This window comes from Argiope bruennichi, chromosome 10 (genome assembly GCF_947563725.1).
Source record: "Argiope bruennichi chromosome 10, qqArgBrue1.1, whole genome shotgun sequence".
NCBI classification, from domain to species: Eukaryota; Metazoa; Arthropoda; class Arachnida; order Araneae; family Araneidae; genus Argiope; species Argiope bruennichi.
Window position 1 is genome coordinate 117,268,191 of NC_079160.1, and position 72,089 is coordinate 117,340,279.

General features: G+C 31.6%; 4 protein-coding genes across 4 annotated transcripts; all 4 read left to right on the top strand.

Moving 5' to 3' along the window:
- Positions 1 to 5,225: 5,225 nt before the first annotated feature.
- LOC129989446 (calcium homeostasis modulator protein 6-like) lies at positions 5,226 to 32,904 on the top strand. The gene is made up of 5 exons (XM_056097989.1): positions 5,226 to 5,525; positions 8,215 to 8,380; positions 20,309 to 20,433; positions 25,117 to 25,220; positions 31,322 to 32,904. Exons 1-5 carry the CDS (start codon positions 5,315 to 5,317, stop codon positions 31,664 to 31,666), a joined length of 951 nt encoding a protein of 316 aa, XP_055953964.1. The 5' UTR covers positions 5,226 to 5,314; the 3' UTR covers positions 31,667 to 32,904.
- Positions 32,905 to 40,392: 7,488 nt separating this feature from the next.
- LOC129988106 (aspartate--ammonia ligase-like) lies at positions 40,393 to 44,913 on the top strand. Its single transcript, XM_056096233.1, has one exon. The coding sequence runs from the start codon at positions 40,618 to 40,620 to the stop codon at positions 41,599 to 41,601; it is 984 nt and encodes a 327-aa protein (XP_055952208.1). The 5' UTR covers positions 40,393 to 40,617; the 3' UTR covers positions 41,602 to 44,913.
- Positions 44,914 to 56,685: 11,772 nt separating this feature from the next.
- Positions 56,686 to 66,499, top strand: LOC129988107 (toxin CSTX-20-like). The gene is made up of 4 exons (XM_056096234.1): positions 56,686 to 56,825; positions 61,269 to 61,383; positions 63,436 to 63,548; positions 66,368 to 66,499. Exons 1-4 carry the CDS (start codon positions 56,781 to 56,783, stop codon positions 66,410 to 66,412), a joined length of 318 nt encoding a protein of 105 aa, XP_055952209.1. The 5' UTR covers positions 56,686 to 56,780; the 3' UTR covers positions 66,413 to 66,499.
- Positions 66,500 to 70,415: 3,916 nt separating this feature from the next.
- Positions 70,416 to 71,936, top strand: LOC129988108 (aspartate--ammonia ligase-like). Its single transcript, XM_056096235.1, has one exon. It carries the CDS (start codon positions 70,691 to 70,693, stop codon positions 71,672 to 71,674), a length of 984 nt encoding a protein of 327 aa, XP_055952210.1. The 5' UTR covers positions 70,416 to 70,690; the 3' UTR covers positions 71,675 to 71,936.
- The last annotated feature ends 153 nt before the right edge of the window (positions 71,937 to 72,089 follow it).

Consider the following 72,089-nt stretch of genomic DNA (forward strand, 5'->3'; position numbering starts at 1 on the left):
CAGTATCTCAGCCAATGACCAGGGTTATTGAGAGTCCTATAGCTGAAGTTCAGCAAAGAGAACCACTTCATTTTTACACCAAAATTCAGATTTCTCACATATTTTGGTCATAATCTATTACTGAGTGTTATTCTTTTCCTTTATATATATATATATATATATATATACAATTTTCTTCTCTGTTCACTAAAAGTAATAATAATAATAAAAAATGCAGCGCTAAAATTCGAATATTATTCCAATTTGCTAGTTGCCACTTGCACTCTTTAAAAAAGTACCATACATTTTATCTGTTAATGTAGTTATTGGTTTGCTCATTGATGAATCTCTCATTATTAAATTCAATTATTTATGAAGATGCTAAACTATAATTAAAAGTAATTTTTATAAGACGCTGTGACAAATCATGCAAAAAAAAAAATTCCGATCTATTAATATATCGATATAAAGCTCTTTAAGGTATAATTTCCAAAATCATCGGCAAAGAAGATCAACAATACCAAAACCATTAGGACCAAACCTTCAGCTGAAGGGTTCATTTCTAATGGATTCATTCATATCCATATGGATGCTAGTTGATAACATGAGACCAAATAAATGTCTGGATAAAAAAAATATTGAGTCTTATAAGTGAAATTGTTAGGTAAAAATATGAGAAAATGGATGCGAAAAGCTTCTCGATTTTTTTTTAAAACCATTTATTTTTGCGGTGAGTGTGCCGAGAAGTTATTTGATGTCCTTTTTACTTTTTTGTACACATTTTAAGTTTAGAAGAAGTATAGTAATTATCGAAAAATTCGGATGAAGCTCCACATTTCAGACTTTCTTGAGTCAGAAACAGACATTTTTAGAATTCTGGCTATCTCTGAACGCGATCATTCAAAAAACGCCTCGAGGCAGATAGATGAAATTTTATATATGGTTTATTGACCGAATTTTTAGATTTCTATCATATTTTTTAAAAGATCCATTCACGGAAAGTCTATTTATTTGACTGTTCGAATACAAGTGAACTCGGTAAGTGCAAACATTAAAAACTAGGCAGATACATTTTGGTACTCGAGTTTAGCATCTAAAATGCAGATTCTTATCAAATTTTGAACGAAATCTCTCGAAGTCTCGAACGTTTGTCGGCGTGAATTTTCTTATGCATGTAAACGCAATAATTTATACACGAAATGACTTGAATCAATGAAATTTGGTATGTCATCTTTTGACTACAACTGTAGTTTTTCCTTTTTTTTTGAAATTTTTTATGTTAGTCGGTCGTCAAAAAGGTTTCCATAATACAAAGTGCCATAAAATAACTTTACGTGTTTGGCGGCATCTACAGCTAAAAACAACGAACGGAAATGAAACCACACTTCAGATACGGACTATAGAAGACATGAAATGATGAATCCCACAGAAAAAGAAAAAAATGCTAAAAGTTGCCGATAAGAGAAGTACTGGCGCTACTGTCACGTATGAACGAGAGAATTTGCATATCGAGATAGATTATGTAAAATTCCTAATGCTTGCGTGACAGCATTTCTTGTATTCCTTGCATTCCTTGTAAAAAGGGAAGAGCAAACGATCTGTTAGCAGTTCATTCTTGATTATGGATGTGTTCTTGCCTGTTCTTCGTGATTGACTGTTGATGTGTGTTTAATATGGGCCCTACCTTACTTCAGCATGCTTTCCTGTAAAATGCTCTACACTAGACAATGTAATGCCGACCTGCATGTCTTGAAACAGAACATAAGCAATGAACATCGGGATTAACAGTTTACACGCAGCAGTGGAGAACGTCATACACCGTATGCAATAGGTTGTACACGGGGAATGTCAGAATATTGAAAGTGTTGCGCGGCATCCAGTTCGCCTTAATATTGATGTATAAAAGATTATTTTCTGTAAGTTTCAAAAATTCATTCATAACTGTACTCCCACAAAGCCAGTATTTCCCCTATCGGTAACTTTTGATATTATTTTTTTTTCTGCGGAATTCATCTTCCCATGCCTTCCATAGTCTGCGTATGAAATGTGGTTTCATTTCGTTCATTCCTTTTAGCTGCAGATGCCGCCAAACAGGGAACGTTATTTTATGACCACCCTGTATAGTATTCTCTCGATAGATTTAGCAAAAATGCTACATTCAAGCAGTGGCGTGTAACGGCGCATACGGTGTACGTCATACACCGTATGCAATATGTTGTGCACAGAAAAGGTTAGAATGTTTAAAATGTTGTCTGGCGTCCAGGGGACCTTAATACTGATGAATAAAAAAGTATTTTCTGTAAGTTTCCAAAATTCATTCATAACTGTACTCCCACAAAGCCAGTATTTCCCCTATCGGCAACTTTTGATATTAATTTTTTTTCTGCGGAATTCATCTTTCCATGCCTTCCATAGTCTGCTTATGAAATGTGGTTTCATTTCGTTCATTCTTTTTAGTTGCAAATGCGCCAAACAGGAAAAGTTATTTTATGACCACCGTGTACAGATTCTCTCGATAGATATAGTAAAAATACTACATTCACGCCAAAGATCTTTGTCCCGTAAGTATCGTGTAGCAGTGCCATACAAGGAATGTACGGCCTTATCCAAGTTCCATAATTTTACGCGAAAGGAGGAAATTTATTGGAGAGTATGCGAAAAGGTTTCAGAGAGACTACTCCTTCTTCGAAAAACATTCAGTTTTAGAATTATGTCTGCCTGCTTGCATACAAGAAAACTTAACAAAAAGCTAGATGAATAAAATTAGTACGCGATTTAAATATCCAAACTGTCATTGTTTGCCAAATTTTGGACGAAATTCCTCTAGGCAATAACGCATTTTCAAATAGATAAACTAGGCAGATGTCTAGATTCAGTAAGTTGAGAGAGGCCCACAAGTAAGTTGAATAAAAAAAAATTAACTTCCTAATTAACAAATAAATAAATAATTTTTTTAAAAATATAAATAGATTTTGTGCATATTAGGAAAATATCAATTCTTAATTAAGTATAATTTTTCAAGTTTCTGTAAGAGTCATTACTGTCATTAAAATATTTACAAAATAACTACTCATTGCTTCACTTTATATTGATTAAAAACTTGGAAACCAGGCAATCTGGGATCATTATAGCTAATGCACACATTTTCACAAAAAGTACAAAAACCAGCTGAAATTGTCTCCCCAAACCATCTCGTATACACTCTAATGAAGGTGTTATCCCGGAGAATGCCTTGCATAGCACTGAAGCATAATAATAATGAAATAGTAACATTTGGCGAGAATTTAGCATTTTTACTGAATATATCGCATGGACCTTGGTGAGTGAATTGGCGATTAATCCCTGAGATGCGGTTTAATAGTATCTGAAAATCGAATTTTTGCTTTAGACACTTTTTTCTCAATCGATTGAAACAAAGATTTGACACAAAACTGCACTTGTAGTCACAAAATCGCATGCCTAATTTGATATGTGTAAGTCACTGCGTTTTGAATTATCAGTATCATTTATCATCATTTGAATTATCATAATTATGAGTTTAAGTCACTGCGCGTTAACATGTATCTGGAAGTGCAGACCGACAGACAGTCAAACCTTTATTGGTTTTGTCTCAAACTTTGATAGGTGTCTGTACTGTAGATATCAAATCTGCGCATCGAATATCATATATCTAGCTCTCTTTTTTTTGTTGTTATCGTGTTAACCTATATTCGAAAAGGCGGACAGACGGACTTCCTCTGAACAGATTTTATTCAAAATTTGATAGAAATCTGCAAATTTGGTGTAAAGACCGTATACCTAATTTCACCTATCTAGCTCAGCGCAGTGTTGAGTTATCTTTGTTACAGACGGTCGTTTTCCAAAAATTTGTTTTTCGAACTCAAGAAGGTTCTAAAATGCGGAGATTCGTCAAAATCTAGGGTTCGAATTTTTTTGACGATTTTTTTTTTGTACTTTCTCTATACCATGTATAAGAGAAAGTAAAAAGATTGATCTAAGATAAATCATTACCGTATTAAATATGTTTGGAAAGGTTAAATTAAATTGATCATCTTATTGAAGAAAGGGCCTCATAGTATAGACTATCTAGGATCGCAAAATATCTAAATCCGCTACTGCGTCCAAGCCTTCTGTTACTCTTTCCAATCTTTCTATTGTGCATTTTGATAGTTTATTCAAAAACACAAAGAAATAGATGAAGATTGGTACATAATTTAATCGTCACATTTTGATCCAAATTTGTATTAGGTGCTTGCATGTGTTTTAATCAGCGACATCTATTGGTGAACAATCGAAGTATCTATATAAACGACCATGATTTGGATTTTACCAATTTACTATTACTTTATTGTTATCATTTTGAAAGTTTTTTAGTTAGTATTATTGAGTTATTCAGTGTATAAAGACCCCTGTCATGGAACGCTCTAAATTGCATTTCCGATATTCATTGCTTTTTTGTGTGTTTGATTTGAAGAAATCTGCTGCTGAAGCCCATCAGACACTTTAGAAACTTATGGCGATGCTGCTCCGTCATATTCCAATTGCCGGTTTTGATTTCAACAATTTAAAACTGGCGATTTCGATGTCAATGACAAAGAATGGATTAGAGGATTAAAAAAAATGTAGAAAATCAGTTGCAAGACTTATTGGATTATTATTATTATTATTAAAATGATGGAAAATATTTTGATTGATATATATTGTGCCATAAAGATATATAAATAATAAAGGCATTTGATATTGATTTATAAAGGCATTTATTTATTCTCAATAAATGCCTTTTTAAAGTGAAAAAAGGATCAAAATACATTCATGCATCTAATAAAAATTTTCCGATTGGTAATCTAAAAGTGTCACTATCTTAGTAAATGAAATATAATGCGTCGTACTGTCGCCAAATTTATAGATTTATAACAAATTTTGGATTTAATCGCAGAAAAAGATGTCCAATGTGTGCTCTCTATTTTCTTACTTTACTACAAAGTACAGAACATTAGGTTATTGTATGCGAGAATCCAAAACAAAATACTCCTATTAGATCGATGCTGGACAAAAAAAAAAAAAAAAAAAAAAAAAAACGTGCAAGTGAAAGTGCAAGTACTAAATCGACGAAAGGGAAACGGAAACATCCCCATCTATGCGGGGTTCCAAACGAAACAAAATCTCACACAAATCTGATATCTTTTCCCCTTATAACTTATTTTTTTCTCTGCTCAGGGTCAGCCGATGACGTTTATAGCTAAATGATTTCCTGTAGCAGAGCGAAGATTCACGGAGCGAGTCTTATTTCATTCAGAAGAAAGCGTGATTGGGATATTTGCTGCACTTCAGAAGAATGTCTAAACTTCCGACGTTCCTGTCAGCTTTTGACAAGCTGTTGACAGGTCATCCAGTCTATTTTACTAATTCGTTGCTGGTTGTCCTGTCAGCTGGAGGCGAAAAATTTTTTCAGTCTGTCGCTTTTAAATGTCCGAAAGATCGTGCTGTAGCGCCGTGGTACGGATGGCTTTTTTTAATTGCTCCTCTCTTTGTTTTGCTTGTTTGTGGTAAGTGTTTTATTTATTTTTTTTATTTTTAATATTTTTGAACTATGTATTGTTTAATTAGTTTACAGCAATTCTGCCCGAGATGTTGTAAACATAGAGAAGAGGAGCCACCTAAAATTGAAAAACGGCACATTCCCATTCATTCCAGACATTCTCTTTAAGCAACAGCGATTCTTGCATTCTGTATTTGTAAGGCCATAAAGAGCAGTGATACATTTCTATATAAAAATAATGCCATCAAAATTAATTTTGTATAATATAAAAATTAGTTAAGGTAAATTAATAAGGGGTATTTTGTGTTTGTAATACCATAATGAGCAGTGATACATTTCTATATAAAAATAATGCCATTAAGAGGACAGTGGGCTTTGAAATAAGCAAAATGGACAGAAACAGGAAATTTTATTTTTATTGTTTTATCACCAAAATATATGTTTATATTCAACTAAAACAGTGTTTGGTATAAGATAAATGAATGAAATAAATGTTTCAAAGATCTAGAGAAAAAAAACACACACACTTTAATTACTTTCTCAAAATGGTATTGTAATGAGATTTAAATATCTTTGAAATGTTTGAGGCGTCTTAATTTTTGAAGAAATTAAATAGAATTGATAACAAAGATTTCGGTTAAAACATTAAAAGAAAAATAGAGTATACATTTTATATTTCGAGTTTTTTTTTTATCTAGTTAAAACACAATTTTATTTCCGATAAATATAAATTTTTTCTGAAAATTCAGTAAACGTGCAAAAAAAAAAAAAAAAAAAAAAAAAAAAAAATTGTATTTAACTGGAATTACAAAATTATACACAGCTTCTTTTTAAATAGATTTATTATGGATAATAAGGGGAAAAAAATTACCAACTGAAATTTTAAAATATTATACATTTTTTAATTTAAAAACTATTTGGTTTTTAAAAGTTTTTAAAAAGAAATTTGACATATTTATATACTTCAATACATACTTATAAAAATTTTATAACTCCAAATGTATAAATCGCAGAAATGCCCACTGTCCTCTTAAAATTAATTTTGGATTACATAATGATTAAATAATATAAATTAATACCGAATTCTTTATTCGTAATACCATAATGAGCCGTATTGTATTTCGATATAAAACTAATACCATTAAAATTAATTTTGGATTATATAATAGTTAATGTAAACTGATAATTGATTTTTTGACTTGTTATGATTGAATTTTTAATAGTGAAATTTTATGTAAGCAATTATAGCATAATTTTTGTTAGCTGACATCAATGTGATTTCACCAATGTCGGATAAAGGATCTTCCTTCAAGATTGAATATAATTTACAAAGCTTACCTGTTCATATTTAACAATCGGATTGTTGAAAAATGTATCATGTAAAGTTTACTGTTCTGTGTTTCGATCTATCGTTCACATTTAAATAAATAGTGTCGAAAATCTTAGAGATTATTTAAAATTCTGATAAATAATTGTTATGTTCCATTAAAACAAAACTAAATAGCATTTTAAAAGTGCCAAACAAAATCTTATGAAAATTATTTAATTACTCTTTTTTTTTTATTATACAAGAGGTGTTCAAATGAAAAGGCACGAAACGTCGTAACAACCTAACTGTTAACATATTTGCCTATGTCACTATGGGAGAACGTAGCGAGACATCCAGGGATGAAATTGGAGTCTCCGGCGTAGATCGGAGCATGCGCGGGCGCCCACATGCGCAAGAGAGAGAAGAGGCTCTTATAAAGAGCGCCGTCCAAGGTTCACTACTTGTTGAATTCCTCGAGCACAGAAGAACCATTAACTCCGACATGTTCTGTGAGACACTCCGAAGACTACGCACGTCCATCAAGAACAAAAGACCGGGGCTACTCACGGAGAGTGTTGTTCCACTCCATGATAACACGCGTCCACACGTCTCCAGGGTCACACACGCTGAACTGGCCAAGTTCAAGTGGGAGCAGCTTGACCATCCGCCCTACAGCCCGGGCATTTCGTCCTGCGATTTTCATGTGTTTGGTCTCCTGAAAAATCAGCTAAAACGGAAGCACTTCAACTTGGACGGCGAACTCAAGGACGCTGTGAAGGACTGGATCTCGTCACTCCCACAGGAATTCTGGGAACAAGGAATCCTTAGGCTCGTTAATCAATGAGATCGTTGTGTTCAGGTCTATGGTGTATAATTTGAATGGTCTTCATTTATACTTATAGTGCAATACCCGTTTCGTACTTTTTCATTTGAAAACCCTTTGTAATAACAATTAATTATAAAATTGTCACTGAAATTTTAAAAATTCTTTGAAGTGATAAAAATGCTTTACCTAATTTTGAGAAAATATGTGAAGAATAGAAGTGTCAAAAATATTTAACTAAACAGGGCTAATAGGGCTAAGAGAAGTGTATAAAAGTTTAAATTCCCTAATTATTCAGCAATATTTTTATTGAATCAAACATAAGTTATTACAATAATTTTTTTTGTTGTAATAAAACTCAAGCTTATTTTGTTATTTGAACTTCGCCATGTATTATATCACGTGTTTTGCAACTATGAAAGTTATGATAAAAATTTTGCTTTTCATCTTTGTGCCAGTCGAGATTCTTGGTACCAGAGAGAGTTCCTGTTTTTCGAAAAATTTAATTTGCTCAATCTAATTTTAGTTTCTGATTCTAAATTCTTCCTTTTTTTCCTTTCACAGGTATGGTTCTGAATGAAAATCTGTGGCGAGTATATCATGGTTATCGTAAACGTAGCAAAGGAACTGAGTTGAGACGAGGTCATCGGTGTCGCAGCTTCTGGTTCACTTTCTTCCGTTCTCTCATAGTTCCCAGCGCCTGGCTCTTCGTGTCCCTTTTAGACGGAACGTAGGTGGCAATTTTTTTTTAACTTTCTAGTATGCGAATAATAGAAAAAGAGATTATTGCAATCATCAAAAAATTCGAATTCGAGATTTTGACAAATTGATTGCTACGTTTCAACATTCGAATCTAGTGTAGGAATAATAGAAATAGAAATTAATGTAATCATCAAAAAATTGGACTTCGAGATTTTTCGAATTTCTACTTTAAATATTCGAAACTTGTATACAAATTAAAAAGATAGGAATTATTCCAATCATCAAAAAATTCAACCTCGATATTTTGATGAATTTCTACGTTTGAACATTCGAAACTAGTATAATAATAATATTGATAGAAATTATTGCAATCATCAAAAAATTCGATCTCGAGAATTTGGCTAATTTCTATGTTTCAAACTTCTATGAATACAGAAAAATGCATTTTGAGAAATTGTATGTTTATGCACAAGATAAATCAAACGATTTGAGCTAGATGAATCAAATTTGGGATGTGACTTTTACCCCAAATTTATAAGGTTTTGTTAAATTTTGAACGAAATACTTTCAGAGAATATTTGTCTGAGAGCAAATGAATAAGACCATTGCGAAAATTAGAGTGCTAGATGCAGTTCAACGTTAAACTTTTGTCAAATTTTGAACGAAATACTTTCAGAGGATGTTTGTCTGAGAGCAAATGAACAAGATCATTGCGAAAATTAGAGTGCTAGATGCAGTTCAACGTTAAACTTTTGTCAAATTTTGAACGAAATATTTTCAGAGGATGTTTGTCTGAGAGCAAATGAACAAGATCATTGCGAAAATTAGAGTGCTAGATGCAGTTCAACGTTAAACTTTTGTCATATTTTGAACGAAATACTTTCAGAGGATGTTTGTCTGAGAGCAAATGAACAAGATCATTGCGAAAATTAGAGTGCTAGATGCAGTTCAACGTTAAACTTTTGTCATATTTTGAACGAAATACTTTCAGAGGATGTTTGTCTGAGAGCAAATGAACAAGATCATTGCGAAAATTAGAGTGCTAGATGCAGTTCAACGTTAAACTTTTGTCATATTTTGAACGAAATACTTTCAGAGGATGTTTGTCTGAGAGCAAATGAACAAGATCATTGCGAAAATTAGAGTGCTAGATGCAGTTCAACGTTAAACTTTTGTCATATTTTGAACGAAATACTTTCAGAGGATGTTTGTCTGAGAGCAAATGAACAAGATCATTGCGAAAATTAGAGTGCTAGATGCAGTTCAACGTTAAACTTTTGTCATATTTTGAACGAAATACTTTCAGAGGATGTTTGTCTGAGAGCAAATGAACAAGATCATTGCGAAAATTAGAGTGCTAGATGCAGTTCAACGTTAAACTTTTGTCATATTTTGAACGAAATACTTTCAGAGGATGTTTGTCTGAGAGCAAATGAACAAGATCATTGCGAAAAATAGAGTGCTAGATGCAGTTCAACATTAAACTTTTGTCATATTTTGAACGAAATACTTGCATGCGTAATTGCATACTTAAGAGCAGTGTACGATAGTGAAAGCGAAATCTACAAATGGAAGGGCCTTTCCGGATTTTTTCATATCCTGCTTTTATAATCAGGAATTTCCCCGTAATCTTTAACTTTTTCAGTACTTCCGCTTTCTTCTAGGATATAGGCATTACAAGATGAAAGGACATGATTTCCGCCATTTCTTATCATAATTCATTCATAAACCAAATTAAATTATGAAAAAATATATAGTTTATTTATGCTTATAGTTTAATTTGGCGTAATTAAATTATGTCGTGTTTTGAAACGATGCGATTCATATTTGTGGGTGGATCTGAAGCTATACGATCTATAGTTGTTCGTACGGATATTATACATATCTTATTATATTTAATAGTGGTAATATTATAGGATAATTTTCAATTATTAGAAAATTATCCTGAGAAATAGAAAGGAACAAAGTTATAGTGTAGCTTACTGTAGTAGCCGCCTTTGGCGACTAGTTAGCTCGCCAAGATTATTGATTGCTTTAGGTTATTAAACGATTAATATGAAATGCATTTTTAAAAATTTCAGTTTTATTTTATACTAGCCGTCTTTGGCGACCAGCCGGTTCGACAATCTTAATGCTCGTTAAAATTTTAATAATTAAATATTTTATTTAACTCCTATTTTAATAGCTTCTTCATCAAAATATTTTAAAGTTTCAAATTTTCATAGTCATATAATTTCATTCATAATATTGTAAAGGCCTTCAGCCATAACGTAATATGTATCCCTCTAATTTTTTATTAGCTCCCGTTGAATTTATGCTTTAAATTAAAGTGGAAATGGTGAAATTGCAATTAATATAAACATTTTTTACTGAAACGAAGCATTTTTTTAAATTAGAGTACTGAAAACAGAGTCCCTGAGTATTTAAACCTTATGGGCACTAAAGAATATCTTTCTTAATTTATGTAATGTCTCAAGAAGTTTTCTACAAAATTTTCTCAGATTCATCATGAACAGATCAATTAATTAACAATGTTTAGTTTTAAATGCATGAAACTCTAAGAAAATAAACAGAATTGTTTGAATTAATCGGTCAGAAACATGTTAAGTCTTCAAAACCAAGTCCGTATCCGTTGAAAATAGAGTTGTCAACAATCAGTTTGCTTCTTGCTTCTCATGGACAGTCAAAAACCCCATGTGTTTGCCGTGCGTGGCGACCCTTTAGACGGGTGGTACATTTCGGTCCCTGATGTATCAATCGGCTGGTATCCCAGACATTTGACTGGGCTGCTCAAGGGGATCAAGCGAAGGGGTCACTTCTTGGGCTTGGCGTTAAGGGTGGCCACTGTCCCCGGGGGTGACTCTCAGCTTATAGGTTCCGGCTAGCACCATGGTAAGCGCAGAGGCTGGGAATGTCTGGAGCTGGTGGCTGCCATCCCTTGTTGGGATCCGTGGTGGGCGGTGCCGTCGGGCCCGAATACTTCTGAATATCGCATGGGTCTTTCTAATAATCAACAAAGTAATGCTTTTTTGAAATTTTTTGTAGTTTTTTCTGAAAACAATGACTTGAAGAACATTTCTCCCATTTTAATTCATAAAAGTATCTCTGCTCTTGTCGGAGAGGTAAAATCAATTAAAAAACTGAACAGCGGAAAACTTTTAATAGAAGTCATGAATATTAAACAATCGGAAAATATATTGAAACTAGAAAAAATAGGGAACATAGATGTCAAAGTCGCTCCACATCGTACACTCAATCATTCCAGAGTCGTTATTTCCGAAAGCGAATTTCAAAAAGATCTGGAAGAAGATATATTAGATTGTCTGAAAAGCCAAAAAGTCATAGCAGTCCGCCGAATTACAATCAAAAGAAATGGTCTGAACCTCCCAACAAAGCATCTCATTCTTACATTTGACACTCCTGTACTGCCAAAATCCGTTAAAATAGCTTATATAAACTGCCCGGTTAAACACTTTATACCTAATCCACTGCGCTGCTTTAAATGCCAAAAGTTTGGCCACACAATAACAGCTTGTCGGGGAAAAAAAATTTGTGCTCGGTGCTCTAGTTCAGATCACGAAAGCAACACCTGCAGTTCTACAGAAACAAAATGCTATAACTGCGAAGGTGATCATCCATCGTATTCCAGATCATGCCCACATTATAAATTAGAAAAGGAAATTCTGACAGTTAAAATAACAAAAAATCTCTCTTTCCCAGATGCTCGAAAAATAGTCACCGATAGAACACCCAAACCAAATCTCTCTTATGCATCTGCACTAAATTCATCAGTCCCCGTATCACAACAAACAGCCTCTGCCATAAATAAGCTTACAACAACTACAACAGCAAATACTCCTGTTAATAATGAATTAATAACAATTAAAAAAAGTGACTGGCTTGAACTTCTTGCAATTAAAAAGTCTTGGGAGAATGCTTCATCATCCTCCGTCGTATCACAGGCAACTACCAATTCAACTCCTATACCAGAGATTCAACCAAATCCACCTTATCCCACCATTAGCAGTTATGAACAAGAAAATGCGTCTACAGTTCCTACAAATAATTTATTAGATATAAAGACGGCCTCAAATGAATCTCCAAGTAATCCCAATATATCCTTATCAACAAAGAACAATTCATCCCCTGTGAAGACTAATGCAAAAAGTGCTCGGGAAAATAAAAAAAATGAAGAAGTCAAATGATAAAGAGAAAGTGAAGGAATCGAAATCTAGCAAGCGTGTTCGCCTACTAGCCAATAAAAGAGATCAAAATATTTTAAATACTTCTGCAAATCGGTCACCTACCCGACAAGACTTTTTAAAAGATTCTAGAAAGAAAAATCTTAATGATGATGGTGAAGATAGTGATTCCCTTTTTAAAGTTCATCCATCTGAAGATGAAACGTCCACCAGTGAGGCAGGTGATTTCTAGCTCCCTTTGTAGTCTTCTACTTTAGACAGTCTCTTTTTTTTTGTTTTTTGGTTTGTAATTAATACCTGCATTTATTTCCTGGAACTGCAGAAGGTTTATGAACAAGTCTTCAGAACTTAGAGACCTCATTTATAAATATCAACCAACCTGTATTGCACTACAAGAGACGTATCTTAAAACAGATAAAAATAATATTCCTAATTACCAGATTTTTAGTAAACACAATATGCAAAATAGAGCGTCTGGTGGCGTTGCAATTCTTAGAGCGAGTAATATCCCATCCATACCTTTGATTCTGAACACTAATCTTCAAGCAGTGGCAATCCGCGTTTACATGCAATCTTTGATCACCATTTGCAGTCTCTACTTGCCTCCCAACGAAACAGTTAATCAAACAGATTTGAATAACTTAATTTCCCAACTCCCATCTCCGTTTATTATTTTGGGAGACTTTAATGGTCATAACACTTTATGGGGTAGTTGTAATTCAAACACTCGAGGTCAAAAAATCGAACAACTGCTTGTTGACCATAATTTATGCCTTTTAAATACAGATGAAAAAACACATTTTCACTTACCAACGCAAACATTCCATTCAGTTGATCTGGCAATATGTTCTCCAGCACTCCTACCTTTTCTAAATTTAACGGTTGACAATGATCTATATAATAGTGACCACTTTCCTTTAATTTTAACAGATAATAGACACAGTATCACTGGTTCTTATCATCCTCCTAAATATGTTTTAAATGCAGCAGACTGGCAGAAGTTCACCTCTCTGGCTAATATTAATTCTCATATAATTAAATCTTCAACTATTGAGGAAGCATTAAAACATATTGTCAACACTATAATCGACGCAACAGACAATTCTATCCCAAAAACGTCCGGTAGCAGAAGAAAACAAAACAAGCCCTGGTGGAATGCCGATTGCCAACAGGCATACAAAAACAAAAAAAGGCCTGGAGCATTTTTCGAAGATATCCCACCACACAACATTTTATCCATTTTAAAAAGACCAGAGCAGAATCCAGAAAAATACAACGACGCAGTCGAAGAATTTCTTGGCGAAATTTTGTCTCTAATATCACCTCTAAAATATCTAGCCGTTCTCTGTGGAATAAAGTAAAAAGAGCTTCAGGTGTTCCTCACAATAACGCCGTTTCTATTTTAGTACATAAAGGAAATACAATTTCATACTTAAAAGATATTGCAAATTGCACTGCCTCAACTTTCGCGTATACTTCTAACAGCCAAAATTACCCCTCTCAAATTTTGAATTACAAAAAGAATGCAGAAAAACAAGCGTTAAACTTTAATTCTCGGACTACGTTGCCCTACAACTGCGATCTAACGTTTCTGGAATTGCAATCATGTTTATCTAGTGTCCACAACTCTTCTCCAGGACCGGACAATATTAGCTACTCCATGATCAAACATTTAACAGTCGGATCTCAAAAAGCCTTATTACTTTTCTACAATCGTATCTGGCGCGAACACTACTTTCCTACTATTTGGCAAAATGCAATAATAATTCCTTTGTTGAAACCAGGAAAAGATCCTCAGAATCCGTCAAACTATCGTCCCATTGCCTTGCCTTGTTGCCTCTGTAAATTACTAGAGCGGATGATTAATCGCAGATTAATTTATTACCTGGAAAACAATAATATTCTTCATCCATCTCAGAGTGGATTTCGGAGGGGTCGTAGCACCACCGATAATCTTCTGGCCCTTGAAACAGACATCCGCCTCGCTTTTTTACAAAGAAAGCACTTAGTCGCCATATTTTTCGACATCGAAAAGGCATATGATCGGACCTGGCGATACGGGATTTTGAAAGATTTGCATGATTATGGACTAAGAGGAAACCTACCTATTTTTATAAGGAATTTTTTGAAACTCATTAAATTTCAAGTTAAAGTGCAGTCCGAATTTTCAGACTTCTTCATCCAAGAGGAAGGTGTCCCTCAGGGCAGCGTTTTAAGTGTGACGCTTTTCATTTTAAAAATGAATAGTATTTTAAGACAACTATCGCCTTCTGTGAAGGGCCATTTATACGTAGACGACCTCTACATTTCATGTACGGGGATAAATATGAATTTTATACAACGACAATTGCAGATTGCAGTTAATAGTATCACACAATGGTGCAATAATAATGGTTTTAATATTTCTACATCAAAAACTGTTCACTTTTGCCGTAAAAGAAATTTCAACTCTAACCCAGAAATCAAATTAAATGAGGAAATCATTCCATTTTTATACGAGATCCGCTTCCTAGGTATAATCTTTGACAAAAAGCTAACCTTTCTCCCTCATGTAAAATTATTACAGAAAAAATGCGAAAATTCTTTGAATATCTTAAAAGTCTTGTCATCTACATCTTGGGGAGCCGATAGAGACTCTTTGATAAAAATATATAAAGCCACGGTGCTCTCTAAGTTGGATTACGGCAGCGAAATTTATGGATCTGCCAGAAAAAGTGTTTTAAAAAAACTAGACCCTGTTCATCACACAGCACTCAGACTTTGTTCTGGAGCATTTAGGACATCCCCTGTGAAAAGCCTTTATATCGAATGTTACGAACCTTCCCTTGATGTAAGAAGACGAATGCTGTCTTTGAATTATTATTTTAGAATTCAGTCAAACATGAATAATCCATTTTATGATTTTAAACTTCGCCCTTACTTAGTTAGACTGCAAGAGGCTAGAAAGTCGTCCGCACCAGTGTTTTTTACAAGAGTCCAAAACTTCCTTTCAGAAAACCTACTTAACCTACACGTTACTCCACAGCTGGTAAATGACTTTCCACCTTGGAAAAATCTTAATATGCAATTTTTAAACCCATTCAACACTTTTGACAAATCTGAGACAACAGAAGTTATTTATCAGCAAATTTTCCTTGAACACAGACAGCAATACAAAGACTTTCTTCCAATTTATACCGATGGCTCAAAATCATCTAATAATGTCTCTTTTGCTGTTGTCTTACCAGATACAGTCATTTCTTTTACACTTCATTCCTTTTGTTCAATTTTTACGGCAGAAATAACTGGGGTTTTATATGCATTAGAAGAAATCTCTGAGAGATCGGGAAAAAAGTTTATTATTTATACCGACTCATTAAGTGTGTTACAATCCCTAAAATCCTTTTATCTTCATCGTCATAATCATCCTTTGGTTTTCAAAATTCTGGATATTTTTAACAAACTGACTTCTCGAGATTTTATTATTTTATTCTGTTGGGTACCATCTCATGTAGGAATTCTGGGCAATGAAGAGGCAGACAAGGCTGCTAAATTGGCAAATATTCCAGCGGTCACATCTATTAATGTAAGCGACTTAAATAAGCACACTAAAAGGCTTCTTTATTCCAAATTGCAAGCTCAGTGGGACCTTGAAACTAACAATAAACTACATGCTATTAAACCTTATGTACAACCGTGGTCTTCATTACCTAATCGGAAAGCAGACACAGTATTAACCCGTTTACGTATTGGTCATACGAGATTCACTCATCTCCACTTGTTGCTAGGTGAACAACCACCTCTATGTTCCCAGTGTGACTGTCAAATGTCTGTTAAACATATATTGTCAGAATGTCCAAATTTCAATGCTCAACGTTTGCACTTCTTTCAAAATACGAATACTCCATTACATTTCATACTTGGTAAGACACCACATGTTCAAATTTTTGCATTTTTGAAATCAATAGGTTTTTATCCACATATTTAAGTTTTCTTCATCTTTCTCAAGTTTTAATTTTTTGTTGTTGTTTTGTTTTTTGTTTTTGTTTTGTTTTGTTTTTATAGCTGAAATTTTATAATTTAATCCTGAAAAATACAGTTTGGCGCAGCATAGCCAACATCATGGCTCTTGTGCCAATAAAATCCACAAAATGTCAACAATCAGAACACAATGAACATGCGTGGATTTTCAACGCCAATTATGGTAACGCAAATGCCTGAATTTTTTACGCCAGTTGGGCAACGGTACGTAGATTAGGAATTTTTGATTTCTTTTATTCTGTTTTATTTTAATTCAAAAGTACTTCAGAATGATTCTGAAAGATCGATTAATCAAAAATGTTTAATTGTAAATGCATCAGACACTAAGAAAGTAAGCAGAATAGTTTGAAATAATCGGCCGAAAATATGTTAAGCCTATCCTCTTTAGAGTGAAAAAAAAGACTGAAGCCTTACTCGTTTGGCGGTGGGGAAAAATGGAAGATTTTTTTGGAGGGAAAGTTAGTTTTTGATTAATAATTAAAATTTTAATTAAAAATTCAAAAAAAGGACCTCAGGTGCACATTCCCGACCTCCAAGGTATGCATATGCCATATTTGGTAGCTGTAGGTCGAACGATCTGGCCTGTAGAGCGCCAACACACGCATACACACTTTGAGCTTTATATAAATTTAGACGAGTTAAAAGTATGACTTTAACTGAATCATTCTACAACAAATTATTAAAAGTATATATATTATGAAGTATAAGCGGAAATGAGAATCCTATTTCGGAATTAATGATAAAAAAAAGGTATATATAATTTTAAATCATGATTTTAACATTGGCAAAAGCGCTATTGAATATTTTGATGAATGAGTTTGAATTTCATAACATTGAAAAAGCATTGAGCATTACTCTTCTAAAACATTTTTCAAACTGAACCAAACTAATTATTAAAAGCATCGTGACATTTTAAATTAAACTAGAAGAATAAAAATAAGGAAAAAAAACTGTATAGAAATGAAATCGACATCATTAAAGAGCTAATTTTTTTAATTTTACGACCTTTTTGGAAATCTTTTTGGGAAATGAATAGTTTTGGAAGTCATCTGTTTCCAGTGGGTATCCACAGTGATGGTTAAGCCCGACAGACGGTCACCTTCACGTTGCATTGGGGTCAAAATTTATACATGTTATCGACACTATAAATGTTAAATCGGCACACTGAATTTTATCGACTTTTCTTCGTTTTGTAATTATCGTGTTCATTTATATTGGGACTACTAGACAGACAGATTTCCTCTGAATTGATTTTGCTTAAAATTTGATAGAAATTACGAAATGAGTGTAAAGACCAGGCACGACATTTCATCACCTAACTCAAAGCGTTTTCGAGTTACCTTTATCAAGGACAGACAGACAGACATAATGCCGAAAATACTGGAACTCTGGGAGACCGAAACATTTCGAACTCTGGAAGGTCTAAAATTCTTCAAAATCTCGAATTCGAATTTTTTGAGCATAACAGTACTTCCTCTACACATCGTATACGATAAAGTAAAAAAGATTTTTTGAACAGATTTTATGTGAAAATGAAAATTCGTTGAATGAATTGTTTTGATTTTATGAAGCTATTGACTTCGCAATAAAACTGTTTTCCATATCGCTTTTAATTTTTGATCCTTTATATCATGGATTTTACATGCTTCAATTAAAAACCAAAACTCATTCTGAACGAAATTTAGCGAGATCAATGAGATTTTGTTGATCTTTACAGCTCTGTGATGCCTAATGCAAAACATGTCTTTTGTGTATGAAAAGGAAACGGAGAGGAACATCCTGACCTAGGGATAGTTCGTAGCTCTGATATCATCTACTACAGAAGTTTCAATAAGATTGCCTGGTCGCACAGGATGAAATTCACAATATCCGTTTCTAAATATTTTTTTTTATCTTCTATTGTTTCAGAAGAAAATAAATCACATTATTGGGAAGAAAAACACCTTATAAATCAAGAGGAGAAACGTCGGCTCTATTTTATTGATATATTTTATGATTAATGGGTTTTAAGGCCATTGAAGAGAGCAAAATGAGCAAACTTTTCGCAGAAATTTTTTTTATGTTTCACCTGTAACCTTAGTACGGTTACAGTTGTTTTGCACAATTTTATCTTTTTTTTTTAATTCGTACAAAAATTCTTTGTCACTTTCATATACTACGTTGAGATGAAAGAAAAAAAAAAAACAAAAAAAAAAAAAACATTTCTTCTTTTTCACTGGCACGACAGCCCCGGGTGGGCCTTAGCCTTCCTCGGAATTCCATTTTATGCCGTCATGTTTGTTTCTTAGGTTTCCCAGTTTGTCAACTTAATATTTTTCGAGTCTTTTTTCCAGGGTGTCAAATCACCCAAGTTTGGTTCCCTTCTTTTTTCTGATACCAAATTATTTAGTTATAAAAGACATTTTTAGTCACTCGACTGTCACCCAGCCTTATTAAGATAATAAGACCATTTAATTTTATGTATTGATATAAATTTAATATCGGTCTTTTTTATATAGTTTGTAAATTTACGATTTTGTTCTTTTTCTTCAGTAGTTATCACATTCAACTCCACGAAATAAGCTTCTTGAAATTCCTCTTTTACGTATCATTAAATATTTTTGTACTTAAAATATTTAACTACTCCAATGGGAGAGGTCTCCTTAAAAGTTTCTCGCATACACTGTAATGAAGGTGTTATCCCAGAGAATCCATATTATAGCACTGGCGTACAATAGTTACGAAATTTTAATATTTGGCGTGAATTTAGCATTTTTATTTAATCTATTGTGTAATACTTGGCCAGTTATTTGGCGATTAATCCCTGGCATAGGATTAAAAGTGTCCGAAAATCGAATTTATGTTTTAGATGTATTTTTCCAAACCGACTGAAACAAAAATTTGGCACAAAACTATTTTTTTAATCACAAAATCACATATATCAAATTTAATATATTTAACTGATTACGTTATTGAGTTGTAACGTTTACAAATTTCTGAAAGTACAGACCGACAGACAATCAATCCTTTGTTGGATTTGTCTTAAAATTTAACATTGTCTGAACTATGAATGTGAAATCCGTGTACCAACTCTTATCCATCTAGTTTTCTTCGTTTTGTAATTATCGTGTTAATTTATATTCGAACAGCCGTTCAGAAGCACTTCCTCTAAACATATTTTACAAATAATATAATATAAAACTTTTAAAGACCTTACACCAAATTTCAACCACCTAGCTCAAAGCGGTTTTGTATTATCTTTGATACAGACAGATATTCTCAGAAATGTGATTTTTGGACTCCGGAAGGAAAAAAAAAAAAAAAAAAAAAAAAAAAAAGATTCGCAAAAATCCTGAGATAGATTTTTTTGACAATTGCTATACTTCCTCTTTACTATGTATACGAGAAAGTAATTATAAGATTATTTTATTATTAGGAAGAATTGTAATATTTATTTTGAAATTTCATTCATATGCATTGAATTCTAAATATTACGTACTATTTATTTATTAAAGTTACCTGCTTTATTTTTGAAATAATTATTCATAGAATTATTTACTGTTTATTTAATAATTATAAATTTTATTAAAAACAAAGAATATTAAAAATAGAAGTTTAAAATTTTTACTTTAAAAATTATTTTTTTTATAATTATTCTCATTTTTAGACTTTTTCTTAGCTCTAATTTTTATTGTCGTCCCGTCAGCTTCGAATTAAAGAGCTTCTTTTGCATTCATGCCTGGTTTCATTTGCAGCTATATCATCTGCAGCCTGGCAGAGGAACCAGAGAAAGAAACGGAAGAAACCCTCCGCATCAAAGCTTTCTCTCAGATGGTTGGCTGGGGATATCTGGTTGTAGTGGTAATAGTAGGAAGTGCAGGTAAGTTTCTGTAATGCCATGTCACTGCATTCATCGATTATTCTTACGGCATACGGGTGACGGGAAAAACAGAATCTTTATGGATGAATAACTGTTAATGATATATGTTTTCACGTGACAATAAGCAGATATATCAATTTACTTAACACATTCAATGCCACCCATGAATGTCACTGGACTTGGCTATGGCGGCCACCGATGACCGGCGCACCAAGATTTTTAGAAATGTATAATTTGAACAAATATCTATACCTATACATTTTTCATTATCACCATTAATAATACTGTAATGATATAAAGAAATTAAAATTTTGTTAAAATCGATGAGTTTGCTGTAGTGGATGCATATATAGTGACACAGTAAACAGTCCTCAATAACAAATAACGCAATTTATTAATACGAAGACACGAATACGCAGACGACAAGTACACAGCCGATATGTACACAACCAATACACAGTAGCATTTACAACAAATAGCAACCCACAAGTAGTAATCTTTTCTAAACAATCACAAAAGCACCCAAAGCTGCCAGACAGAACTCAGGAGGAAGAGAGAATCCACGTAATTATTCACTAAGGTTTCTCCAAACGTCTGCTGTTCTCCACTGTCATCTCGCTTTAGCTGTACCCAACTGCCGACTGATTACTAAACGACTTCCTTCTCAACACACGATTCAATGCTTCATCAATACTTGTTACCAGAGCCGGAGCACGATTCAATCCACTAATTGCTAGTGCTCCACTTAACGCTTGCGCTTTGCTGGACTACTTCAACTAATTAGTCGTTGTCTAACTATACGATCAACTATAAAACTCAGCACACACTCATTATACGATTGACTTCGGCCTGGACTACCGCCTTTTCATAGCTTCTGGAACAAGGGACAGAAGGTTCACCAACAATCAAGCATAATTCCCCACCTATTGGTTCTATCACCAGATTTACAGAACATTCTAGTATCATCCGTTTTGTCATCAAATTCGTTGCCAATTTGCCAAACTGCCGCCGAACCCTAGTGTCATTGATCCGCCATCCGATCAGCATCGAATAGCGCTGACCGTAAAACTGCCTTTCCTACGGTGGAATCAACTGTGCTGCAACTGCAACTTTACAGATTCGTAACAATATAAAAAGAATTTTATTTTTACATAAAATATAAACTTATTGTTCTCTTTTATTGCGAGTCGTATGTCGTATTGAAGCAAATCAAACAAAGAAAAAGTGAATTAACATAATATTTACAATATGTAAATGCTTATTAGTTCAGTTTTTTGCAATGCCCTTCTTCGTTGCTTCGAATACTTTTTCTTGATAACAGATTATGCAAAATCTTCGCACAGTTTTAGTTTTCTAGCTTTTTCGCGCATTGCTTTTAATTCGTGTCACGTTTCCACAGCAAAGTTTCACGTGCAAACCTCAATTTCATTATCATGTTATTTTTTAAACACGTTCGGTAGTGTGAGAATCATACCAGTGACTTAGATGTGACACCGCGGGTTCATCGTGAAACTATCAAATAAATTTATTAAAATGTGATTATACATAGTAACATATCTGTTGTAGTAATATTTCAAAATTATAAGCATCGCATAATAATGATAATAATAACTCATCGCGGCGCCACGGACAAATGCCGTATAAGTCGTGTGGCATTCAACATGTTAAACATGAAATAGTTTCGAGTATGAATGGATACAGATCCACCTAATTTTGACTCAGTAAACTGAAATGAATTGTATTTAAGCTTTTTATCTGTTGATACTGAATTATATTTAACTGAGAATCGATTTTTTTGGTCCAATCAATAACTAATATTTCCAAAGTTGATCGCATGCTCAACATTTAATCAGTGAACAGGGGTAGGCAAGTCATATCACTGACTTTCCGACCCGTCCGAAGGCACACGGATAACTAATACTGAATGACCGGACCGCCGAAATAACAACACTGGCGGGAACTGCGGTGTAGTCCTAAGGGCCATCACCAGCCCCGGTACAACCCTTCCCAAAGGAAGTACGTCCTGTCATCGATGGGAGGAGCCAGATCTCTCCACCTTTTTGTGTACAGGAGTATGCAAACTAAACATAGCAGTGTTAACATTCAGTTCCATTTGTAATTATCTCCTTTGTGCCATTTAGTGTCAGAAAAAATCACTTTGTCATTCAATGAACTCCTATTGGAGGAATGACTAATGACAAATAAATTTCAGATATCCTAGTTCTGCTAGATTAGTTTAATTTAATTTAACTATATAATAGTTAATTTATTCGCAAATTAGTTAAATTTAATTAGATAAGTTTAATTTAAGTTAAATATACTATTTTAAAGACTCAACAAATCATTTTGGAATGGATCTTTTCTTTTTGAGCTTTTTTCAAATAATGAAAATGGCATCTGAGCTTAGAATATATTGTAATCGAGGGGCTGCTGTATCTGTTAACAATCTAAGTAGTGTAGGCTTCTGTATAACGTAAAATTTGCCTATTTTTCTTAATTTTGAATAATTTTACAATTATTTAATGAAAAATTTCTATCAGAAACGGATAACGCATAAAGTAATAAATCTCCAAGTCGCTTATCTTGATATTTTTGTCCCTGGAGACAGCTACTAACAATTACAACAAGTATATTGTTTTCATTTCTCTGATTGTAAAACTGGTAATTGTTTCGTTTTGCTGCGAGGAAAAAAAAATTAGAACCTGTTCCTTTTCCAATTTTCCATGTCCAATTACAAATCAGATTTTTGATTTGAGCATTTAAAAATTAAATTTTAAATCAAACGATTACAAATTTTTAATGTTTTAATTAAAAAGCTAATTTAAAATCGAAATTCCCCAATTACTTCTCTTACATTCCTTACTCTTAACGATGAAATTTTAGAGAACTACGGCGGACCAATAAAAGAATATCATGAGGTGTGAGATTAAAATAAATATACCTGTTGGGAAATTGGTAAAAATATTTTATTCATAATTTTTTATAATTAATCGCCTTTGTTGGCCATGTGACTTGCCAGGGCGGCAATAAGATTGCTAAATAGTAATTTCTTGTACATGATTCCGTGAAACAAATTACTTATAAATAAATCGTCTGCTTAATTATTTATTATAAATAATGACATTATTCATCATAAATTTCATAATAAATGTGAAAAAGTATTTTCATACTTACACATTAGAAAAAAACTTATAAAAATATTATCTAAATTAAATTTTTAATAAAACATTTTATTCTAAAATTTCGTATAATAATATTTTTTTAAATTGAATTTTCGATCAAAATTTAATTAACAAAAACAGCTGAATTGTTTTCGTTTTTTAAAAAAATTATTTTTATCATTTGGGCTCAGGAAAAAAATTTTCACCGTAGGTCTTTATCTCCAAAATCTGTAGAAGTGCTTTTTTACTTTGTCGTATATGAAGTATAGAGGAAGTAAAGTAATCATTAAAAAATATGGCGAATCTCCATATTTTAGACCACTCTGTGTTCGAAAAATACATTTTTAGAAAATGTCCGTCTGTCTGTCGGTGTTGACAAAGATAACACAAAAACGCTTTCAGCTAGACGGTTGAAATTCAGTATACAGGCTTGATACCAAATTTGTAGACTTCCATCAAATTTTGAGTAAAATTTGAACAGAGGAAGTCCGTCTGTCCGGTTGTTCGCATATAAGTTAACACGATAATTTCAAAACGAAGAGAGCTAGATAATTAAAATTTGATACGCAGAATTAACATCTACAGTGTAAGCACCTATCAAAGTTTGAACTAAATATTACAAGGAATTGACTCTCATTTGTATATATTTTGAGAAAAATGTAGATGCGATAACTCAAAAATGCAGTGGCTTAAATATATCAAATTTAGTACGAGATTTTGACTACAAGTGCAGTTTTGTGTCAAATTTTGGTTTCAATCGGTTGGGAAAAACGTATCTAAAGCACAAATTCGGTATTTGGATACTTTTTTCTTTTACTTTTCGCGAAAGATGCACGAAAAATTCAGTCAAAATGCTAAATTCTCGCCAAAAGATTATATTTCGTTACTACTGTACGGAAATGCCATGTAAGGCTTTCTCAGGGATGCCAGCTTTATTAGAGACTAAGCGAGAAAATTTTGAGAAGACGACTCCTGCTGGTTGATAATTGGGAATGTTTAACGGCAAATTGCTCTAGATTGTTGATGGGCTCAAGAGAAATTAAATTTATACATAAATTAAGTAAATTACAATTGTAAATTTAAATAAATTGATAATTAAATATATTCAAAACTCGAATAAATTACAATTGTGAAACAAGTACAACATCAAATAATCTAAAAAAGTTATAGATTATATTTATTCACTGAAAAAAGGAGTTACAAATTTCCAATGCCTATAAATGAAACATCTGTAATTGAATTCATAAAATGACAGTACAAGTCACAATTCTACAATTTTGTAATGAAATTCCTCTATAAATGTAGATTTAAACTGTACTGTACTAAACTGTACTAAACTCTCCTCCACCGTTACTGTACTAAACTCTCCTCATTTGTTACAGACTTGCCTTAAATTTCCATGAACAGCGAAGAACAGTTCTTGTTCGAATTTCCCCTTTCATTTTCTAGAACTAAGAGTATTAGTGTAGTGTTTTTTTTTTCTCTCTATTCTATTAATCCCTTTTTTTTTTTCCTTTTTCAGTCACTTGCTGCATGCGTTGTAACGACAAGAAAACCTTCCTGGAGCTCCGCTATGTGGAAGTCTACAAAAAATTAGAGAAGGGGGAATTAGAAAAGAAAATGAATGTGCGTAATGCCGTCATTTTATTTTCTTCTTTTTTCGAAATATAGTGCCGAAATTTTAGAAATAATATTTTTTTTATTTCTTTTAAATGCACTTTTTTCTAATTTTAAATGTTATTTATTAGTTAAAGGAACACAGTGCTCCAAAAAAAAATCACAAAAATTTAGACTTTTGTTTCTTTGGCTTATTTAGTTGATCTTATTCTTCTATTCATTTCATTAAAATTTCTAAATCGTGCTTTAAATATTTCTAAAGTTAGTAAGAATTTTATTTACGTCATTTGAAATATATCCGCAAACGATAATTTTAAATAGCTTTATCCCCCTTTTAATTTATTCTACTACTTACTGTCATTTTTTTTTGTTTAAAATGTGATTTTCAAATGTAATATGCTAAATATTATTTACACAATAAGCATGCTAGGAAAAAGCTGTATTTCTTCATTTTCACTATATACATATCAGCAAAAGTTTTGAGTTTAATTTAATTTTAGATGTATTTTCAAAACCACTAATAGTTTTGTTTAATATAGTTCTGTTATTTTATAAATAAAAGGTTTAGCAAAAAGATTCAAATTTGGAAAAAAGAATTAAAAAAAACCTAATTTAAAAAAGTTTTAATTTAACTGGGTAAACAGATTTTAATACTATCTGGAGGCATCGAATAGATAAAAAAATCTGGTTATTTATGTTGAGTTGCGGTAGTTTAAAGTAACAGATAAGTAGTAGCAAGTAATTCGATCATAAGCTCATTAATACTAGAATATTCTGGAAGCTATGCTGTGTGAGGTAAATTCTAATGAATATGATGCAGCTTGATTTTAAAATTATATTCTAATATTCACATCATATATACATATTTTTTTAGAACACAGTTCGTAAGTCATAAAAGAGCAGTTATAAAATATTTAACACAGTCAAAGAGTGTATTACTTTGAGATTTACAGGAAGTCGTTAAAGAAATAAGCATAATTTGGATTTATTTCTCTGTAATTATTACAAAAATACGACAATTAAACTGAAAACGAGTTCAAAAACACCAAACGATATTCTTTTGAGTCTTGGTAGAGCCAAATTAATTATTTAAAAGTACGAAACCATAAAAACACTACTAACGCCATTTGAAAGTGACGTCACTTCATAGAAACGTCAAACATTATCAAATGTTTTTCCGAGAATACTTAAAATTAATAAAATGTTGAGAGGGCATTCATTATCTGTCTTTATTCAATAGAATCAAACCTTTAATTATTATTAATGATAAAGAAGAACTTTAATATTTTAAGAAAGTATTTTAAATTCAAGCCATGGCCATTCTAAAATCTAGAGCTCACAGCGTTGTGATGACGGAGATGTATGAAATGCAGAAACAGATAATCGTAAGCGCAGCCACAGCTTTTGTACTTTCGAAATTGGGATATCCCAGTCATTTTTTCTTTCTTAATTTAGGCAGCACTATGAGTTTATTTATGGCTACTGATACAGAAGTTGAAAGCTAAAACAAAAATTACATTTTGAGAGGTATGGAAAAAGAAAGTCAAGGTTCATGCAGTTTATAATCAAAAGCGATTTTATTTTTTAAAAAAATTTAAAAATAAAAAAAGTTGAAATTAAAGGATTGAATAGACGAAAATAATTAATTGGGTAAATGTTTACAATTGGGTGCCCCCTGATCTTTTGATGATTTTTTTTGACGCCAAGATCGGCGCCAAGGGTAAAAATTTTTGGTCGGTAACCCAACAGTAACATCAATGAAAACAAAACATTATGGAAACAAGAAGAAGTGCTTCATCTCTGAAATTTGTCGCCAAACGAAGGGGCACCCAAATCTACACTAGAACCATTAATTGTAAACAAAAGCGAGAATTATATTATAGAAAGATAAAGCAAGAATAAAAAAATATTTTAAACATCAGAATTTTTTTTCCGTAGTATAGCTGCTTAATCGCATATAGATTCAGAAAATGTTGTAATTTTAATATTCACAATAACTTTTATTTTTATAATATATCTGAAACTTAAATTTAGCCCCCTTTTTTTGTTGAGGAAGTATTTCTTCTATTAGTTCCGTTAGTATTCGGTCATTCGGTTGTTAGTATTTGGAATGTTTACTCTACGTTAAGAGACGTTAGTATAACATATATTTATTTTCTTCACGATACGTAGACGTTGCAAGCTAAAAAATTAATAAATAGAATAACTACAATGACAAGGGTGATGACACTCAAACTAAAAGTAATTATGTTAAAATGTTTGCTTGCTTGAAGCAACAGCCTCCCCATCCTGGTCAACTTCCAGAGGTTATTCGTAGTTGGCGCTAATTTATTTTGAATTATTTTTGAACTTTAAAAATGGCAAATTCCGCATTATCCGTATAACTTACACATTGTAAAATATCGTTTTCATCTTCTTCGTCAAAAAATAAATTGTGAATTTCGTTATCTGTTATTTCATTTAAAGCAGTCTGTAAGCGATTACAAAAATATTCTACATCTTCAGTTGAAAAATCATCTTCTAAGTTATTTATTTCAGCAGAAAAATGAGTAATATTACTTCGAATAGTTTTTCGTCTCCACTTGAGTTGCGTCATTTTGTGTATAGTTTCATCAGGCCATTGCTACAATCCGAAGAATAAATGCAAAATTTCAGTATTAAAATAAACTTGTCGATGTTTCGTAAAACAGCAGGAAGTATAAATTCAAGGTCCTGATTCACATAGAGTTTTCGCCACCAAATTTTGAGAGACGTTAGTATAAAATATATTTATTTTCTTCACATTACATTAGACGTTACAAGTTTTTTTTTTGTTTGTTTGATTGAGGGATATTAAGGGATTTTTAGCAACAAAGGCTGTGATCCCAACAGACGTTACAAATCAAAAAAATTAATTAATAGAATAACTACAATAATAAGGTGATGCCACTTAGACTAAAAGTAATTATACTACTTGCTTGTCGCATCACTTTACATGGACCAATCTGTTTATAATGTGTGAAATATATCAAACAATTCTTTTTGCAATCTATCAAACAAAGGTGTTTGATAGATTGCAAAAACTGAAATTGCAGAGTTCTGTTGACTATCTGAATAATTTCTGATGTTAAGTCTAACATGATGATGTTCTGATAAGATATTATCAGACCTATAAAGATATTATAAAGCACACTGGTTTATTAAATCGTTATCTGAGTAAACAAAAACATGCGCTACCGTTTATAACTTTGTAATACTCAATGTAATATCTTGGTCAAAACCGATAAAATAAGAGAGTAGCGTAACAAAATAATTCTTTTGTTTACAGCCTTTTATACTTACAAAGAACAACTTTGTAATACTCAATGTAATATCTTGGTCAAAACCGATAAAATAAGAGAGTAGCGTAACAAAATAATTCTTTTGTTTACAGCCTTTTATACTTACAAAGAACAACTTTGTAATACTCAATGTAATATCTTGGTCAAAACCGATAAAATAAGAGAGTAGCGTAACAAAATAATTCTTTTGTTTACAGCCTTTTATACTTACAAAGAACAACTTTGTAATACTCAATGCAATATCTTGGTCAAAACCGATAAAATAAGAGAGTAGCGTAACAAAATAATTCTTTTGTTTACAGCCTTTTATACTTACAAAGAACAACTTTGTAATACTCAATGTAATATCTTGGTCAAAACCGATAAAATAAGAGAGTAGCGTAACAAAATAATTCTTTTGTTTACAGCCTTTTATACTTACAAAGAACAACTTTGTAATACTCAATGTAATATCTTGGTCAAAACCGATAAAATAAGAGAGTAGCGTAACAAAATAATTTGTTTACAGCCCTATATACTTACAAAGAACAACTTGTCCTCATCTAGGTTAATACTATTTACAAAAATCAAATGACAGTTCAATCCCGAAATAGTTCATCGATTAAATCGGAGAATAAGTCACCAAAAAACCGCTAACAGGCGATTAGCTATAAACGGCTACTCTAAGGCAGCTCCAAAAATCCATCCATCTTTATGGGGTGGATCTTAATACAGATGCTCGAATCACCAGGAGCTTCTCAAACAATCAGGACCAACTTTTCGGTACTCCAGAGTCTCTCTCCGAACTCTCCCTTCGAAGACCCTTCTCTTTTTTTCTGGAAAAACCGTATTTTATTAACATCTCCGCCTCCGGTTTTTCCTTGGTGAACTTGGCTTCCTTATCACCCAATATCTGCTCAAAAATGCTTCCTTATTGTTCAAAACTTGACCGAGGAAGTATCTGTTAAGAAATCATCTTTGTGGCCAACCGTTTCTTGAGCACAACTTCAGCTCACTCCGGCTGAAGTACACTTATGTTTGACATTTGATGACAATGGTTGCTGGTTATCGATCGGTTTTTGATGACTTGAAGAGTCTTTTCATAAAAGAAAAAAGTTTATCATCTGGTGCTTCGACATTTCTCTCCCTTGATGACATGATGGATCTATTTGAAAGGACGGTATCCACATCTGTTTTCCTACACCTGGATAGAGTAACAATTGATCATTCTCCAAGGGAAAAGGATCCACATCTGGAGGTCCGGATGCACTTAATTATATGAGGAAAAATGGGAGACGTTACACAATATCTATGACGATAATATCCTATGGCAAATGACTTCCCAACTTTCACTCCTCCAATTTTGAGAGAGATGCTCTTTTTAAGGATAAAGATGGATTAATTCCCGAGGATCAGTAATTTGAAAATTTTGGATTTTTACTTTGATTTCAACCTATATTGTTCTCTTTGGATATAACTGTGCTATATTTTATCCCAGGTTTTTAGGTTTGAAAAATTTCGAGCTTTATTGTTGAATCCATCTATCTGTATTATGTGTTGGTCTGGTCGAGGTCTTCGAGAAAGCAATGAAATAGTTTTAAAATATATGTTTTCATCTCAGCCGCCGCTTTCTGTCTCACATTAATTCTTCATTTGGCGGCGAACCCTTTGCACTCTGAAAAGTGTTGCATAAAAATTCATATGCCAGTGAGAAGATTCCTTTTAGTGCTTTGGAAGCTCAAAAATATAGTTATTGGTTTGTTATAATCCCTAAAAATTAATATCAGAATTTTTGCTGTTAAATGGCGATATACTAGCAAAACTTGTAATCATTATCTAATCATAAAGTGAAAATGATGCATCTTAATAAATAAATAAATAAAAATGAATGTTAATAAAATGCATCTAAAATAGCGAATCAGACTCGACACAGGTGTACAAAGGTTTAAACGGCCTCGTAACAGGTTTTTTTTCGGGAGGGGGGTTGGAAAGACGAGTTTGGGGGGAGAGTTGGGATCTGCTTAAGTGTCATCCTTTTCAGTTCAAAGCAAATCTAATAACCAATTCAGCTTTTTAACCACTTGCGTTGGAAAGACATCCCACGCATGTCAAAATAAGAAAATACTTTTGTCACAAAATCGTCAATGGCATATTGTACATGTCGGTAGACACTTATCTCAGAAATAAAAATGTTGTTCGCAACTCGTTGGCTGAGTGCATTTGCCGCACGCAGTTTACAGAAACACAGTCTTTGGTAGAAAATTAAATCATTTAGAAGATGTATCTTTTTACGATTTCTATAAAGTATCGGATACTTTATTTGGCCTTACTGCGAATTGCCGTGCATTGAATATTATCTGTGAATATTTTGCCAGAGCAAGTGGTTAGGTACCTCATCGGAAAAAGGAAAAATTTCGGTTTATGCTTCAGCTATTCCAGTGATTTGTGAAGCATGTGGTATTATTTTGAGAATTTCTTAACAATATATATTATTACCAGTAGTCACATTTTTGTACAAAAATGAATTTTAATCCATAATTTCTAAAATAGAAAGAATTTTTGAATACATTTCTTGTATTTATGGCCGTACCAATCATTTGAGATCCTACATTTCTATTTAAAAAAACTTTTTATACGCGTTGTTTCTCGTTCCTTAAGTTGTTCTTTTTTTCATTCAAACTAAACCTTAAAAATATAATCTCGTTTCATCGACAATATTTAAAACCCAATAATATACTGTAAAAATAATCAAGCATCTTATGAGCTCTTATTAAAATAACTTAATAATTATTTATCTTATTTTATTTTCAGGAAAAAGCACAAAAAATAGCTAAGGAAAATGTGAATTCACTATTTAGTGAAGACTTGCCTCCAAAGAGAACTTGGGATGAAGTCACACTGCCTAATGATTCAAAAGTTTCATATTATACACCGCTCCATAAGTGGAGCGACCAAGCAAAACGTAAGGAAGATAGTACCGAGAATATCGAAAGTGGTGAGAAGCAAAGCAGCGATCCCTCTTCACTGCGGAAAGCTGAAGGTATCAAGAATGGCAGCAGCGCATGTAAACAGCTAAGCGATGGTGGTACCAAAAACAGTACACAGCAAGAAAAGGATGGTGCCCAGAAAGGCATCATGGATTCAACACAATGTTGAAACAACTGCACTAAAAACGTCTTCATTTAATTAGAAAGTAGATAAATGTGCCAAAAACTGCATTGGAGGTTTTATACAACGATTTCCCCAAACTTTTTTACATACTCTCTAATAAACATACCAGAGAACGCCTCCCATGACAATGGCGTACAAAAGTTAAGAAATTTTAATTTTTGGCATGAATTTAGCATTTTTAGGAGCATATCTAACTAGTCATCCTTAGTGAGTTATTTGGTGAGTATTTCCTGGTACATGTTTAATAGTATTCGAAAATCGAATTTGTGTTTTAGAAGCTTGTTCTCCATCGATTGAAACAAAAATTTAACACAAAACTACATTTGTAGTCACAAAACACCATACCAGATTTGATTTATTTAAGTCACTGTGATTTTGAATTATCGCGTTAACATTTTTCTGAAAGTATAGACCGGCAGAACTCAACTCTTTGTTGGTTTTGTCTGAACCTTTCATAGGTGTTCTACAATAAAGATGTTGAATCCGTGCATCGAATTTTATTTATTTAGCGCTCTCTTCATTTTGTAGTTGTGTTAACTTATAATCAAACAGAACACACACATTTTTTACAACTAATTATTAGATCCATTTTCCACCTGCTGTCATGCTGACAATGTCATACAGCGCCGTGTCAGAACCGATCTTCCCATGATGAAACTGAGTACAAGTTCGAAAATATAAGTAATGATAGATAAACTGTAAAATGAATGCTGTAATATAGCAGATGGTTTCAAATAACACGTTAAACTAAGTGCATCCGTGATTCTTTTTTTATTTAAATGACCAGTTTATATGTAGGTAAGATTGAAAAATATTCATATGTAAACAGTACGTGATTCGTATTTAAATATTTCTTTCCAAAAAAAAAGAAAAAAAGCCGCTGAATGAAGTTCTGTCTTCCAGATATTTCAAAAGAATTCAACTGGGTGTAATGATACTGCCCAAAGATCTTGTTGTATTGTCAATGTGGACTGCTGATTATGATGAAATTTATTTAAAAAATAATAAAATAGCAACAAGCAATTATTGTCAAATAATAAACTTTCTTGTAAATTTGTTGATGAGAATCTCATTTATTCCATTGTTTGTACTTAATTTAAATATTTTATAATATTTTTGGAGTTTTTTTTATATCACTATTTTTACGGGATGAAATGATGAAATGTATATATCTTGTGTATTTTCAATATTACATGCAATAAAAATTTTACTATTTTTCTAAACTTTCAGTGATTTTGTTTAGCTTTCAATTTCATCACAAGACAAAATTTACTGTGCAAGTTCGCAAATATCTTTTTTGAAGAACAATTGTCTTCCTGTAGGTTGGTTGGTTGGTTGATTCGATTTTTTTTGGCGCAAAAGCCGTGTTTGGCCATACTGCGCCAAGCAAATTTGGCGTTTTTTTAGCTTTCAAATTTGTCTTCCTGTAATCCGAAGCTTCGTCAATCCGAATCATCCAATTACTCATCATTTCCAGAAGGTTGAATGAGAGGCATTAAAACGGAAGCATTTCGTTAGGATTCATCAACTCCAGATTCAAACTCTCCGATAAAATTACAATGGGATCGTTAAGATTAAACTAATTAAACTTATTCCGAATAATTAATCATTTTATTTTTGATATTAGACTTAAGTATACAATTATTACTGCAATAATTACAGAAATAAAATAGCGATCAAGCTGGTGAGAACTCGAACCTGCCTCTAAACATTAATGAAATGATTCAGAGTATTCATTTGAGGTTTGCTTCCAATTAGAGTATTCAGTACTCAAGTTACAAAATACAGTACACTCCCGAGTATCCGGTTCGCAACTACTATCCGGTACGTGTTATCCGACCGAGTTTTATTTTATAATTAAAATGGAAGACATGGCCTTGGCAATATTGCCAAGGCATCGGGAGTGGAGTCTGCTAAGATCCTTCTACGTGTCGTGTGCAAAATTAAGTTACAACAAGAAAAGAGCTGTGCTCTGCTCATTGTTCATTGTTTCTTCAGTGTGTAACGGTCTTCAATAAAGTACTGTTGTTGCTGTTCCCGATTATAACTACACAGTATTTAAAGTATTCGTAAATTGTTCTTGGAGTGGGCTTAATGTACTATTTTAAGAGTATTACAGTAAAGATTTCAAAATGAGTGATAAATGAAAAAAAAATTGTATGGGCTATAGAGGAGAAATAACGCGCTATATAGCAACTAGACTCTGGTGTAATATTGTCAGTGTAATAATCAGTTATCAATGAAAAAATTTTAAAAATTTTTCTTAAGAACTAGGCCTACAATTTACATTAATGTTTTGTTTATGCTTCCTGCATTTAAGGTGGGTATTACAGAATTTATGTTAAAATGTGAATAGTGTATGTCCTTCATCTTACTTTTTCTTTAATAAATTCATGAAACTGCAGTACAGTATATAAACTACTAGTACAAAGCCTTCTATTTTAATTTGACATATTACCAACAAATGCTTTATGATTCACCGGGCCGCTGCCGCGGGTCACATTCTACGTGGCTTGAGATAAATGGAGGGTTTAGTTTACAGTAAGAAGTGAGAAAAGGCGTATTGTAACAATGAGTTTCGGTATAAAAATTTTGTATTCTGGTATTGGTGGGAAAAGAAATGAGTTCATGGAACTCCGGCCTATCCATCTTTATTTTTACTCGGACGGCCCTTCCGCCACATTAGGTCGGATACTCGGGAGTGTACGGTAAAAAGGAGTTATACAGATTTGGGCATGGTAAAAAAGGAAGGTAACTGTGAGGAAATCCATCATCGCTATTTCCTACGCTAACTCCAACTGCTGGGGATATGTACATATTATTATCTACATTCAGCATTTTATAAAATATTTCCTATTATAATGCCCCATGATTAAATTCATGATTCATGAATATTATCGAAAGATAAAAATTTTAAAGTAAGACACATTATTTTTCTTCTTGAAACTGTGCGGGTTGAGGTTCGAACTCGCAACGTTAGGGTTCATAGCCGAGTAACATAGCCACTAGACAAAAGTGTACACTCTTCTCCGGAAGTTGTTAACTGGCTTATAATGTTACGACCACAAAACTTTTGACAGGATTTTAAAACAATTAAATGAGCTTACCGTACTATGTTACGTCGGATAAAACGCAATCACAATGTATTTCATTTTAAGTGCTTCGTTTTTAAGAAACCCAAAAACACTGATTCTTGGGCCATTCCTATCATTTCCATTAAATTTGGAACACAGCAGATTAAAGGCATTTGTAGTCCTTGTTTTAGAAAATTCGAATGACTTTTCTTGAAAACAACAAAACACGCATCCCTATTTCCTGAAACACAAGACTGATCACTGACTAAAAAAATTTTAAAATTTATTTCCATTTTATGCAAATAAATTGTTGGAAAATATAATTAAAATATTTTTTTAAAAAAATCATTAAAAATATGAATTATTCATAGGTTAAAGCAATTGTATCATTGAAAAGATTATTTTTTAAGTTGAAGATGATTTAAATATCAGTTTTGTGTTGTAATATTTCGGAAGTTTTCGTGGAAGGACTACAGAATTTTATTTAATTTTTAATTAATTAAAATTAATTCTAATTAAAAATTTAAAAAATCGCTCTGAGGTGCACATTTCTATATGCAAAGTATACAGGGTATACTTTGCATATATTTGGTAGTTTTAGAAGGCCAACAAATATATAGATATATATGTTCGGAAATTATGTCAAGAAAATATTTAAATTTTCATAAATTAATTAAATTTGATTTATAATTTTAAAAAGTCTTTTCGGTTGTACAATTTGATAATCTAAAGCGCATTGTCCTGTTTTGAAAAGGATTGGCAAATATGTATTCTCTTTTTTATTAAGTACATTAATTAGTATAGATTAGCAATCATTCGTTCTTCAGATGGACATTTTCTTTGTTTTTTTCAATGAACATAAGTAAGAAAAGAGCAAAGTTAGAAAATACAAACATGGTCTTCTTTCAGTTTGAAAGTAAACTCCATTTTGTAATTAAAAAAGATTGAAACCATCAAAATATAAGCAAATGATGTGTGGAGGAATAAGTTTTTAAAAGGTGAAACGATGGCTTATATATTCCATTAAAATCGTTTTAAAAATATCGGAGCACTCATTGCGATATCGACTTATACAAATATATCATGAAACAAAAAGTGCATGAATTCACTTCATCTGAAATATAAATGCTATGTCTGAACTGAGATAGTAACGAAGACTGCTTGTTTAAATAGACGAATCTACCAATACATTGGTAGACGAAATGACTCAAATCTTCTATACTTAGAAAGATACTGAAATTATAAGAACATTCTAGAACAAACGAGGAATAACAGAAAGAAAATCAATAACCAATTTTTAGGCAACTTGTCTGGAGTCAGATATGAACTTGCGAAATGTCGCGTCGCATTCAGTTCATAGAATCCTACCACTGAGCCATTCAATCCGAGCCAAGTTAAAACAATATATCAATGAAATAAAAAATATTTTAGATATTAGCACATCGCGTGAACAACATAAGAAAAAAAATTAACAAAAAATAAAATAGTTTTAATTTATTTTCATCAGTTTTTCAACTTACTACTTTCCAATTTTTGGACGTTTCCGATAATGGAGGGAGATGAGCGAGATGATTGAGATTTTTGCTGCAAAAACAAGAATTTTACTTTTATAGTTCAGCAACGGATAGTAAAACCATCCGCGCTTTTGCGCATGCGTTAGAATGGGTTTAATTCGTCAAAATAGGGGTGAAAGGAAAGATGAAAATGTTTACATTTGCTAGTATCTAATAGGAAAATCCAAGGTCAAAGGGAATACCGGAAATGCACTCATCGTTCCGCGTTTCACTCCTTATTGAGATGGAATCGTCGAAATGCGGTCATCTCAGAATCTGTTGACGAACTATAGGAGGGTAGGGAAAGAAGTGGTGGCCGTAGAAATTTTTCGAAAGGGGGAAAAACATCCCCGAACGGGCAGGCAAGTTGTATTGATCTAATAATTTAACTTCGAAATAACACACAATATTTAATTTCGTATTTTATTAAAGGTAAGTAAGTATTTGACAACTAATTTAATAATTATTATCTGCAGTAATTAAATCTTTGAATACTGTTGGGTAAAAGAATTGTACGATCGAACTAGGAGCAATAATAAACCAGCGGGGTTCGTGTCCCTAAAATATTTCTCGCATACTCTCTAATAACGGTGAATTTGGGCTTTATAAGTGTTTTTTTTCCCCTCAACCAGTCGAATTCAAAATTTGACACAGAACTGCAATTACCGTCAAGAAACCTAATACGAAATTTGGTGCATTTAAAGTTCTTGCGTTTTTAAGTTATAGTGTTTACATGTTTTAGGCCGGCTGGCCTGGTTGTTCATTTGCAGTTTTAGATTGAAGGGAATCCGCAACTCTTTTTATTACTTTTCCACTTACAACATATTTGCCTGTTGCCGACTTTAAGATTTTACGTTAATATCGTACATAAAATTGAAATCGACTGACTCCTTCGATGTCTTTATAACACATTCATCTAAGAATGATCGATCGTGTATAAATTTTTAAGCATTATGAATAAAATATTTTTTTCAATACATTTTTCAGTATTTCGAGGCAAAAATATCAATAATGAGGAAACTTGTAATTCATTTTATTTGAATTTGTAATGCATTTTTTGATAATTCTATTTCATTTCTGCTGTTTTTGATAACGAAGCATTATCAATGCTTATCACGAGGTTTCATGGCATATTAACCTGAGAATGATTAATTTTATATTAATAAAGTAAAAAAAAAATTTCTTTTTTTTTTAAGTTGATTCTTTTTCACGCATTATACAACAAAGAGGTCTTATATTCTTTTTTGTTAAATATATTTTGAAAAAAATGCGACCGTGTAAATTTTTCTAATGCAAAATAATACTTTTATGGATGTGATTTCATAGATCTTTGTAAATGAAACTATTCATTTCTTCGATACAATTAGAAAGAATCATTAGATGAATTGATTATTCTAAGCCTAACCTTTTATATTCCTTTTATAGACTTTTTTTATTCGTTAAAAAGTATTTTGAAAAAATATAAACTTTTTTTTTTCTAAAATGTCTTCTTAAATCTAATTTTTAAGAATGAGGAAGTCATATATTTATGCATTGCTCTGAAATGAAATTTCTTTTAAAAGTGAATTTCTCCAATTCCTACATTGTTTAACATTTGCTGCATTGTTTACTTCTTTGAAGTGTCACATATTGCGCAAGATATTGTTTTTCCCTTCTGCAGATTTACCGCCCAGTAAGAATGCTAATTAATTCCCAGCCACCCGAAAACAATGTCAGTGTTGCTTATCTCGTTGAATTTCCGCTTTGTGAGAAGAATAGATCATTCTTTTTTTTCTATTTCTGAGAAAAATTAAAATTGCCTTGTAGTTTTAAAACGCAGCAAATCTTGGTGCAAATAGTGTTTCATATAACACTGCATAAAACTTTCATAAAAAAAATTATAATTTTTGCTTTGATAAGGTTCTAATTGTTAATAATTAAATGTGTCCAATCTCATGAATTTTTTAAAAAATGTTTAAACTTATTAAAACATTTTTAACACATTGAATTGTAAAATTATTTCCCGAAATTAAGGAGAAAGATTTAATTCCTGAAACAAACAAAAAAAATGTATATATTTGTATAATTTTTATCTGTGGTGAATTCATTTTTTGTTCAGTTATTAAAATATTTGTATCTGTTTTTCTTGTGTGTGTGTGTGCATTTTTAAGAATAAGTAGAACTGGTTGGATTTCATAGTACCGAAAAAACAGTATTGTTAGAATATTTTATAATCATTAATGAATTTAAATCTTAATTACTTACTCCGCTTTTTTATTAATTTTTACTATACCACATTTCTTTATGATATTTAATAAAATATTGAGAATACTATGTTTGCTTCTCGTAACCTCCCGAAAAATATTTTTACTCTATTAAAATTTTTTAATTTTTTTCATTAATAGTCTTATTCTACTACACTAATCTGCAAATTTGCCATAGAAAAACTTGGGGTTTGAACCTTTTTCACCATTTTTTCTATGGTTAAATTTACTGCTGCATTGCCATTAAAGAACAGTATATATTCTTTTGCGTTCATAAAAATAAAGAAGTGACTAATTTGATTTTGCCATAAAATAATAACTAAGTAAGAATCTTACACGATGTACAACTTTATTAAAATTCAAATTATAACAAATGGTATTATACAATGTGACAAATTTAATAATTGTTATTACTGCTTGGAATGAGGTTTTCTAGCAAATAAAAAAAAATCCCTCGTGTCAATCTAAATGTCATTTAAACACATTTTTTTCAGAATGCTTTATTAACTTTCTTTTTTACATAAAATCGTATAGTCTCCAGCGATCTTACGTTTTAGTTTTTTTTTCAACATTAAGTCAGCTAATTTTTTTGAGGGCATTTTGAGTTGAAATCTACAATAATCACAATCAAGATAAGTGAATCTAATATATTCGCCAGTGGTTTTGAAATTAATTTCTTAAAAAATTATCAATTTAAAATTCGGTAAACAATAAAATACAATTATTCTGATTACAATATTTTTTATTTAAAACTAAAGCCTTTAAAGATGCAAGAACCGGAAATAAAATAAAACTGCAAATATCAGAAAGATTGGTGCAGAAAAAACATATTCAAGTCTCCATATGTGTTTAGTAATTGCCTATTTGAATGAAAGATATTGATCCTCTTTTTCAGATAGAGTTTTTTTCCAGAATAAATATTTTTCTGGGGAGACTTGAGTCCGAAAGAAAACTTGTTTTCTTACAATGAAACAAGCCGCATATAGCTTCCAGCGATAGTCGTTATTATGCGATGGGATAGGGAGAGCTCGAATCTGATTCTTTGTGAAATATTAGGAAGCGTAGATATAGCCACAGATATATGATCAATAGGCCCCGCCCCCTATTTGTGGGAGGTCTGTTCCTGGTAATTGCATCAATGGGTAAAGAACTCTCCCTTTGCATGATTGAACTCTTGTTCGAGTACTTCTATTGGACAGATCGTATCAATTGGTACTTTCTATCGTGATTCAAGACCTGTAATCGAAATATCACCAGTAAGATCGTATCAAGGATTTGAATCGCACCCCTCTTTAAAGAGTATTGATCACTGGTATTTGTGACTTTTTGATATTGGGTACTTAATAACCGCTCGTAAAATATTCGTCGTCCCTAGACAAACTTCCTCTGTCTGTCCAGCTATACTTATAGAAGTTTCTTTATCATTAAATTGTTTCCTTTTCTAAATATTAAAAACTACATTTGAATTAATTCTCACGAGGTAATGCAAATGGTATAGTTTTATTTATGGTGTAAGGACAGAATGGTCGATAGATAAAGATGCCTGCTCATTGACAAATAAAGTAAATCTACTCAGATTTACTGTATAGATTCGCTTTATGTCATTTATTCGCATCTTGAACGAATCAGCCATTAGCATTTATCAAAATTCTTTTTTCTCCTTCTAAATATGCATTTATATGCTTTAGTAATTGCTATATTGTATTCGAATAAAACTGTGAATAACAATTTTTCATTCTATAGTATAAAATCAAATTATCAAAAATATTTTATTTTCTTTTATTGGGAAATTCACTATTAGTTCGTTTTCGGTGACTCGCTCGACCGGTTTTTGTGGGAAAGTTAACGTGTCAAGCATTTCTTGAACCAGCCTTGGAGCACCTTGGCCTTTGTTGTACCACGTTGTTTTCGGATAGGAGGTAATTCAGTGCTGTTTATCACTCGATTGTGTTTTTCCTTTTGAAATAGTTTAGACTAACGAAAGTTATTTGCATCAATAAGAAAATTTTGAAGAAAACGCAATAGAAAAATTGTTTTCTAATATTATTATTTTGTCTTCTGTTAACATGGTTTATAATAGTAAGTTATCTGTTTATGAAACTCAAAAGGCAATCAAATTGATTAAAGTAAAATTTGAAGATGAATTGTGTAATAAATTAAATTTAACTCGTATATCCCCACCACTTTTTGTGGAAACTAATTCTGGAATAAATGATGATCTGAATGGCAGTGAAAGACCGGTTGCTTTTGATACAAAATCTGGAATATCTGCATCTGTTGTTCAATCACTTGCCAAATGGAAAAGATTAGCGCTTAAGAAATATGAGTTTGAAGTATACTCTGGATTATATGCGAATATGAATGCTATAAGAAGAGATGAAGACTTAGGGCCCATGCATTCTATTTATGTAGATCAGTGGGATTGGGAAAAAGTTATTAAGGAAGAAGATAGAAATACGGCATACCTTCAGTCTGTGGTGAAAGATATTTATGTGTGTATTCAGGCAACAGAAAAATTTATCAGGGAAAAGTACCCTGTGTTACGTCAAAAACTTCCTGAACAAATCACTTTCATCAGTTCTCAACAAATGGAGGATGAATTTCCTCAGTTATCACCAAAAGAGCGTGAAAATGAGTACACAAGAAAATATGGTGCTATCTTCATTTCTCAAGTTGGAAAAACATTAAAATCTGGACAAAAACATGATGGCCGAGCTCCTGATTATGATGACTGGGAATTGAATGGTGACATTCTTGTACATCATGATGAACTTGATGTTGCTTTCGAGTTGTCAAGTATGGGTATCAGAGTTACAAAAGATTCTTTAATAACCCAACTCACTGAATTAAGTGCATTAGATAGATTGAATTTGCCCTTCCATAAAGCTTTAGCAAATGGTGAATTTCCTTTTACTATTGGTGGAGGTATTGGTCAGTCTCGCTTATGTATGTATCTGCTGGATAAGATACATATTGGAGAAGTACAAGCTTCTGTGTGGGATGAAGATATCTTGGCTGATTGTGCAAAAAGAAATATTAAGCTTTTATAAAATGTATTATTTTCTAAATCATTTTTTTTATTGGGTATTATATATTTTTTGAGTATCTAACTATATGGATACTTTTTGGGTATTTTGTAATGGGAATGGTATATTTTTATTATATCAAATATTATTATTATTAAATGTTTCAATATATATCTAATTTTTGTACCTCTTGCCATTAGGAATATTCAACTTATTTTATTATAAGGCTTTATAAAAAATATAGTTGCATTTTGATATGGTTTATTTTTTCTAATTGATTCTTAATTACACACAATTAAGTTGTTTTGTATATTTATTCTATTTTAATTTGTTTCTGGTCTGGTTTTCTTATTTTTATAACAGTTAATAGACTTATTGAATGTATTACTCTAAAAGTGTAATGAGAATCTCAAATCTTTGTTATTGTTATGTTTTGAAATTTGATTTTGTGACAATGTTTTATATTCTTTAGCTTTTACATTTTCATATTTCATTTATTAAGCCTTGTTAAATGAAATAAAATATGTTTAGTTATAGCATAAGAAGCTAGTACATTGTTTATGCTCATAAATATATAGGAATCTATGAACTTAATAAGATGTATGTCTATTTTCCAATCAGATTGTCTATGATCCAGCTGTTATCAATCAATGTCTAGAAACAAGATAGCTGCAAATGTAATTATTTTTGCCAATGATTTTAGAATCAAAGACCTTATTTTCTAAATAAGTTTATTATATCTTCTCTTCCATAATTTATTGAATTTTGTTTCCTTTCAAAATAATTGGTTTCGTATATATATATATATATATATATATAGACTAAAAGTTTGTTCTTTGTTTTTGTAATAACAAAATGCATTCATTTTTATTTTGACTTCAATAATTTATCTTTTTGAATGTCTTTTATCATTTTTTTTTCACTCTTATGTCATATATTAAAAATGATTATCATATACTTTACATTTATAAATTGCATTTTACCAAAACAGTGCGATTGTTTAGCTTTTCTTTTTTACATACAATTTCAAAAAAATATTGCCATTTAAAATTATACTGATCTCACTTATCCATTTATATTGTAATATCAGCAATTTTTTATTTTATTGTGATTGTCTTTTGCAAGAGTGGTTATTATATTTATATATTTGTTTGAAATGAATTTAAACTAAGCAAGCAGATTTAATCAAAGATTTTTAATTTTAAAAATTAATGTTTCTAAATATTTACTTTTTAATGTATGAATAATATCTTTTAAATTTTGACTTGATTCTAAAGTTTTATTAATTATTTTATTGAATCTAAAAAGCATGCAATAATTGTTTTTATATTGAATTAATTATATTTGCTTTTATGAACTTTTCTTTTGTTTTCTATTTATGTGTGTTTTGCAAATCAGATATTTTTACTTTTCTTGCAAAAAATATTTCAAGCTAGAGTCTTCACAATTTTTAAAATTTACAATCATAAATTTTCAGGATAATTTGTATGGAGCAAGTAGAAATTATTTGATATTTTTCTAGTCCATTTTTTAAAAAATGGTATATTTGATTTTTTTAATTTAAATAATTTTTTTAGTCTTCTATATCCATCTTAGTCTTATATATGTAAAATTTTGCAACCAATTTTAAAGTAACTCTCGGATAAGGTAGACTTGATAACTAAATTTGTACAAGAAAGCAAATTAGTATTACATCATCATTCATTTCTGACCTTTGATTAAAATTCCTAGTTCATTTAGAAGTTAGCTTAAAGTTGATTGCAAAATTTGTGCTAAACAGTCACTTAAAAAAAAAAAAAAAGAGTTAATGAAAAGAATGTTAAAATCGCCTATTTCAAAAGAACGTATTTTTGCCATGATAATGAAAATGATCCATATTATGTTTAAAATCAAACAAATCTAAATAATGTAGGTTTTTTAAATTATTTTTTTTTAATTATTTAACTAAAAAAAGAAGAAAAAATATGCATGTAGTTTTGAGATTGAAATTTGTGTGTGTTTCTGTCTTTTATAAATTGGAGTTAAGAGATTTTTGCAATTAGGCTGACATCTGATTTTTGACTCTTCTTTACTTTTTACTTATATATGAGTAATTCATGTTTAAAAATTTATTATTAAAAAGAGTATCTATATTTGTTTAAAGGAGTATCTTTTGAAGAAGTCTTCGTAAGTTCTCATTGGCTTAGAAGATGACCACATTAATCTTGGGGGAAGATATTTTCTGCAGATCATTTATGTTCTATAATACAGAGGGGGGAAAAAAGAAAGTCATTTTGTGTGCTCGTGTACTGACTAAAAGTTGAAAAGAATTAATTGATTAGGTTGGTCTGAAAAATATCATTTATTTTATGTTTTTCCTCCCTGATGACCAGTCCTAGTACTTATTATTTTGCTTCATTGAATACATTCATTTTTAAGTAAATAGTTCATTAAAGTTTTAACAATGATTTATATTTAAAAGAAAATTGAGAAGTTTTTCATTTAGGTACATAACAGCATTTTAATATTAAATTTTCTTTTAGTGTTATGAATTTTCAGAATACATATGTTTCTGATACATAGGTTTTCTATCAGCAGTAACAGTACAAAATGATCAGAAGTTTTGAACTAGAGAGGATTAATTGGACTTTGCCAATCTATTTCTTGTGCTTTTCTGTGTTGAAGTTATATCATTTAATTTGCTATGTGTTTCAGGGATATTAAGATTAGTACTTTCAGATTATTTTACTCTGCAAATGGGTGATATGTTGTAAGATGTAATTGTTTCTGAATTCTTTGTTAAAATTAGATTTTGATAGACTGTAAATCAGCATCTGTGAATTGAAAGTAAATAGATGTATGTTGAATTTTAAAAAAATAAAAATTAGATAATTTTTCATTCTCCTATGCTTTAGATGTAGATATAATTGAGTTGTGCCAAATGCTTTCTAAGTGCCATTTTTAAAGATAATCGTCTGTTGTTGAATGTGCAGTGAAATTGTCAGTCATTTATAAGCTATAATTATTTATTTTAAGAAAGTATTCTGGTTTTTGAAACAGTGAATCTCTGTTAACCCTCAACAGTCCTAAGTGACTTCTCATATGACAATAGTGTTTTGTTAGTCATGTCATGTACAAAAATCCAAGGTTAAGTTTTATATTTTATAATTTTGTACTTCTTTTTATTATCGGGTATACTGTCTTGATTTAATAATTAAATTAACTGTTTACTACTATTTGTTTTTATTTACTGTGTTAAATATTTCTGGTTTTTAATTTTAGTTCTGAATTTAACAGTATAATTCTGAATCTCTTTATTATTGGTACACTATCTTGAGGGAATAATAAAATTTACTGCTTGGAACTATTTGTTTTTATTTATTGTGCAAAATATTTCTGGTTTTGTAATTTTAGTTCTAACATTTTTATATATTATTAAATATTGCTTAAAACCCAACATTTACAGATGAATAATCTGAAATTTATGCATTGATTATTTGTATGATTATTATTTGACTTACACTTTTTTTCAAAACTTAATTTGTTTCATTTTTTCCTCACAAATATTACTAAAAACACAGTATTCATAGCATTACTATTTTTATTGAGGATGTTGACAAATTTGTATATTTTTGAATTTAAAAGCATGCAACTATAAATTACAACAAAATGAAAAAATTATTCATTTATAGTATTACTGAAATAGATAAATTTAGATCTGCAACAAAGGTTATCATCTACTAATAACTTACACAGTTAATAGATGTAAAAAATCTTAATTGATATGAAGAAAATTTATCAAGTGGTGCTTATGGAAAATAGTTTTCAATTTTTTGGAATAAAATTTTGAGACGAAATTTCTTGGTGATTGAAAATGAATTTATTCTATAAGTTTGCTCTATGAGGTGATTAATTTTCAACTCAATAATTGCTTAATAATGTTAATTATATATTAACACTGCCACGCAAAATATTTTTGAAAAATTTAAATATTAGTTCCTGTTTTAAATCTAAGCTTTAAGAAAATAAAACTGAAGAATTAGATATCTGTTTGTGTTTTTCTAATACAACTACAATTCTGTTCTTACAAAAATTGATTTATAATATGCTAATTGAGAATTTTATATTACAGATATAAAATTTGATGTTTTTTGGCAGTTTTATATTACTGCTTAATGATATAAATTATATTTTATATATACATAAATTTGTTATTCAATTACAGAACTTCATTTCATAAAAGAAGTTATTAGCAGTTTTATTTTCCAGGTCAATGATATAAATTGATGCTTACAAATATCAGATTATAGTATAATATGAACGGTTTCTAATAGCTAATTTTATTTTATAGAATGCACTTAGAATTAATTACCCCCATCTTTTTTTCTCCTGCAACTGAGAATAAAAAGCACACAAGAATAATAAAAGCGTAAGTAATTTCATAGCCAGTAGCATGTTAAGTTGACAATATGCTAAAGCTATGCAGAATGCCATTACGTCAAGTTAAATAGACCTTAGTATGATTCAAATCATTTAATCAGTGAGCTGTTTTTGACGAGTGTGGTGAATACTTAAATTTCCTTTGCCACCTGAGATATTCCAGGATGGAGAAATAAATAGGCTGTTCAAGTTGCTAAAAAAAAAAAAAAATATTTATTAAAATTTCAACATGGCATTAAAACAAAAACACTCTTTACTCGATGACCCAATATTACTAACTAAAAAAGATACCGCAGACTTGTTTTTATCTCATCCCCCTTCGCTAAGCGCATGCGTGCCAACGAGAATGGCAAATCCATTTTTGAAGGGTGGGAAGAACTCTAGTTAGATGCAACATATCCTCTCACCTTTTGAGTGAGCATGTCACAGACACTCAAAATCCTAAAGGAACACAATGAATATGTAACACTTAAACATTGAAATATACATGAATAAAAATTGCATCACAGTAAGAAATTTTACATTTAACTTATAAAATTTCAATACAAAATTCAATTTGGACAAAACATTTTTAAATGCCCTTACAATTCCACCATTATCGGAAGTCAGTGGAATAACTTCGTCATCGCCTTTTCCCACAGCTGGATTATCTATTTCCATTCTAAATAACCTTTGCACAGGTCTTAAAAACTCTGAATGTTCTGTTTTGACAAGAGCACACGACTATCATTTCCAGGTATTAACTCTTAACACACGAGCTAAATTCCAAAAGGCACGCATTTTGTTATTGTCTTTCAGAAGAACAATTTCACCCACCTCGAGAGTTTCACCTTTAACAAACTTTAATTTTCTTAAAACAAAATATATATATATATATTTTTATATGGAGTGAATTTATTTCTTGTTCTGCTATTAAAATATTTGTATCTACTTTTTTTTTTGTGTGTGTGTGCATTTTTAAGAATAATTAGAACTGACTTGATTTCATAGTATCGAAAAAATAGAATATTGTTAGAAAATTAAAAAATAGAATATTTTATAACCATTAATGAATTAAAATCTTAATTATTTGCTCTACATTTTTATTATATCGCATTTCTTCCTAATATTCATTAAAATGTTGCGAATACTATGTTTGCTTCTCATAACCTCCAGAAAAATAAAACTTTTACTGTATTAAAATTTTTCAATTTTTTTTTCATTAATAATCATATTTTACCACACTATTCTGCCACTTGGGGTTTGAACTGTTTTCACCATTTTTCTATGGTTAAATTTACTGCTGCGTTGCCATTAAAGAACTGTATATATTCTTTTGTGTTCATGAGAATAAAGAAAAAAACTATTTGATTTTACATTAAAATAATAACCAAACAAGAATCTTATACAATGTACAACTGCATTGAAATTCAAATTATAACAAATGATATTATACAATAAGTGACAAATTTAATAATTAATATCACTACTTGGAATGGAGTTTTCAAGCAAATAAAAAAAAAAAAAAATCCCTTGTAACCATCTAAATGTCATTTAAACATATTTTTTCAGAATGCTTTATTAACTTTCTTTTTTTGCATAAAATCGTAAAATCACCAATGATCTTGCATTTTAGCTTTATTATTTTCTTTACATTAAATCAGCTAAATTCTATTTTGAGAACATTTTGAATTGAAATCTCCAATAATCACAATCAAGTTTAATGAATCAAATATATTCGCCAGCGGTTTTCAAAAAAGATTTTTAAAAAATTATCAATTTGAAATTTGGTGAACAATGAAATAAAATAATTCTGATTGCAATTTTTTTTTATTTCAAACTAAAGCTTTTAAAGATGCAAGAAGCTGAAAATAAAATAAAACTGAAAATATCAGAAAGAGTGGTGTAGAAACAACATATTCAAGTCTCCACGTGTGTTTAGTAATTGCCTATTTAAATGAAAGATATTGATCCTCTTTTTCAGATAAGAGTTTTTTTCCCAGAAGTCGTGTCATAAAAGGTGGTAAAGGGCCGAGTAAACTCAGGAAGAGGACGAATGAAGGACGGACCTCCCAAAAAACAAAACATCTGCTGATTTTCCGTAAACCTTTTACACACGCGCCGATTTTAATCAGCAGGAATTTTGAACGTTGCTTTATTTCATATTTAACACACTTCGAAAAACAGAGGAAAAAGTATCTGGATGAAATTTTGTTTTAAATAATACTTTTCTAATGCTTTCACATTTTAAATCTTAATTTTTATAGAAAAATTGGCATGTTTTGAAGAAAATTGATTTAAAAAAAGTGTTTTTTTTCCCTATGTCATTTAAGAAGGCATCCATTCTCCAAAAATGTAATTCATTTAATTTAAAAATTAATTTCAGTTTTTCTCTAAAACAATCTGAAGTGCAAACAATAATTCAGTGCGGAAATGTTTTTCACATAAGAAAACTAGGAATTACACGCACATACATACGTGCACAAACAAAAGGGTTGTCGTATTTAAATTAGTATTTTTTATTCAGATTATAATATATATATAATAAATATATATATACATACACCTTTTTAATATTTAGGAAAACTTTGAAATTTTTCCACTACATCTTTGAATTTTTTCCAAATGCTCTCAATCAATAACAAATTCTTAGAATGAAATAGCTTTATCTATAATAATTACAGATTTGATAATAGTTAAAGTCTAAAATCTTCAATGGTTAAAGAATTGACTTGGGACCAACCAAAATCGATTACCTTCACTTTTTTTAAAGTATCAGTGTCCATTATTATTAATTTCATGTTGAGAAGATATTAGTCATATTCAAATATAGACAATATTAACTTATTTAACGCATCCGATTTTTGTAAAGCTTTCTTAATACTATACAAGAACCAAATATGGGAAATACTTAATTATTTAATTTATATATTAAATTAAGGTAATTTTATGTGATATGCAAATCATATAAGAGTATCTTGTAGGCTCAGCTAGATTTTTACACTCTTATTGAAAAAGATAAGCCATAAATAGTGTCATATTTACGAATACCTCTATAAAATAATGTTTGAATTGAGAGAAAAAAAAATCTAGCTAACACTGTTTTTTTTTTTTTTTTTTTTTTTTGAAAATTACGTAGATGCACTAAGATTCAGACAATCTCAATTGGATTAATTTGTTAAAGGGTAAAATACACAAAGATAAGAGGAGTCTTTTATGAATTACAATCTTTAAAATCTTTATAACATTTATATTAGCGAAATAATGTATTAATTTTACTGTTATTTTTTTAATTCCTAAAAGTATATAATATGGCGAAACACAAACACCGCATTTAGCTATCTCCTACACGATATCGATTTTTGACAACGTTTTCTATGAAACATGGCTAAAAATTTTACAATAGACAATTTTAAAAATGCAGAATTTATTTTAATATATAAGAAAGCTAATCTTAAGTTATTTTAGTTTTGATAATAAATATTTTATAATTAATAGAGTTTTATAATTTTTTAATATAGTTTACGTGCTTTTCTTTTATCAAAACTTTCTTTCAAAAAAAAATAATTTCAATAAAAATAATGTGTAGACAATGCAATCTAGAATATTGTTACAAACCTGTAATTTTGCTTCCCAGCAAGACGAATAGTGTCATCCTAAGAAAGACCGTTGTACGATCTGTCCTGTGTGTGCTAAGCAGGTGCCGTGTCAATAAACTCAGAGGTTGGCGATTAACTTGGCGATCATTTGGCGACTTGGCGTTGAATTTGGCGAGTTTGGCGACTAAATGGATAATACCAGAAAGTTCGAGAAGCTTCACGATCCATCCAGTAATAACGAAGATACATTCAGATACGCCCTGATTGGTCTGAAGATTTAGCCCCGCCTCCCGGAGCTATAAAAGACAGGGCACTCGGAAACTGCAGGGAAGAAGTTGTGTGGATCGTCAAAAGTTGTGTGTGTGAGAGGAGTCGGAGTCGCCGACAAATAAGAGAAATTAGAGGATGAGACAGCAAACAAACTGCTGAACTATTAGAGATTAAATGCATCACGATTGATCGACGGTATTTTGCTGTATAGAAAAATTTTGTAACAATATATATGATTGACAATCGAAAGGCTGGTTGCAAATCTTTTTCAGCAATTTGTCTTCCTTTATTTTCAGAAATTCCGATTCGATCTTTTAAAAATCTTTAAAAAAGAAAAGATACTTAGTAAACATCACTAGTATTTTCTTGAAATGACTTTTTTGTAAATTTATGAGATTTTATTTTCGAGTCTAATGATTTCAGTTCTTTTTTATATATCTCTAGAAAACTTTGTAGAAGAGAGGAGAGGGGGGGAAGCAGAAGAAATTTTGTTAAATTTTTAATTTATTTAACTTCATTTGAATTAAAAATATTCTAAAGAAAATCAATTTATTGCAAAAAGAATAAATAAATACTTTTCATGCGAACATCCTCTCCTTCCAGTTAAATTCCTAAATCCACTAAATTTTAATAAACGAAGCATTTTTTCTTTACCACATTGCCAACCATAATATTGATGATATATGAACAAAAGTATTAATATATACGTGATGCCAGCATTTAGATTTTCTGTTATACATTAAAAAAATATTTACATTTGGGTGAATTTCTGTGATCACCCAAGATAATTTTAAAAATCCATAAAGACAATCATTTATCATTGGCAATTTATTTCAAATATCCTTTAAATTTAAAAAGAGCTTGAAAATAAGCCATAAATCTGTTTTTAAAAAATTGGACAATCATTCAGAGCAGTGGAATTCTCATGCTAACTAGACACAGAAAATTTAATTATGCGAATATCAAAACACTTCAATCATTATGAAAATAGTAATTGTGTTTGTATCCTTTTAAGGATATCACATATGAAATTTGTTTGGAGTATTGAATAGCTCCAAAAACTTGTTTGAAAAGCAAATAAATATTTTTCTGTGGAGACTTGAGTGCGAAAGAAATCTTATTTTCGTACAATGAGACAAGCGGCGTATTGCTTCTAGAAATAGGACCTGACTGTTTGTGAAATGGGAAACTCTCTGCATGTGATCAACAGGTTCCGCCGCCCGCCACAACTATTTTTGGGAGGTCTGTTCCAAGAACGTGCATCAATGTATAAGGGACTTTCCCTATGCATGATTGAATTCTTGGTTGAGAGCTTCGATTTGACAGATCGTATCGATTGTTACTGTCTATCGTGATCCAAAACCTGTAATCTAAATATCACCAGTAAGGATTTGAATCACACCCCTTTTTGAAAAGTTTTGATCAATGGTATCTGTAACTTTTTGATATTGGTTACGTAATAACCGCTCTTGAAATATTCGTCATCCCTAGAAAAAGACAAAATCTTTGAGGAATCATTAGATATTTTCTTACCTTATTATAAAATCTAAATATCCAAGCTAACATACGTACAGTTTTCTTTGCAGATGAAAAATATTTATAATACCAATCAACATTTTCACCAATTTTCGTTAAAGTAGTTACAATAGTTTTTCAATGCTCTGAGTTAACCAAACCTCATTTGGATCCTCATCAGATTTGGATCAATTAATTTCGTTTTCCTGCAGCCATTTTTCATGTAATTCACCCTCGAGATACCAGATCTGCGGCATTAAGTGTTCCTGTAATGTGGCGCCACATGACGGAAAATGTTAGTGAACGTATTTCCCTTACTCGTTTTTGTACAAATGTCCCCCAATTTTGCTCTCTCCTAATCCAGCACAATGCCGTCGTAGAGTCTGACTAACAGCAGGTATTGGCATCATAAAGTTAAAGATCCATGATCACAGTAGACAGTAATTTAACTCATATTAAATAAGCAAACAGTTCTAAACGAGGTATAGCGACCGTTTTATCCAGTGCAACTCTTCTTCGGGCGTTCACTAAACGAACTTTTATTTGGTTGCCTAGGTGAATTCTCAAGAATGCGCATGTAGTATAAGCCTTTTGGCTTGCATTACAAAACACATGTATACCCAATGAATTCACTTTCAGGAATTCACTTTCTGACCATCTCGGAAGCCTTATCTTGGCGATTAAATGCAATTTAAATTTCCTATCTAGGCTATCTGACAAAGTTTCACCCCACTTAAGTTTTAAGTTCCACGTCTCGAGTAAAATCATTTTGGGAATCAGCATAACAGATGTTGTAAAACCTATCGGATCGAAAATTTGATGAGCTATTGCCAAAACTAGCCTTTTCGTAACGGATTTCTCCAAAGTAGCTGGTTAGTTCCACTTTTCAAGACAATGATTCCAGGTCTGTATGCCACAAAAGACCTAAAACTGACACGGATTCATCTGTAGATGCATCCCTATCAGGTTCCGCACTATGTAAATTGGACCTCCAATCTCGCAAATTAAAATTATCGGAAGACATAATCACGTAAAATTCCTGTATGAACTTTCATATTTCCAACTCAATCCAAGCTAATTACTCAATTATCGATGTAAAATGAAGACCTAAGTATTTCAGATGTGCAACTCAAATGTTTTGGAACCCTATTTAAAGGATTTTGTAATGTAGCGGCCAATAGATAAGGACTACATGCTAAATCAAATACTACTCTTCGATGCCTATACTCCGCCACTTGTTCTAAATCATTTCTTTTATACCATAAGAAACGTAGATAATCACGATTTTTTTTCTTTATAGACATCTGTAAGAAATCCTTTTCTATGTCTGACTGAACACCAACGTTTGTTTGTTTGTTTCTTATGGCACTTGCCACTGACAAGCCCGCTGTTACGAAGACAGCGATTTAAGCCTGAGGGGGACGTCTCTTATTTTTTTTATAGCAGCGCCAACTAGGGCCAAGAGTACGACTTTGCTACTCACGCATCACTCATTCGCTTGCACAACCCCTTTTTACAGGAGGGCACATTCACACATCTCACAGATAGAACAACAGAAGAACAACCATGCCCAAACCGGGACTCGAACCCGGGACGCCCAGATCACGGGGAAGACGCGCTACCCCTATGCCAGGACGCCGGCGAACACCAACGTAGTTCCTTCGATACCGATTGAGAATAGTTGAGATCATTTCTATTGAGTCCAGTGGACGCACAATCGTTTAACGAAGGACAACCCAATGTGTGTGATCTAGCATTAAATACTGGTCTTATATTCGTAGTGCTACTTTCCTTTATAACAGGCCTATGTGGGAAATAGTGCACTCGACCAACTCTTTCCTGTTCTACTTTTTCAATAATACTCAGATTCAACCAGTTATCAAAAATTTCCCCATAAACGTTTAATTTACCAGATGCTATTAACTTTCTTTTTTACTCAAAAGACATTTTTCTGCTAACAGTCCGTTTTCGGGTAAGGCAAAATGATCCATTACCCATGGTAATGCGACTTCATATCTGCCTTCTGCATTTACACAAAGAGTTTCATCAAAGTATTTCGTAGTTCCCTTTTCTAGTTCTTTTACAATCTGGCGGTGCGCAGAGCTCGTAATCCCTAGTGCATCTAAAGACCAAAGGTCACTGATGCATTAATTTTGAGTTAATAGCGAAGAAATGACCAGAACATGGTTACTTTCAACGCTGGTCTCTCTCTCCAAAAGTTTCCCCCAAACCATCCACCATACGGTCAGGTTAGACTTAAGGGGTATAATTTTACCTATAAATAATTTACCAGCAACATCAGCACCTATTAACAATTTAATATCCTTATCTACTTTTGGAGTGCTGTTTTCTAAATCCATAAGTCTAATACCAAGCATTTTTCCCTTTGTAATGAACTCTTTTTACCAAAGACCAGTTGGATTCAAATAGCGGAAATAAAATGTACGCATATTTGTCTTTACTGAGTCCCAACGAATCCAACGACCTAATTCTGGTTTGTAACTTATCATATAACGACGACATTTCATACTTATTTTTCGATATGACGAGCTGTAGCAGGTCTCTTATATTTACCTGAATCCACACGCTTACTCTACCGAACCTCTCTTTGAGATACTCCACTGCTTTTCCATAATTTTCAGCCGTAGGAGGAAAACTTTCAACAATCTGTCTCGGAGCTGAACCAGGCACGGTACTTTGAATGAGGTACTGATACTTGTCACGGTCATCCATACTGGCCTCCTCATGTATCGAGAAATTCAGCCAACTCTCGGGTTACCATCGAAATCGGGCAAACGAATCTCGGGTAATTTGCACTTCGGGTGTTGCATCTGTAAAAGGATGCAAATCAAATCCTGTTACTTTGTTTCTGTCTAACACATTTCTAACTTTTACTTTGAAGATAATGTACCTGTCTTCATAAGTTTTGCACGTGTTGAACTCTTTCTCGTATTCTTCATGAGTACAGCTTTGTTTCTGAAGAAGCTCCAACTCAGTATCGCACACCTTCAACTGCTTAAATTTTTCGGTCAACTGTTCGTGACTTACTTCAATGTTCGCCTTTTCTAATTGGGTAGCCACAAGAAATGATTCGAACTTATTCACGCCTCTCGTAAAGGCACTTCTTAATGTGCTTTTTGACTTCTTAATTTCTTCTTTCTGCCTTAGCGAATCCATTTGAACAATTTCACTTATTTTGAACAGCCTAAGAAATCAACGATTCCTACCATCCTGGCAGACTCGCCATTTAAATGGGGTGAATACTTAAATTTAATTTACCATCTTAGAAATTCCAGAATGGAGAAATAAATAGGCAGTTTAAGTTGCTAACGAAAAAAAAAAAAAAAAAAAAAAAAACCTATTTATTAAAATTTCAACAAGGCATTAAAACAAAAATACTCTTCACTCGCTGACCCAATATTATTAATTAAAAAAATACAGCAGATTTGTTTTTATCTCCTCCCTCTTCGCTAAGCGCATGCACGCCAACGAGAATGGCAAATCCATTTCGGAAGAGAGGGAAGAATTCTAGTTAGATGCAACAACGAGTATACTCGTCACGGAAAAACTACAACATTTTGCGTTATGACGAGTTTATTCGTCAGGAGTAATAAGTAATGACAATTTGCAGTTTGAATTACAATTTTAGTAAAAAATCAAGTATATTCGTACATTTCAAGACGTTTAAAATATTGTGAGGCCATGTCGAAATCAAAGGAATAAATAAAAGATTATTAATAATTATTATAAAAAAAATCCCGCATATAATATGAATTAGTTCATTCTACATATATGAATTAGTCCATTCTCAATACCATTAACAGCAAATTAAAATAATAAATTAATTTTTTATGTTCCTTTTTGTTTATATGTAAAAAATGTAAGTTAGTTTAAGTAAATAAATAAATATTTACTTAAACTAACAATAAATAAAATAAACTAACTTACTTAAACTAACAGAAATAAAAACGCAAGTCATTTCATTACAATATAATTTCATATTACACATACTCTGTGTTTGACGAGTATACTCGTCATCGGAAAATTTTTGCGCCACAATTTAGATGCGCATTTTCCGAAGAGGTCGAAACAATTAACTGGTTAAAAGCATTTTATGCCTTTCGATGAACGGCAATGGAGTATTCTTACCAGCGTTCCACTTAGTGCGAAAACGCATTCCGCATCTAATTAGGAATAATCCTTTTAATTAAAATAAAAATGATTATTTCGTGCAGCTCAGGTGTCATCCTCGTAATCCGACTGCAGTTCAAAATTACGAGACCTAGTTTTGCTTTAAAAAGAGGGACATTAATGTAACTAAACTGAATCCATCGATTATTTTCAGATCTCTGCGTCTTTTTACGACTGGAAAATTTTTAACTTTGGTTAGATTTATTTTGTTTCTCACACGAAATATTAATTATAAAATGGGCTATCAATTGTTATTGTAGTTTAATTAGGTCAAGAATAAATTTTTAAAAAATGCAAATCTGGGAATGATTTTTCTTGAAGCTCCATATAAACCTGTGTTACAGAGAAAGTAATAACTGGTAAAAAATTCGAATCTATATCTTCACACTTTTTGAAAACTTCGATTTAGTCGGGTAAAAAATGGTGGAGGATGAGGGTTAGAATTTAAAGATTGAAAAGAAATTATTATTCGAAAAGTGTTTTTTTGCAATTATAAATGTTATCATATAGAGCAATATTATTTTTTTTTTTAAAAAAGAAGAAAATTATATTTGAAAAAGTGAAAAGAAAAGTCTTGCTTTGTGGCAATTGACTCTCGAAATTTTTTGAAAAGTAGTGTTCGAAAAATCACTGTAATCAAAAAATAAATTCAGACTTGATAACTGAGGCAAAATTTTAATTTCATATTTAATTTTAATATCAAATCTAATTTTTAGACTGGGGTAAAAAAAATTTATGCTGTATTATACAAGCATTCCAAAGTTATTCAGGGGAAAAAAAACTGTACAAATTTTGAAAACTATTTCAATTAAAAATATAACTGAAATTTAAAAATATCTTTCCATGTCACCTATTGTTCATAAAGTAAATAAGAGTGATAATTGGAAACTTTAAACCCGAATCTATGATCTACAAAATGTTTCGAAATTTTTTTTGCCACGTATGTCACAGTTTACTAGTACCATGCTAACCTATAAGCATTATCTTTGCTAACACGGAAAATGAGTTTTTCCATGTCAATTGACATAACGCATTTGCATATCTCGAAAAAGAATTTTCAACATCTTATCACTGTTTTATGCACATTATTCAGTATCTGTGAATCCAAATGACAGCTGTTGCACTTCTCAGGAAATTGAAATTACATTCAGATGACATTACATTATATATAGATTATTTAAAATAAATCTCTACAAGAGAGATTGGTTCCCTCCAGCAACAATATTCAACATGAAAATCGCTCTCATCATCGTTGTCCTGAGCTGTTTCGCTGTGGTAAGAATACATACTTGTATTTTTGCCAAATAGAATATTTCATTAAACTATGTGCTTGATTTAACGCATTAATTTCCATATGAATAAAGCAATATGAATTAAGAAATGAATAATTAAGATTTAAATAATATGAGTTGCAACTAATTTGTTTCATATGCCAGGTGAATGGTATATGCTTCACGTGTATATTTTTGTTTCACACTTCTTAGTTCAGCCGTGATTCATATCTTAATGAGATGTTGGTTGGGGATATATTATGTTTTTTATTCATTAAGTGTGAATCACTGAGAAGAATGAGATGTGAATCCCATGTGAGTTATGCGCTTGATAGGATTTAACGCATTGACTGCCATATGAATAAAGAATGAATCGGAATACATTTGTTTCACATCCCGGGTGAGTCAACGTGAATTTGCTTCGAGTGCATATTTTTGTTTCAGGCTTCTTAGCTCACAAGTGATTCATATCTTGATGAAATGTTGCTTTTGGAGGGATATATAGTGTTTTTTATTCATCAAATGTGAATAAAAAACACTATATATCCAGAGGGGTGAGATGTGAATCACATGTAAGTTATGTAATTAGAAACAAAAATATCAATGCGAAACATGTAAGATTGAATAGAAGTATGAAGTACTTTTAAATAAACTGATATAGATGGTATTTTAGAATATCATTAATTGAAGTAGTACGATAAGAGGGGATTTAAATGCTTATTTATAATATTTGCCACTACAAATGGGTCACATCAAAATTGGCTTTTCACAAAATTTGAAAGCAATTAAAGAGCAAATAAGAAACGGACGCACACACAAACCAAAGAAAGAACTTTCTCTTGTGCTATCTAATAAAGGTAGTTACTTATGCTCCGTATGGTGTTTGCGAACAAGAATTATGAAAAAGACTATTAGAGTTCGATCTCTGGCAATTTTTTTTTTTTTTTTGGCGATTAATTGCTGGGATGCTGTTAACAAACTAGTGCCAAAAACAAATGTGTACTTTATAGACATTTAATTTTAGGTCTTTTACGACCGATTAAAATCAGAATTAGATGAACTGCAATTTTAGTCATAAAATCTCATATCAAATTCCGTGTTTTTAAGTAAATCCTTTTTTAATTACCGCGTTTACATGTTTTTAAAAGTTGTTGGATTTGGCTCAAAATTTAATAAGTATCCACCCTGTAGATATTAAATCCGAATTTCGCTTTGTAATTATCTTATTAACTTATATTTGAACAGTCGGGCAGACAGACATTCTCTGAACAGATTTTAATCAAAATTTGATAGAAATCAACAAATTCGGTGTAAAGAATATAAACCGAGTTTCACCCGCGCAGCTCCAAGCGTTTTTGAGTTGTGTTCGTCACTGACATATAGACAGAAATGATGTCGAAAATGTATTTTTAGCATTTGGGGAGTCTTAGAAGGTGAAGATTCTTTATCTCGAGTTCGAACGTTTTGGCGGTTACAATACTTTCTGTTTACTTCGAATGCAAAAAAATAAAAGGTGATTTTGATAAAGAGATAACCACTTTTTATTTTAATCTAGTGGTGGTCACTCATTTGACCTATGAAATTCAAATGCTCTCATATGAGAGCATATGCAATTTCACAGCCATAGCTAAACCAATCGCTTTCCATAGTTTTCTGATATACTTTGTTTAATAATTCAACCTCCTAAACAGATTTGAACTGAAATATAGCACACAGTCAGATTTTAAAATCAAAGAGACACCCATTTGGAAATTTATTTTTGTTCATTTGATTAATTTTTGATGCAAACCAAAGAAATTGGATGTATCATTTATATTTTGATATTTTATACTGAATTTCAAAAATCTTTTCATATATCGATAAAAAAGTTTTAAAAATAATTTTTATTAATATTTTTATTATCTTATTTTTAAAAGATATTTGAAATTTAATTTTACTTCATGGTCATCTTAACCTAAGCATCCTAAACCTAATTTTTAAATAATCTACACTTTAAATGAATTCGGGCATTAATAAATGCATTAAATAAGATAAAATGCGAATGTAAGTTTATAGAACATTTGGTTAAATATAATAGATAAAATTTCAACCGTTGACTGCCACATTAATCACATACGATTCAAAAAACACTGGCTCCCTGTAATGTGTGAATCAATAAACTCGGTTAGGGAAATGTGGTAAATTACACTAATGTGAAACACGCATCAAATGCGCCGCTCCAGTTTTATTTTAGAATCCATAGCGTGCCCTATATTTCGTGTATATAGTGCATCAGTTGAGTGTAAGACAATGTTCAGTTAATTTAATTACCTTGACATAAGAGTTTACTTAATTTTTTTTAATTAGATAACACATTCTATTTGGTACAATTATTATTTTTTTAATTCTTACAATAATATATGGACATTTGGGATAATGATGCGTTTTTTAGTGAATTTGAATTTAAAATATTTAATACTTTCACATATTTAATATTTAGATTTAAGCAGATTTAATATAAAAAAATTAGTTATTCGATGCATGAGTCTGGCTCGTCATTATGTGAAGGGTTTAATTGTCCACTTAAGACAATAACAACGCTGAAATTAAATATCTTCCTTCCTTCAACTGTTTAATTTGTAGACGGATTTGCGTTTCGTCAGATGGATTAAATAAAAAATAAATATATAGAAATTAAAAAAAAAGAATGAAAGGGGAAAAAACCCCGTTTTTCTCTCTACGCATACCAACCCACGCATTATTCACAAGTGTAACTGAATATTCATTAAATATCAAATTCTCAACACCCCCTCTGGTATAAAAACGAAATAATTTACGCAGATAAACAACCGGAATAAGGATGTATCGCGGTGAGTTGGTGGTAAGAATCGGAGGGATCCAGGTTTAAGACCCGATTCCATAGAAGAACCGTCGTGTAAGCGGGTTTGGTCCACATTAAATCCCTCGGGGGCCAAACGCCCTCTTGCTGGTGTGATGTGGAAATTTTGAGAGGAGGGTGTCAGCTCAGGTGTCGTTCTCGTCATCTGACCGGAGCTCAAAATTACGAGGTCAGTCCCAAAATAGCACAAGAGTTGCTTTAAAATGGGACTAACTAAACTAAACCTGAAAAGGATAGTAATGTCCAATATGCTCTAAGTCGTTGAAAAACCTGTCGGTAAATGTCACCAATGACATAAGTACTACGACGCGTGACTTAGAGAACGTAACAAATATCATCCGGGTCGACATAACTGTTCTTGGATGAAAAAAGTTTTGTAAGAAAGTTAACCTTAATTCATAAACTTAATTTTTTAAAAGAAAGAGTTCCACACAAAGACTATGGAAAAACTTTAAAGCAGATCTTCAAAATTTATTGCAAGAGAATACTTATAAGCATAAGGTAAAAATAACAATTCTTGATACACTGAGAGCTCTTTCAATGGAAAACACATCTCACTTACTATCATTACAAACAAGCATTACTTATATATACGTGGGACGACAAAGAAAACATTTTCAACTTCCTCAGTGATATGCCAATTAGGATCAGTCAGCTAGCAATCACAACCAGCATATTATTCTAGGTAAGCATCAACTTCCTTAAAAGCCAACAATAAATAATTTAGTTTAAATAGTAAGTTTAAAGAAATTAATGACATTGCTAATAAAAATAGGGGACGTTTAATTGATCTCCCTACCTCCGGAAATCAAACAAGTACTATTAATTTAGAATTTTAGTACTATAAATTTAATTTTTCCGCTATCTACAAAATTTTTATTTTAGCACTAATTTCCAAGTCTTCATCTTATATTTTTAAAGTTCTATCATTTCAATCTCTGCTATAGGCCGTGGTGGCCTTTTGGTAAGTATTTAGTTTTATTATAATAGCGTCCCGTTTTAAAGTAACAGTAGGGTTATTTTGGGACGGACCTTGTAATTTTGAACAGTGGTCAGATGATGAGAACGACACTTGAGTCATAACCTCACTCTCCCACACTCCACCAGCAGTAGGACGTTTGGCTCCGACGTTTTATTGTGCACCACACCCACTTACACGATGGTTCTTCAGTGGAATCGGGTCTCGAAGCTGAAACCCTCCGGTTCCGAAACAGAGACCTTACCACTAGGCCATCTCGGCCGGCCAAGTGTTAAGATCAAGGCTTCAGGGTTGGAGAGTATCAAATTTGAAATCCGATTTCATTAGAAATCCACCATGCACGCGAGCCAGGTTAAATGGGAATAGCCAACCGTCATCGCATTAATATGTTCTCAAAGTTTGGAGAGGCGCCGCCTCAGATGTTGTCCTCTCCATCTGACTATGGTTCAAAATTACGAGATTCTTTTCAAAATAGCCAACGAGTTTCTTCCAAACGAGATGTTAATGTAATTAAATTAAATTCAAAATCTGAATACATGGGAACTTGAATAAAACTAGTATAATCTGTTGATGAGGAATTTTATTTTTAGGTGTCGTTTGGTGCCGGCAACAAGTGCACTAAACAATCGGACTGCGAAGAAAACGAGTGTTGTTTGGACCTGCTGTTCTTCAAGAGCGCTTTTTGCGAACCCCGATATCCAGCAGGTAAGAGACAGAAACGACAATGAATTCAGATCGATTTATAATTGAGACACGGTCAACTCTTTCCTCAGGGCATTGCATATGCTGCAACAGCCTTTTTTCTCTAGTGCCAGGGATGCTGACCAACGTTTTTTCGTTATGAGTGTGGTTTCATACAACTGTCTATCCTGTAAATCCTTAGGCAAACGCATGTAGCTTTATCAATGAAATACAGTAAGCTGTTTTATTATGCATGGTACAGAAGCTGTACCGGCCTTTTTTTCGTTATGTGTATGAACTGGTACAAATGTCGAACTAATTAACCAACAGGCAAACGCATGCAGTTATATCAATGAAGCAAGGCCAGCCCTTCCTTTATGAATGATATACTAGATGCTGCACGGCTCTTTTTTCTTGATGCATTTGAGATTACACAAATACTGAGGGTGTAAATGCTAAGATAACTGCATGTAGCTTTGTCAGTGTAATGTCTTAACTCTGACCGATCAAATAAGGGAATATTGTAAAAAACAAATCTTTCATTTACAGACTTATATATGTACACAAAAATAACTTGTTCTCATCTAGGTCAATATTATTTACAAAATTCACTCGACAGTTGGGAGTTAATCATGAAATAGTTCCTCGATCAATTCGGAGAATAAACAAGAAAAAACGCTAACAAGCTGTTTGCTGATACGGTTACTTCAGGATCAGCTCCAAAAACCTACCGATCTTTATCGGGTGGATCTGAATACAGAAACCCGAATCAAACGGAGCTTCTCACAAAATCAGGAGCACCTTCGAGCAGCCAAGTCTCTCCGACTCCTCCTTAAACGGCTCAAATTGCTTTTCTTTCTTCCCTAAAAAAATACCTCATTTCATTTCCCCCAGATCTCCGCCTCTGAGTTTCTCATTGGTGAACTTGAGTTCCTTATCACCCAAATGTGTCTCAGCAAAACTGCCTCAATGGTCTCCAGTCGATCGTGGGAATGTCTGTTCATGATCCATCTTTGTAGCTGATCCTTCTCGGACGCATGTTAATTATATTCAATTCACCGCTAATACCGGCTAAAGTCTACTTGACTTCGATACTTAATGATTGTTCCTCGAAGATATGAGGTGTCCATTCATAATGGAATAAAAGTTTAACATCTGGTTGTTTTAACGTTCTTCTGAAGATATGATAGATCTCTTTGAAACGACGAAATACGCAGATATGTTGTTTTTTATCTGAATACAGCAAATGATAAGACACAAAGACTCCATTGGCAAAACGGATACCCATATGGCGTTCCGAAGGCATTTAACGATGTATCTGAAAACAGGTGACGTTACATCTGGTCGGAATGCCGTTTATCATGTGAGGGAAATGGAGAAACATTACATCAGTGAAATATGATCCCTTCTTATCAGAGTCGGGAACTCATCAGACTTCTAGCTCATTGGTTACAATATAGAAATAATTGAAAATAATTGAACTAAAACAATGTAAAAGATCCGAATCGCTAGTCTGAAACAACATAGCATGACTTGATTCCCCGATTTTTATCTTATTTTTAATAATTTATTCCTAATGATAACCTGGACACACATACAAAATGTACCTGATATCGTTGCAATGTTCACACACTGTACGCAAGTCCAAAGCTGCAAAATATACTTAGAAATATTTTTAAAAATTAAAAAAAGATAAAGAAAAAATTATATAGGAAAAGGTATAATTATTATGCTAATTTCTTACTTTTTAAAATTATCTGAAATGGCTTCGAATAATTGTGGCAAAATATTAAAATTCTGATCATTTTTTAAAAATAGATCTAATTAAGATTTTAAGTAATCTTTATTAGTGAATTCAAGTCCCAAGAAATAACCACGTGCCACATATGAAATCTCTAGGTCCAATGATTTGAGGTGCACAACGTTTTGAGCGATTTTTGCACCATGTACGTCATATCAAGCAATTTTCCTATAATATGCAAAGATTATAAAAATTATCCTGTATAAATTTCGAATTTTCAATATTCTGTCGAAAGCATGTTTTTAACAACTTTTTTTTAATTAAATTTATTTTAGGTCAGCGCTGCCTGACCCCATCTGTGTACAAGCCCGAAACGGATCTGTACTATCTAGCCTGTCCCTGTGTTCCTAAGTACGAATGCCTCGGTAAAGGAAGTCTCGAGGACGGAGTAAGTATTTGTTGTACACTCTAGATAAGAATTCAGTGATGTGAAGAAAATGAAACAAAACAGGTGCAGATGAAGAATTTTGGTCAGAAATTTATGCAAAAGTTGAAATCGGATTTATCATGTTTATTTCGAACATGTTAATATCGAGAAAAGAATCTCTTTCTCTCTTATGATATTTTATCATTCTTTCAGTGATAAAATATCATGAGAGAGAGAGAGTTCATAATATGCCAAGCAACAGAATAATAAAAAAAAACCTAGAAAACAACCGGTAAAAGAAGATTCATTTAATAGAAATACAGAATATCCGAAAGGTTGTTTTTGCAAGTTTTGAGGATAGGTATAAATGCGCAGAAACAAGCCATTTTTATACTAGAATATATGTTCAAAATGCAAGGGGGGCGTGTTTTGTAACTTTGACAATGAATTAATTTTTAAAAAATTCTACAGTGAACAAAGTGTACAGCAAAGGTTTAAGAGGACAGGAATTCACAAAAGCACAACAACCGATTTATATAAACGACAGCATTACAAGTACGAAAGTCTCACCTAAAACGTAGGAACAGAATCAAATTCTTTGAGTATTTAAAATACATAACTGTTCAAAGGACTTGCCCTTCGAAGGGATACACGCTTCGCATGTTACACCTACCGCTTTTTGTCAGCGAATAAAATAAAAGAGAAGTATACACTAAATAAACTGCGCAGCAAGGGAATACAAATTCACAAAAGCACAACAACACATTTGCATGAACACCATTACAAAGTGTCAAGTCAGGCGTAGTATCAGAACGAAATTATTTGAATCTTTAAGATAAGTGTTCAAAGGACTTTCTATTCCAAGAAATACACGCTTCGCATGTTGATATTCAAGCAACCCAATTGCTATGCTGTTGTGCATATGTATGCATTAAATTTGTGCTATGTATTTTATCCGCTGAGTCCTTTCATTTTATTTAACTTATTGATAGAAAGCTTTTGATAGCATGTCTTCTTCTGCGCTTCCAAGAACGCATTCTGTGATAAAAAATAACTTTTCTCTGTTTACTTAATCTATTTTTAAAGTTTTAAAAGACTTGGAGATTTGGAGAAAGTTTTAAAAGACTTCGAGATCATGGAGATTCAGCATACGGAAATGAAAATTCTCCTCCCACCTTCTCCTCTATTCCCACCTCTAATTTTATTACTATTAGGAAACTGAAAAAAAAATGAATGGGAAATAATGAGCCTGATGAGAGATTTCCATTGAGATGCCATATATTTATGTTAATAATGTTGAAAATAAGTTGAAATTTATCTGCAATTTTTAAGGAATTGCACATATAGAAAAAACTTTAATACAAATATGACAAAGGAATAATATACAACAATAATGGATTATTCTTTTTAAACAGCAAGAGAGTTATGGGTAAATGAAAATTTATTTCTCCCATCACTTCCAACTTTTCGAGCTGATGGTTCATTTAGTAACTCGACCGAGGATTTCCCCTTTTTAAAATACATCCTTTATTTTCTCCAATCCAATTAAAATGAATCTAATTATGATTTTTATATGTTCCATGTGTTATTCAATCTCTACAATTGCTTATTTTTCATTACAGGTGATCTTAAGCTACAGGAAATTTTTTTATTTTATCATTTGAGAACATGATGTTGTCTTGGCTTGAGGGTTTTGAAGCCTCAAAATGCGTATGCAACAAAATGGCGATTTATTTATTAGCGAAAATATTAAAATTAATTTTTACATCCTATTGAAGTTCAAAAAATAATCGTTTAAACGATACTAATGTTTTGATTTATAAATTAAATTTCTATTTTTAATGAATTTTTAAAAATATAATTAAATCATATTTTTTTAACAATTAATTTCGCACAAAATAAAAGAGACCGATAGAGAAGTCTCGTGATTGTTTCACACCGGTTTAAACTGGTTAATGGCTTAAATGAATTAAGACAAATAATGGCTTAAAAAATAACAATGTTCTCACATGATAACTTGAAATGTGTGATCGTAGATTTCATTTTTAATTTGTTATTATTTTTATTTTTGTTCGAATAATTTTGTTTTTTCAATTTTCAGTCATTTTTAATTTTAACCACATTGGGTCATATTCTTTTTTAATGATAAAAAATACTGCTATCTATTTCTTTCACATTATTCATGCATTTTTATTTATCTAATCTTGCTCAGAGTTTTTTTTTTACTCACTTATTAATAGGTAATATTTCAAAATTCAATCCACTTTCAGGTTTTCGATGGCAATATGACACTTAAATATTTTGAAAATTTAATTCTTAATTAGTAGAACAATCTAATTAAAATTCTATTCCATATGAATAATGAAACTGAATATTAATTTGTGAAACGTTGATTTCTATGTTTTATACCATTCATCATGATGAATACTTGCTTAAAGAATAAAAAGTACTATTCATGTTCGGATTCGGAGATCCCCGCATTTGCGCATGCGTCAGGAAGCTTTCAGTTCATCGAAAAAAGGAGTGAGAGGAAAAATTAAAAGAGGAGATGTTTACATTTAACAATATGGTGAATTCAAATTATTTGTAGAGTTGGGTTGAATAATTGCTCATCTTCCTGCATATCACCCCTTCGCAAAGTACAATCGTCAAAAAGTGTTGGTTTCGGGATCTGAAACAAATAATAGACAATGTTTTTTTTTATTTTTTGATATGATAATAAAAGTGTTTTAAATTTAAGTTAATGTATTTTTATAAAGTTAACGTATAATATAATGTATTTTGTATTTAATTTAATGTAAAGTGTATTTTTTTAAAGTTCATTTCTTTCTTCCTTTTAGGTGACTATGATAAAAGACGCCAAGTGCATAATGCCAACTATCTAATTATCAATCCAGCATTTGTAAAAATAAATCTAGATTGATGTTATTCTTGGAATTAAAATAAAATAAATAAACTAAAATTAATTTTTACGTATATATAATTTCTTTTTAAGTTCAGAATTTTTAAGTTCAGAATTTTATAAAAATGTAAGCACTATTATGCACTCGAATATTTGGATTTTTGGATTTCATTATATAAAACTTTAAATACTTGCCAAGTGCTATAAAACAATCATATTTTATAATTTTATTTCAAGTATAAAATAAGCACACTTGCATGAATTGATTAAAATTTTCTTGAAAGTTTTTCTTGCCGGTTTCCTATAGAAAAGAGGCTATAATGTGGTCACTAAATATTTTAATAATTATTATATGATTATCCTCATTTTATATTTTTAAAATGAAGAACTAAATCATTATTTCTAAAGCATCACTCCTATGTTTGCGCAGACGGGCAGAAAGATTTTCAACTTATGGAAACTTCTCCCGCAATTTTTTTTGATAGAAATTTCCTATTTCAGTATGGAGTCCGTTTGCCAAATTTCATCAGTCTAGGGGTTTGTGTGGGGTCGTTTCACAAACGGACATAAAACCAGAAATATTTTTCTGAACTTGGGTGGTCTATAATAATGTGAAGATTTTTCAAATTCTTTAAGTTGAATTTTTTGACAATTACAGTACTTTGTGTATTCATATACTGAGGGCGGGGGGAACAAACCTACAACGAATAGGTAGCACTTAGAACTGTGTTTACTTTAACTAAGATACAAATATCATTATTACTACTCACATAAAACCAGCGAGAATGGAAAAACTCTAAACTTTCTCGGATTTACTTTAATAAAAATATTATTCTCTTTTTCCCGCAAAAAATTCTGAACTTTGGGTAAGACAGGGAACAGCTTGCATGAGAATGGCGAATATGATTAAAATTGATCCTCATTTTATATTTTTAAAATGAAGAACAAAATCATTATTTCTACAGCCCATGTTTCTCCCATGTTTGCGCAGTTGTTGCAGTTAAGAAATATTAAACTTTGGCGTGAATTTAGCAGTTTTAGTGAATCTATCGTATGATACTTGGCGAGTTCTCTGGGGATTAATTCCTGGCATTTGATTAATGTTATACGAACCTCGAATTTGTGTTTTAGACGCATTTTTTCCCAGCCAAATGAAACCAAAATTTGATACAATGCTACAATAGCAGTCACAAAATCATATACCAAATTTGATATATTGTAGTACTTTGTGTTCTTGAGTTATCACGTTTGCGTACTTATAAAAGTACAGACCGACAAAAAATTCAACCTCTCGTTGATAGGTATCTACAATATAAATCTTAAATTTGTGCACCGCATTTCATCCATTTAGCTCTCTTCGTTTTGTAGCTACCGTATTAACTTATATAAGTACAGTCAGACAGAGAGACTTCCAATGAATGGATTTTCCTAAAAATGTGATAGAATCCTACAGATTTGGCATAAATACCATATACCAATTTTCAACCGTTTAGCCCAAAACTTTTTGAGTTATTTTTGTCATTTTCTAAAAATTTGTGTTTGGAATTCAGTTAGGTCTAAAATGTGGAGATTGGCCAAAATCTCGAGTTTGAATTTTTTAAAGATACTTTTTCTGTACTTCGACAGGAGAAAGTAAAAATGTTGTAAAAATTATATAATTCTTTTTAAATTTTCATTTGGACTTCTAAGCTGAATGAAGGAAATTCTTCTAAAGTTGTACGATATATCGAAGGATGCAATTCATATTGATTACTCCCTTTATCGATGATTCACTAGATAACTTTATTCGAAGATAAAGAAGTTAAATCCTATCTGCTTTACAATACAATTCGTGTTTGATGATCCTCAAGAGAAATTCAAGCTATCATTATTCAAAGTCTCCACCTTTTAGAAATACAAATAAAGCTTGTTTAATCACTTGGTCGTTTGCTAGAAGTTTCGGAAATGCTTATAGTATTCGCTTGTCGTTGTTGCAATAAAATATCTAAGTTTGTCTTATGCAAATATACTTTTCAATGCTCTGTTTCCACACAACATACAGATGCACATTTCTTGGGAAACACTTTCAAATAGTGTACGGAAGTCCCAACTTTTGACTTTTTTCTTTTTTTTTTTTTTTTGTACAGATGTCTCTACTTTTGACTTTTTTGTCGCGATTTTATCTCGGAATGGGTCATTTTTTACTTTTCAGAAAATAGTTCTTTTAAAAAATAAAGAAATTAATGATAAATTTAACAATGAGTTATTGTAGAAAAAACTATAATAAAAATTTTTATAACTACACATATGAATATTTATTTCATAGCTTAATATTTTGTCTTTTATATTAAATATTTGTTATTTAATATAAAAGACAAAATAATTATTCACAAAATAATTTTATTAAAATAATACTAAAGACACACACAGAATAAATATAAAAGTGATAATAAAGACACACGCACGCAGAATAATTATTCACAGAATTATTCTGTGAATAATTCACAAAAGAATTATTCACCGAAAAATTTCTTTAACTATTTTTAAAATTTTCATTGAAACTTTTTAAAAGAAAAGAATTGATTCATATATGTAGGCCAAAACTTCGCAGAATAATGCTTATAGCATGATAATGTTTTAAGTCTAATTTGTCTTTATCTGGCATGATTGCAACAGCCGTTGGATTCTGTGCTTAACGGTTTTACATTACGCATTCTATCATATTAATAAAATGGTGCTTTGGAATTTGATATTGAACGAAAGCATATATTTTTTTATATATAATTATGACAACAGTGATTCATGAAATCGTAAAATTTTATAGAATAATGATACTGGTTTCCGTTACGTTTCAAAAATTTAGTTTTAGATAGTTTAGTTTAGTAATGATATTGTCCTATTTTGAAGCAACTCTAGAACGGAATTCATAATTCTGAAGGTGATACCTGGACATCCCTTTCTCCGAACTTCCGCATCACATCGGTGGCAGCACATTTATTTGGCTTCAATGGATATAACATGCACCAAACCCGTTTACGTCGCAATTCTTCGTTTGAATAAAGGCCAAGACTTTATCTTTAAACCATCAAATTTCGAGTATTTCATTTCAAAAATACTTTTAAAAAGTAAAAATATATTTCTTAAATTAAAGAAGAAGAAAAAAAAAAAATTCATGGAAATAAAACTTTTCACGGATTTAAGTGGAAAGGTTTTTTTTAAATTTTAAGGTGACATAAATGTGGTCTTTATGCAGTAGCATATACCAAAGTTATTTAGAAAATATCTGTTAAAAATTTTGATCAATTTTTAATCAGTTTAAAATCTAATTATAATTTTGAAATACGCTTTCTTAGTGAGTACCTACTAACTACCATGAAAAGATAACTACATGCCAGATTTGGTAGCTGGATCCAGTAGTCTGCTCTATAAAGTGTTTCGCTCAGTTTCTGCATCGTACACCACACAAATTACAGAAAGTGTGTCAACCTAAAAACAGTTTCAAGTTAAAAACTGATTTTACTTGATACAGCTCATTTTATTCAAAACCTCCCTTTATTTCCATTTATTTTTGAAATGTTCACAGTTACGCAACTAGAAATAAACTATTTAGAATCACTTCCTCTTTCCGGGTGTGTGTTTCATGTACGTAACTATAATTGCAGCTGTAACATTTATTTTACGAAAAAAAGTGAACTATATGCAGACTTTCATTTAAACTTCAATGAAGGCTTGCAACAATCTAGCTTGTCATCGATCTCATGATCTTTGGCGCTGATTGTTCGTCCCACTCGCATTCAAGTTGTGCTCTACTCAGTTACATCATGTTCAGCCATCATTTCAGAAGGAATGACAGCTTCATTCATTTCTGACAGATCAATTATACATGTATTTCATTGAATACGCACTAGGTGATATCATACATATAAAAGTATATCACCGAGTTACTAAGTTACTAAGACTCTTTTGGAAATAAGTATTCTTACGTACGAAAAAATTTTTCTTTGTCGATTTAAACCGACTTCCTCTTACAATTTTCAAAAAACTAAAATCATTTGAACTCGGTTTCGAAGAATAATATTCCTACGGCTTCTTTTGTAAACTGTTCTTTCTAATATGAGAGCAGTTTTGCTATTCACATGTTTTCTGAAGTGATTTTAAAGCTCAAATTTCAAAAAATAACAATTCCTTAATGAATTTAAAAGACATTTTCTTTGTTTAAAATCAGTGTTAAAGAAAAAAAAAAGTATTGCTAAATTTTGAAACTTATTAATAGTTAATCGGAATGCCTTACAAAAGCACATTATCTGTATTGGAAACTCTAAAAGCAATAAAGCTTATAAAAGTGAAATTTGAAGAGGAACTGTGCAACAAATTAAATCTAGTTCGTGTATCCGCACCCTTATTTGTGGAAACTAACTCCGGATTGAACGATGATTTGAATGGATGTGAGAGGCCAGTTACTTTCGATTTGAAATCTGGAACGTCCGCTTCTGTTGTCCACTCTCTGGCAAAATGGAAAAGAATGGCCCTGAAGAAGTACGGATTCGAAGTGTACAGCGGACTGTATGCCAACATGAATGCTATCCGAAGGGACGAAGATGTAGGTCCACTCCACTCCTATTACGTGGACCAATGGGATTATGAAAAAGTGATTCGGGATGAAGACAGAAACGTTCCCTATTTGAAATCAGTGGTAGAAGATATATATCAATGCCTTCAAGCGACAGAATGTTACATTACGGACAAGTATCATATGTTGCGTCGAAGACTGGCGGAAAAGATCGTTTTCATCAGCGCACAACAGATGGAGGACGAGAACCCAAATGTGACACCAAAAGAGCGTGAAAGCATCTACACGAGGAAATATGGTGCCGTTTTCGTGTTCCAGGTTGGGAAGACCTTGAAATCCGGTACATATCACGATGGCAGAGCCCCTGATTATGATGACTGGGAATTGAATGGTGACATCCTGGTGCATCATCAAGAACTCGATGTCGCCTTCGAATTGTCAAGCATGGGGATCAGAGTTAATAAGAAATCTTTGGTGAAGCAGCTGGAGGAACGGAACGCGTTGGATAGGCTGGATCTGCCCTTTCATCAAGCGTTGGTCAGAGGCGAATTGCCTATGTCCATTGGGGGAGGAATTGGTCAGTCCCGCCTTTGCATGTATTTGCTGGATAAAGTGCATATTGGTGAAGTCCAAGCCTCTGTTTGGGATGAGGGAACTTTGGATGATTGTGCTAAAAAGAACATTCAACTTTTGTGAAAAGTGTTGTGGTTTGTAAAATTTTGTTAGCTATGATTTTTTTTATACAAATGGATTGAGATCTTCGTTAGTTTTCACTAATACAGACCGTTTTTCTTTTAGTTACTTTTTTCTAGAAAAATGTTCAGCGACCTCATTTTTTTCAGAAAAGTTTTACTGCAACTCAGAAATAAGAAAATAAGAATCTAGGTTATGATAAGAGAAAAAAAGTTAAATTAAAAATATTTATTTAGTAAATTTTAATAAAACCTTTTCTGTCCAATTGATTTTGCTTACTATTTTTGCTTGCAAATATCAAAAATTCTGAAAGAAGAAGTTGTGAGATTTTGAATGATTTCGTTATACTTTAATGCTGATTCACTTTGGAAGTGACTCATTTTTTAACAAGTCCTACAATAATATATGTGAAGGGAAA

What these genes read in the sequence shown, in the direction of transcription:
- LOC129989446 (XM_056097989.1), top strand. Translation starts at nt 5,315, where the DNA reads ATGTCTAAACTTCCGACGTTCCTGTCAGCTTTTGACAAGCTGTTGACA. An exon ending in GTGTCCCTTTTAGACGGAAC is followed by an intron (nt 8,381 to 20,308) that starts GTAGGTGGCAAT and finishes TTTCATTTGCAG; the next exon opens with CTATATCATCTGCAGCCTGG. An exon ending in AATTAGAAAAGAAAATGAAT is followed by an intron (nt 25,221 to 31,321) that starts GTGCGTAATGCC and finishes TTTTATTTTCAG; the next exon opens with GAAAAAGCACAAAAAATAGC.
- LOC129988106 (XM_056096233.1), top strand. Translation starts at nt 40,618, where the DNA reads ATGGTTTATAATAGTAAGTTATCTGTTTATGAAACTCAAAAGGCAATC.
- LOC129988107 (XM_056096234.1), top strand. Translation starts at nt 56,781, where the DNA reads ATGAAAATCGCTCTCATCATCGTTGTCCTGAGCTGTTTCGCTGTG. An exon ending in CGAACCCCGATATCCAGCAG is followed by an intron (nt 61,384 to 63,435) that starts GTAAGAGACAGA and finishes AATTTATTTTAG; the next exon opens with GTCAGCGCTGCCTGACCCCA. An exon ending in AAGGAAGTCTCGAGGACGGA is followed by an intron (nt 63,549 to 66,367) that starts GTAAGTATTTGT and finishes TCTTCCTTTTAG; the next exon opens with GTGACTATGATAAAAGACGC.
- LOC129988108 (XM_056096235.1), top strand. Translation starts at nt 70,691, where the DNA reads ATGCCTTACAAAAGCACATTATCTGTATTGGAAACTCTAAAAGCAATA.